Source organism: Lupinus angustifolius, chromosome LG03 (genome assembly GCF_001865875.1).
Source record: "Lupinus angustifolius cultivar Tanjil chromosome LG03, LupAngTanjil_v1.0, whole genome shotgun sequence".
NCBI lineage: Eukaryota > Viridiplantae > Streptophyta > Magnoliopsida > Fabales > Fabaceae > Lupinus > Lupinus angustifolius.
Genome location: NC_032011.1, coordinates 26,045,996 through 26,115,728, shown reverse-complemented (window position 1 = coordinate 26,115,728; position 69,733 = coordinate 26,045,996). Strand labels below are relative to the sequence as shown.

General features: G+C 32.6%; 10 protein-coding genes across 15 annotated transcripts in view; 2 read left to right on the top strand and 8 right to left on the bottom strand.

Moving 5' to 3' along the window:
- LOC109344155 (protein SDA1 homolog) lies at positions 1,825-7,301 on the bottom strand. The gene is made up of 15 exons (XM_019582794.1): positions 6,836-7,301; positions 6,255-6,431; positions 5,626-5,750; positions 5,399-5,531; positions 4,861-5,010; positions 4,726-4,779; positions 4,494-4,589; positions 4,345-4,404; positions 4,115-4,189; positions 3,953-4,006; positions 3,495-3,596; positions 2,806-3,384; positions 2,608-2,724; positions 2,367-2,474; positions 1,825-2,157 (listed from the first exon to the last, which is right to left on the bottom strand). Exons 1-15 carry the CDS (start codon positions 7,250-7,252, stop codon positions 2,008-2,010), a joined length of 2,397 nt encoding a protein of 798 aa, XP_019438339.1. The 5' UTR covers positions 7,253-7,301; the 3' UTR covers positions 1,825-2,007.
- LOC109344151 (oxysterol-binding protein-related protein 1D) lies at positions 9,157-15,622 on the bottom strand. The gene is made up of 8 exons (XM_019582790.1): positions 14,978-15,622; positions 13,433-13,789; positions 12,736-12,820; positions 11,828-12,297; positions 11,425-11,580; positions 10,932-11,240; positions 10,092-10,436; positions 9,157-9,591 (listed from the first exon to the last, which is right to left on the bottom strand). The coding sequence occupies exons 1-8, from the start codon at positions 15,452-15,454 to the stop codon at positions 9,412-9,414; spliced, it is 2,379 nt and encodes a 792-aa protein (XP_019438335.1). The 5' UTR covers positions 15,455-15,622; the 3' UTR covers positions 9,157-9,411.
- Positions 21,649-26,290, top strand: LOC109344154 (mediator of RNA polymerase II transcription subunit 7a-like). 2 transcript variants are annotated; one of them, XM_019582792.1, is made up of 6 exons: positions 21,649-21,703; positions 21,814-21,972; positions 23,662-23,731; positions 24,621-24,787; positions 24,899-24,972; positions 26,023-26,290. In XM_019582792.1, the coding sequence occupies exons 2-6, from the start codon at positions 21,838-21,840 to the stop codon at positions 26,081-26,083; spliced, it is 507 nt and encodes a 168-aa protein (XP_019438337.1). In that variant the 5' UTR covers positions 21,649-21,703; positions 21,814-21,837; the 3' UTR covers positions 26,084-26,290. The 2 variants fall into 2 exon arrangements, with proteins under 2 accessions (XP_019438337.1, XP_019438338.1); XM_019582793.1 differs by having other exon boundaries at positions 21,691-21,709.
- On the top strand, positions 28,106-29,054 carry LOC109344152 (photosystem II core complex proteins psbY, chloroplastic-like). Its single transcript, XM_019582791.1, has one exon. The coding sequence runs from the start codon at positions 28,211-28,213 to the stop codon at positions 28,817-28,819; it is 609 nt and encodes a 202-aa protein (XP_019438336.1). The 5' UTR covers positions 28,106-28,210; the 3' UTR covers positions 28,820-29,054.
- On the bottom strand, positions 30,138-35,854 carry LOC109344150. 2 transcript variants are annotated; one of them, XM_019582789.1, is made up of 7 exons: positions 35,662-35,854; positions 35,374-35,441; positions 34,863-35,082; positions 33,219-34,664; positions 32,131-33,069; positions 31,148-31,181; positions 30,138-30,385 (listed from the first exon to the last, which is right to left on the bottom strand). In XM_019582789.1, exons 1-7 carry the CDS (start codon positions 35,783-35,785, stop codon positions 30,259-30,261), a joined length of 2,958 nt encoding a protein of 985 aa, XP_019438334.1. In that variant the 5' UTR covers positions 35,786-35,854; the 3' UTR covers positions 30,138-30,258. The 2 variants fall into 2 exon arrangements, with proteins under 2 accessions (XP_019438334.1, XP_019438333.1); XM_019582788.1 differs by having other exon boundaries at positions 33,219-34,553; positions 34,752-35,082; positions 35,662-35,853.
- LOC109344148 (regulator of G-protein signaling 1) lies at positions 38,341-44,643 on the bottom strand. Its single transcript, XM_019582787.1, has 11 exons — positions 44,507-44,643; positions 43,733-43,853; positions 43,544-43,607; positions 43,352-43,436; positions 42,888-42,961; positions 42,428-42,619; positions 41,907-41,995; positions 41,563-41,801; positions 41,109-41,233; positions 39,429-39,550; positions 38,341-38,747 (listed from the first exon to the last, which is right to left on the bottom strand). The coding sequence occupies exons 1-11, from the start codon at positions 44,581-44,583 to the stop codon at positions 38,547-38,549; spliced, it is 1,389 nt and encodes a 462-aa protein (XP_019438332.1). The 5' UTR covers positions 44,584-44,643; the 3' UTR covers positions 38,341-38,546.
- On the bottom strand, positions 45,987-47,243 carry LOC109342638 (RPM1-interacting protein 4-like). The gene is made up of 3 exons (XM_019580582.1): positions 47,087-47,243; positions 46,413-46,619; positions 45,987-46,131 (listed from the first exon to the last, which is right to left on the bottom strand). The coding sequence occupies exons 1-3, from the start codon at positions 47,096-47,098 to the stop codon at positions 46,105-46,107; spliced, it is 246 nt and encodes an 81-aa protein (XP_019436127.1). The 5' UTR covers positions 47,099-47,243; the 3' UTR covers positions 45,987-46,104.
- LOC109344147 (centromere-associated protein E) lies at positions 49,366-59,969 on the bottom strand. Of its 3 annotated transcripts, none has more exons than XM_019582786.1 (9): positions 59,950-59,969; positions 59,638-59,788; positions 59,263-59,541; positions 55,115-58,189; positions 53,414-54,446; positions 52,625-53,313; positions 51,281-51,431; positions 51,124-51,205; positions 49,366-49,664 (listed from the first exon to the last, which is right to left on the bottom strand). In XM_019582786.1, the coding sequence occupies exons 2-9, from the start codon at positions 59,770-59,772 to the stop codon at positions 49,562-49,564; spliced, it is 5,547 nt and encodes a 1,848-aa protein (XP_019438331.1). In that variant the 5' UTR covers positions 59,773-59,788; positions 59,950-59,969; the 3' UTR covers positions 49,366-49,561. The 3 variants fall into 3 exon arrangements, with proteins under 3 accessions (XP_019438331.1, XP_019438330.1, XP_019438329.1); XM_019582785.1 differs by having other exon boundaries at positions 59,925-59,957; XM_019582784.1 differs by lacking the exon at positions 59,950-59,969 and having other exon boundaries at positions 59,638-59,917.
- LOC109344146 (helicase-like transcription factor) lies at positions 61,659-64,382 on the bottom strand. The gene is made up of 5 exons (XM_019582782.1): positions 63,991-64,382; positions 63,185-63,350; positions 62,638-62,704; positions 62,258-62,516; positions 61,659-62,019 (listed from the first exon to the last, which is right to left on the bottom strand). The coding sequence occupies exons 1-5, from the start codon at positions 64,077-64,079 to the stop codon at positions 61,809-61,811; spliced, it is 792 nt and encodes a 263-aa protein (XP_019438327.1). The 5' UTR covers positions 64,080-64,382; the 3' UTR covers positions 61,659-61,808.
- The window catches only part of LOC109344145 (probable LRR receptor-like serine/threonine-protein kinase At1g67720), a 7,253-nt gene continuing 5,116 nt past the window's right edge, over positions 67,597-69,733 (bottom strand). Inside the window, exons 13-15 of one of the 2 annotated variants that reach the window (XM_019582780.1) lie at positions 68,836-69,022; positions 68,612-68,744; positions 67,597-67,994 (exon numbers count right to left, since the gene is read on the bottom strand). In XM_019582780.1, the coding sequence (XP_019438325.1) occupies positions 67,671-67,994; positions 68,612-68,744; positions 68,836-69,022 (644 nt within the window). In that variant the 3' untranslated portion in view covers positions 67,597-67,670. Of the gene's footprint in view, positions 67,995-68,611; positions 68,745-68,835; positions 69,023-69,733 lie in introns of those variants that run through there. The other variant, XM_019582781.1, reaches the window with a different exon arrangement.

Genomic DNA, 69,733 nt, shown 5'->3' with positions numbered 1-69,733 from the left:
AAATTTTTAACATTTTTTTAATTATTGTTACTTTTCGTGGATGTATATAGCTTAAGATAATAATTAAATACTTTTATTATTAATGTAAAATAATATTTAATGAAACTCTTGTTTAACAATTTATACTAACAATTATCACACTATGTCTATAAAGATAAAATAAAAAAACAATTGATGTACCTTGGTATCATAAACAAAACTTAAAACTACTAACCATTAGGGAGACAAAGAAGTTATGCTTTTCTTTGTTGTTTTTTTCTTTTAACTCCTTCGTTTGGCTTATTTCATTCCCTCCATATAAGTGATTCTTCTTGTTAATCACTTTTGCTTTAAGCACAAATTTAAAATGAGTTAATGGTAGCAACTAATATTTGTCTTAGTGCTAATCAGAGTCTAACCATCAAACATATAAGATTTGGTTGACACAATTCTTGATCATACACGAATTGATAATATCTAACCTTTAAAATCATGATCATTTTTAGATAACCGACCTAACTAAGGGAAATGACGAGAACGATAAGACATGTCAACACCTACAACGTCAAAGAACTTTCATTCATGCCAAAGGTAGGAAAATGCCACTTAAGTAGCGACACGTTCATGTTGCCTACATGGAAGAGACAATCCAAATTCACAACAGTATCAATTTAAAGCTACTAGAAGGACAATGTCATGTCTTCAAGCAATGATGACACATGCTTCGGCAAACCACTCTACCTCATTATAAATAGGTGAAACAGCCTATGATCGAGATTGAACAATAGCGTTATCTTTGTTTTTCTCTAAACATACTCCTATAAATACTGACTTGAGCATCAGGATGTCACTTTAGATACCAATTCTAGGCAATCCACAGTCAACAACTACGCAACTAAGCCCAAAGCACAAGTTCCGACAACTCCAGGATCGGTTAACATCTAGGTTCAAGTAGAGAACTCAAATATTTACAACCCCATTTTGTAAGCAACTTAATCGATTTAAATAATAGATTAAATGGCCCAAATACCACATAACTAAATCACTTATTCTTCCTAGTGCTTTTGTACCAATACATGTGAGAAAAAGGTAAAGCCAGTCAAATTTGGTTTGCTATAATTATTTCTTGGAAATCAAGATTCAAAACATGATAAATGATAATGGCAGAAATAACCAATGCCTTCTATTATGAAAAAGATTCAAATTTTTTTTGTTTTTTTCTTAACAAAAGTAAACCACTAGATAAAATATTGATATGTGAGTATGTGACTAATATACAAAAATAAGGAATGCTTAATAGAATAAACAATCAATTAAGTTTAGTAAATTTCCATGTGCACCATGTTTTTTTCTTCATAAAAACTTAAATTACCAAATTAGTTCTCATATTCGTGCATTAATCATATATTAACAAATGTGGCACCAATTTCAATAGTCCATATCACAAAAATGAGAATATTTCTGTATAACAATATAATTTCCGAATAATTTTAAGTTTAAATTTGCACCCAAAGATTGCAAATAAGTAAAAATAATCCATTTCAATGGTCATAAAAATTGAAAATTCCTAATTTGATTTATTTTTGATATTTTCAGCAACTATTAACTTTTTCAATTTTCCATACAAATAAGAGGTCTTTATCCTTTAATATGTAATATACATACAAATATCAAATAATCTAATAAAATTCAAGTCAATATAAAAGCATTAGTACATAGTACTGACATGAAAATCACATTCATATATGTATATATACATACTTACCTTTACATTCTTAAGAGTTTTATGAAGAAATATTCAATCAGTTTTTTAAAACAATTTTATCATTATAAAGAAACTTTCAATGAAACAAAAAATGAAAATTATAACATTATCTAATAACTTGATCCCATCCTAAAAGATGAAACAATGTGGAATGTCACAAGAAGCATCATGTCAAAAATAAAACACTTCAACAAAAATATCCAAACACAAACTTGAGAAACTACAATGATTAGAATGGTGATAGCATATGGTATTAGATTGAATCATTTCCATGCTTTCCTTCCTCTGAATTGTTTTCCAGCTCTTGCATTTTTCTTCTTTTTCTCAATCCTTGTTCTTGTTACCTTATTTCTCTTTGCAGCCAAAGGCATTTTCTTCTTGTGTTCCTTTTGTTTATTGCTTAGACCACCCGTCTATTCATAACAAAATATTACATGCCCATTAGATTAAAAGTCAAGAACAACAAAGAATTGTTCTTATTTAAGAACAAAAGTCGGAAAATAAGAATGACACAGTGGAGAACAGAGTTAAAATGTTTTTATTCCGTTAAAAACAACCATTGTGGTTGCTGCCTCGCTATTGCATTAGGAAAAGCAATGCAAAAAATGAGCAATAAATGTACCTTTTTCTGTTTCACGGCTGCGCGAGCTTGGTATTTTCCTCTATCCTCCCTTCCTTCTTTAACCATTGCCAATCTTTCATCCTTGCTCATCTTTTTCCTTACATGAGCCTAAAAGGTGTGCATCAATAGGTAAATTCGATTATTTAATGCGTATTTAAAGAAGAATTAAAACTAGAAATGTAATTTATTTGATTAAAGATAGAGATCATCTAAAAAAATTGAACAAGCTAAAGCTACTTACTTCAAGTGTGGCAGCATCCACTCGCTTTGTACTTAGTTCATCAGAGTTCCGAACCTTGAACCCTGCTGAAGTCGATAGCCCGTGTTGAGCCATTGCACGTTCGGCTTCTTTTTTGGCCTATAAAAAACCCAATTTGATTCAACAGATTAGAAGGTGCGCCTATTAAAAACTGAATTACCGAATGAGAAATGAGCAAACCTTTAGTTCCTTGATCCTCTGGAAGTCCTCGTTAGAAAGAATTCCATCTGTTGATTCCGGTAGGGAATTCACCGTTGTTGTTCCAGCCATTTTCTTCAAAGCCCGGAGACTCGTATCACCAGCCATAAGTTGATCATTAAAATCACTAAACTTCCTTTTCTTTGACGAGTCTTTCGTACCCGCACTTTCATCATCATCATCATCATCTTCATGTTCTGAAATATCACTATCCTCCTTATCTTCAACATCATCAGCATCACTAACACCAGTTTCATCGTCAAAACTGATCTCATCTTCATCATCCGATCCAACATCATCATCTTCATCATCACTTCCAATATCTTCACCGCTTAGTTGGTTCTCATCATCATTGATACTCATCAGATCATTTTCCTGGTCATTAATGCTTTCAGAATCATCAGAATCACCACTCTCTTGATCGTCATCATTGTCACTTTCCAGCAATAACTCAGCACCAATAACATCAGTCGCAACATCGACTTCTCCGTAGGCCTTTGGTCTTGCTGTAGGGTCAACAGGCCGCCCACGGTCCTTCTTAACTAGCAGTGACGGGCAAACCTGAAAATGAACAGCATTAATTAGATGTTGCGGACAATGATGTGTAGGAGTGTGCTACAATACTCGGCACACATGCAAACACCCCACTCACACGGTGCTAAGGGAACTACCTCTCGGAATAAGGTAATAAGAGATCGAGCTGCTACTGAAACTGCCTTCTCATGCGATTTCTTATACAAGGCAAGGTCTTGTAGTAAGTCTTCATTCATTAACTACATTCCAAAAAATAATAAATCAAAATAGCACTGATGAAAAGTTTAGAAATTTAACAGCACGGTATACTGGTAGGAAATTTAACAGCACGGAATATTGGTAATAAAAGTTAAGGAAAAAAGGGAATCGTCTCATTCCAAGGTTGGGGGCATGCCACAAGCCTCCAAAACAAAGTACTCCTACCAATGAAGGACCGGTAATTAGTAGAAGGTATCGAGCCCAAGACCTTTTCGTCAAAAGGTTGTCCAATCATACTAGCTAGGCCAGCCCTCATTGGAGTAGCATGATATATTTCGATTAGACATAAATCATTGAATACAGAAATTTTCACAGAAGAGGAGAATTCGGATGTTACCAATGGCATACGCATGCATATCTCCCTGACAGCATTTAGTCCAACAGTGATGGCCTGAGAATATCACCCGAACTCATCAAAATATTGAAATTGAGTGCTTCTATCATGGAAACAAAAGTACATATGGTAATATCAACATCAAGCGGATCAAAATAAAAATACCTCCGGACGTGAGCGATCATGTACAAATTGATTTACTATTTGTTTGAACAGGGGCTCAACAGCATCAGGAGGAACCTGCATCCGAATAACGGCTTCAATGAGAGAGGATAAAAAGAAAAACTAAAGTGAACAGCATAATATAAGTATATTAAAGAAACAAATTTTGATGGAAAAAGCAATGAATTATGAAAACAAATCGGAAGAAAAATAAAATCACATAAATACTGTACCATATCATGGCAAGCCTGAACCACTGCTGCAATCAAATTTATAACGTCACGTTGATGCGGCTGATACAACAATTCAAATATCATTACAACGGTCACATTTCAGTCATATAAAGAAAAGAAAATTTAGCCTAACTTATCCAATAACATACCTGGATATATTTTTGAACAAATGGATAGAATTTTAACAAAATTAGCCGGTGAAGTCCAGCTGTTCGAGCAATCAATTTCAACATCATCATCTTAACCTAAAATATACACAACGCAATTGCAGAAACCAGTAAATATATAATCTTCAACAACCTTGAGAAGATATGACAAAGAATCACCAAGTCTCCTTTGAAACTTTAGGAGTGTTTATTTGATTTTAATTAGAGTATGCACCTCAAATCGTTCATTACAAGTCTGTAGACGCGATAAGAGGCTCTCAGCAAAACCCTGCAGGACCAAATGGGATTTAGATGTTACAAAATCCAAATCCAAAATGTATCTGCAATGGTGACACAAAAAGTTACAAACCTGTGGATCGATCAGATGATTCAGTGGTGAATACTGACTGTTTGTGCCTTTTTCAGACGATCTCCGTTGCTGCTTTTTCAAGCTGCGCATGGCACGCTGCAATTTTAGTTTCTTTTTCTTTTTGCTAGCTGTTGTTCCTTGGTGGCTTGCCTGGGATGTCATAAGCATGGCCAACAATAATAGACGACTTAATACAAATTCGTTAAGAACAATCAGCATATATCCTTCTCGCAAGAATGCATACTAATTTCAACTTATACATATAATTTTATCATAGGTAGTATTTGGTCGACGGAACAACACGGAGCACGACAGAACATGATGTTCTGTTCTTTTTGGTTCCACCCTTCAGTGTTAGGGAAAATATTATACTTTTTAGTCCTATGTCTTGTTATGTTTTCCGTAAAGAATACACCATTACACAAAAGAATTCATGTTCGGACATGTCTACCATACACCACCATGAAGTATAGAAATAGTAAATAAGAAAGCCATCGATTAAAACAACATCTATTCTAATATTATCATTCAACCTCACCTTATAAATTGTGTGCTTATTAAGGACAACTTGAGGAGACGCCGATTCATCATCACTGCTTGAATCATCACTATCTTCATCATTTTCAATCTTCTCATAATCAAGCAGAAAAGATAACGCTGCTATCATGATCCTGAGAGACACAAATGCAAACAAAAAATCATAATTAAGTATAATGCCTAATATAAAGTTTAAAAAAATTCATCCAACAAATAAAAAAAAGATACCTCGGTGCTGGATGTAAAGAAGCACGGCAAATTGCATTCGCTGTTCTATCATCAAACCACACTTTCCTCCGATGAAGCTCACACAGAGTCACAAGTGCTATCTTAGCCCGAGCTTCATCCTCTTGCTATTCAAGAACACAAATCCATTCAATTCACCAGAGAGAAGAAATTCAACACGTAAGAGTCCATGTGTGCCTTATGATTAACTTTAAAAAATAGTTCATAATAAATTGAAGTTTCTGTTTGTTTAAACTTTTTCACAAAAAATACTTCTGAGATTGATAGGTTTGGTTGGTTGGGTTTTTACTAAAAACTTAGGCCGAAAAAACTAAGATTCAACTTTTATGACAAGTTATATTTCCTAGCTTCTAACAAAAAGATTTTGCTGAAGAGGAGAGAATGTAATAGTCAATTTCAAAATTGTAACCAGACACAAAACCTTTGATTTGCATAAAAGTTATGCAACCAAAATCACTACTATATAAAATTCTAGAGTCACTTTTTTAAAGCTTAATAAAAGTACATCCATGATTTTACTATTAAAAACAATACTTTCTATAAATTTTAGGTTGAACCAAACATACATCTTAGCATCTACAAATGATGAGAACATTTAGGAATTCACATACATTCAAATCTCTAAACATGACATTCTGAAGTGCTCGGTTCTTCGCTTCGTTCTTATGCTTTTGGTTCATGCGTTTTATGCTGTGAACAACATGATCAAATGCCAGTTTCTTTAACACTTTATCACCTAGTGTTTGAAGCTCCATGAACAACGACAGTGTTTCACCAATGTCTATAACCTGTGCAATTCAAACAAACAAAAATCACTAAATATTTTTCTCTCCTCAAATTTTCCTAAATGAAATTCCAATTTAAATTCACAGCAATCAACACCAAATTCAAATTCATATGCACAATTCACACATAAAATCAATCCATTCTTTTCTTTCATCAAACTTGCCTTAATACAAATTCACACAAAATAATCAATGCACTTTTTTTAACTCAAATTCTCCTTAATGATATTCAAATTCACTTCACAACTAACACCAAATTCAAATCCATATCCAAAATCCACAATTAAAGACCACTAAACTTCTTTTTTCCATCAAACTCACTTCACAGTGAATGCTAAACTCAAACACGAAATCCACAATTAATTAACAAAATCCAAATCAACGAAATTAAAATGCAAAACAATAACCTTCCGATTAAGGAGTAAGATGAGAGAGCGTGTGAGATCACATCGAAGCCCCGAAGGCAACGACCGCGCAGCATCACTAAGCAAATCCGCCAACTGCTTAGGAAAATCAGCAAGGTGTTGTGGATAAAACGGAGTAACATGAGAGAGAATCATAACTCTATCACTAAGGTCTTTAGCAACAGTAGAATCAAAACCAAAACCAGAGACGGAAGTGAAACTCATTTTAGCTTGTTCGCGAAAGAGTTCAAGTGAGGATTGGAATTGAGAACGGAGAAGGAGTAACTCAGATTCATAACCTTCGGGATCGCATTTCATTTTGGATTGGAGTGATGGAAGACTAAGCTTCTCGGAGCTGCGACCTGATGACGGTGGAAGAGACTCCGCCGCGGATGGAACGCCGCCGCCGTGAGAAGACATGGTGAGAATGGAATGGCGGTTGAGTTTGGTTCTAACAAAACCCTATTAGAAACTCTGTATATAAAAAGCTTTAGGTTTTCAAAGATGTTTGTTTTTTATTTCGATTTTAGTAGGATTTGAGGGAAAGTTATATTTTCAAAGATATTTTTAAAAGTTATGAAAAGCTTTAGGTTTTCTACTTAGGTTGTTTCTTAATATTAATATGATTATTTTATTGTATTTTATTTTAATATTTTTTAGCTTTAGTTATACAATATTCAAATTTTAAAAAATTAAAGTAAAAATATATGGTAAATATTAAAAAATAGTGTAAAATACAACCAAAATAATAATAACATAAACGGATAATATCATATTATTGTCTATAATTTATTATGTAAAAAACAAATTTTCTACTTTACTCAAACAAAACATATTAGTTTATCTTCATTTTTAGCTAAGGTACCCAAACATGAAGAGATTATAATTTTAACATATTATAACTTTTTACGGATTATAATATCACAGTTTATAATATTAACAGATTATAATTTCACAGTTTATAATCTTAATAGATCATAATCTCACAATTTACAATCTTAACCTATCATAATTTCATAGTTTATAATCTTAACATATCATATCTCATAGATTATAATCTTAACAAATTATAATCTCATAGTATGTAATCTTAAGATATTGTAATCTCAGTTTCTAAATTGAACCTAAAAATATAAGAGTAAATTACAATGATATCTCTTGAGTTTAAATAAAATTATACAAACCACCTAAACTTTTTTAAAACTTACATACATCACATCTAGCTATATATATACATTACACTAATCATCCATATAAGATAGATAAATATAATTTCTTAAATAAAAATGGTGACAAATATAATTGAGTCAAACAAAATATAGTATATTGTGAAGACAAATCCAAATAGTATAAAAGTCGATGTTTATTTTTTATTTTGGTTAGTTATAGTATAGTATGAGAGTAATTTAAACACTCCTTAGAATTATTGATGCAGTTTGTAACAAATAAAAATAATGAATATACATCAAGTTTTGTAGTATTAGGATTTTGGTTCACAATATATCATATTTTGTTTGACTTAATTACACTCGTAACTATTTTCGTTTAAGAAATTACACATATATCTTTTACAGAGGTATTCAGTGTAATATATATAATTAGGGATGACTTATATAGGTATTAAAAAGGTTTGGGTGGTTTGTATAATTTCACTAAAACTCAATGATCAGTGTAATTCACTCAAAATATAATTTATATCAATTAATTAACACAATCCAAATTCACTCATATTCCAGAGAGGAGTTGATGTCGTTTTGAAGATATTTATTTTAATTTTGGAAGTTGATTTTAGGAGAAAAAGTCATTTTTAAATTGAGAATTACATGACATTTTTAAGTAGATGGAACATTCCAATAGTGCTTCTTTGGGAGATGAATTTGTTTTTCTTGTGTTCCGTCAAATAGTGCCCCTTTTACCTCATCTGTTTTTCTTTTAAACTAATCCAACTTCCTCAAATGAAACAAAAAAAACATTTATAAAACACGATTTGACAAAATAGAGATACCCATCAATCACATCTTTTTACACCATGATGAACACTTACATCATCATATTTAACCAAAAACATATGAGAAAGATTCAAGCTGAGTTTTTTTTATAATGTCACTGCATCATTCACCATTCATATTTAATTATTATTGACTCTCTTAAATAAAAGTAACATTAATGAATGGTAATGGTGAAGTGATTGTGTATAAATTTTTACCATATATTACACTCACACCATATACCCATCTACCAAATATGAAAGAAAAACAATATTCACTGAAGCTTGATGACCACAAAAAGAAGCATTTTTAAACTAATAATAATATCAGAGCACATTGACAAAGTGTGAGATGAATAGCAATTTTTTCTCACACATTCATGGCTAAAGTCACTATTAATGACTAATGGCGAAAAAAAGAAGCTATATGATTAATATACTACTACTACAAGGCCACATGTGCATTGGCATAAGAAGATTGATGACAAACACTTTCTAGGGGAATATTTCTATATCTATATAAGTTATATAACCTACATCCAAAATAACATTTAGCAAAACATAACATACTTGAGGGTTCTCAGACAGCACACTAGGACACAATCTCTTCAGAGCATGAAGGCAAATCACAACTCTGTCCAAATATGTCAGGGATTTCGTCCCAGTTATTATTTTCTCGCGCTTCCCAGTAGCCACCTTTGTATCGGTAAGAACCATCCTCGTCCTTCTGAAACCATCTCGGCTTCCATCCCCTTTCCTGCATCTTTCTTGCCTGTATTGTGATGAATCAAATACAAGTTACAAACATTGCATAACAGCATAAATCTTGAGGAAAATGTTAGCTGATGTACTAAAGGCATTCAAGGAAACAAAGAAAGTTTGTGTTGGGAATGAGTGTGTTAAAGATATTAAAATTTGAAGTTATTTCCGATGCATGCTTTCATCCATTGACCTTAACATGACCCTAAACCTTAAGCCCCTATGTTCATTGCAGATGAAATAAAGAATGCGAAATATAGGACATCCAATTACAATAATGTGAGACTTACTTGCCAATAAATGGCAACTATATACCATGCCAAAACAAATATTGCCACTACAAATGAAATCCAATCCAAGGTCTAGAAATATTTTGATGTCATGCCACTATTATGAAAAAATTCGGCTACCGACACCCAGAAAACAGATAGAAAATAACTGACATACACAGCATATTCCAAGACACTAGATTCAATGGATCAAAGGGTCAGAGCACAGCTATTGGTGAATTACCTGTCTCTGCAACTGTTCAAGTCTTAGCTTCTCTGCATTTGCCAGCTCATACTCTCCATTTTCTAAATGTCTTTGATCTGGTCTCAACCTTGAGTCGGTTGGAGGCAACTTCTCTGATAAGCCAGGCACTATTTCATTTAAGGATATTGCAAAAGGAGAGAGGTTGTATCTTGTCTTGGTAGCACAGTTGCCCCTTTCCCACAATAATGCAGCTTCTGTCATTGGATCATAACCTTTTGGCTTTGTAGTTGGATCCCCGAGGACGTAGTACATTGCTTCATCCCACTTCCCTATTAACATTGCTACCTTCTCTCCAGTTCTGTTGTCTTGAACAAACCCATGTACCTAATATATATGATTGAAAGTTTATTCAGTCAAAACTCAACAAGAAAATCAGATTGAAATATGCAAGCTATTATTTGAGATGTCAAGGTTTCTAACATATGAGAGGGACAGAAAGTAATCTAAACGAACACATTCATGCTCTAATGGCTGATGCAATAAAAGGACTGTGAATTCTGACCAAGGAAATCTAAATGAATTGGAAAGTGCAGCAAGCAAGAGAATTATGCTAGCCTTGTGTTCTTTAGAGTGATAACTTGTATGGCTATTCTTTATTGGACAATTAATTTAAAAAAATGAATTTCAATAGCGAACTTGGTCAAAAGAAAAAGTTGGGATAAAAAAGAAAGAGGATCAAGATGACAAATTTTTTGTGAAGACAAAAAGGGAAAACACATTTTAAAAAAGAAAAAAAGATTGTTCATCCATCAAATGAATATAACAGTAAGCTTCTGAAGACTCTATGTGACTATCTCCTACTTGCGTTCAAAATCCTACCTGATGTGGGTTTCGGTCTATGATAGATTGCTCTTTGAACTTCAGTTTGCAGGAGTAGTTGCCACTTCCCTTGATGCACATGGTACCATAGTGGTCACAATAAATTTTACCTAGTATGATGTTGTATATGGAAGTGGTGACCTTGCTCCACTGAAATGTTTCACCATCCTCAAATTGTAGGGTGAGGACACCCACTGGATCTAACTGAATAGAACGTCCCCAGAATTTTCCTTTCAAATTGGAGTCTGCCCAGAACTTCCAACCTCTTCCCTCACAGTGACAAGCAACAACCATCGGATGATGACTAACCTGCAGCAAACTTCTTGTTAGATGAAAATTAGCGGCATAAAATAGACAAAAATCAGTTCATTTGAAGATATAATGAAACAGGCTGAGAGAACAGGTTTATGAGTTTCCTTTTTCTTGCGTTGGCATGTAAATGTTGACTCACTTCCATAAACCTTGAAAAGTTAAGGGAGAAAAGTCCCGATACCTTTTCAGAAAAAAACTTGAGCCCTTTATCTGGATAGTCGGCTTCATAGGTCTCTCCAAGTAAGGGATTGAAAGGTTTGCACTGTCGACCTTCAGTTGATGCATAGCCAGACACAGCAAAAGCTGCAATATTTAGAATTCTCATCAAATCATTCCCCTGCATCATGAAAAACCTGATTGAAGTTATAAGTTACAAACAATACTAAACCAATATATGCAACTTTAATAGATTAAAATATGTTGGTTTAATACAATTATCAAGCCATGCATAATGTTGAAATCTTTACAAGCAGCAAATCCCTCAAATTTAACCAAGCATGTTATCTACCTTGATTAAATGAAACTAGTAGATCATGCTTTTAAAACTGCTTTGTGACAAAAGAAAGCACAGCTGAGGACCTGACCTGCTTTCCCCACTCCAATGCTCTATCAACAAGGTATGAATACTCCAGGTCTTCGAAACACTTTTGCAATGAAGAGAGTGGTTCATTAAAATAAACAGGGAGACAAACTCCAGAAAGATCCTTCCCAATATTGTCTTTAATAATTGACCACAAGCCAAGAGGCTTCTCTTTCTCTTTCGGCTCTGGTAAGTTATCTCTTCTTTGAACATATGGATAACTTACATCTTTGATCTCCTTCTCAAACCCATATAAGCCATCATAAAGAATAAAATCTTTGTTGTAAATATTGGCATTTCCTGTACTTTCCCTACTTCGATAGGAAGCACTTCTTAAGGCATCTGAAGACAAGAACTCATTCGTATCAAAATATGCTCCATCTTCATCATCAGTTTCAACATCTGCTCCATCTTGACTTTCATTATCTGCTACAGAATCAGTAGCACTGCCCTCCGACATTACAGAATAGAAATCTGAGGCATGACAAGGTCAAGGAGTGAGTGGATTGCTACCATATGGAAACTTAAAAAACAAAAAGTTGCTAAAGCAAAATATATATAATTTGTTGACTTTATATTGCAAAGAAGCTTAATTGATTGGCAGTTTTCAATCAGTATAGCATAATGTTGGTAAGGAACTAATCCCTTTCGGATGTTCATAGTTGTCCCCTCCCAACAACTGTCGATCCCAGTAATCGAACCTATGACCTTTGGCCAGTATGATACTTCAGGATCCAGTGGGACCTTAAACCACTAGACCAACGCCTTGTTCGTACATTAATTTAAAAATAGGAGCAGAATAAATGCATATTGCATAATATGTAAAATGAAATTCATACGGACTTCTGTCCAAGTACATATTTTAATGGTAATTCAAGGCAAAAGACAGAGGAAGGCCAACAGCATGCTCACCGCTAAACCTTCTAGCTTGTCCACAATACGACTCGCGTTCCTTTGTTTCATCCACCACAGTAGTTTCCAACTCTATTTTCTCTGTCTGCATTAACGATTTTTAATGGAAAAAATCAAACTCTTGACTATTGAGAATGTCATCATTTAACACGGCACTGACAACATATGTAAGAGAAAAATCGGATGTAAATTGAAAAAACCCATTATAAATTCCAGAACACCAAAAGTATTTAAGTACTCATACAATAACAGAGCCACAGATGAGTGTGACATATTGCTAAAGGAAAGGTCTTCGAGTTTGCTTTACTATAAAGAGTATTGAATTACTTTTCGATGACAGAAATATAACTTTTCACAACTGAAGAAGGTTCAAACAACATACCCTAATCCTGCATTATGCTTTATGTGGCAAGTACATATTCCAAGAATCATAAAATATCAATATTGATCTTAAAAATCTTACACTTTTTGAATTACCAAGAACAATAGAAGGCTAAAGTAGTACTGAAAGCCATGTAAGTTTAAACATCTAAAGCCACCAGACTCAAAGCAGATAGGGGAACTTAAAAACCAAATACAAAAAAACTACTTCGACGGCCAGATTACCATTATCATGTTATAACCATCCTTAATGAAAATTGTAGTTTACTAACTAAGACAATGTTCCAAGACATATTTCAAAAGGAAAGATAGGTACCTCCAGCTGTTTTAAGGTGTTCAGCAACATATGATGTTTCTGATGAAGAAACTTCAACTTGCCTTGAAGATAAGAAACTTCTGAGAGCATAATAGACTCACAGTCACTAATAACAGTTTCACTTATGCCTTCCTGTGACAATCGTGATCGTAGCTTCTCTGTTGAAACTACAATATCTTCTGAGGTTGAAAGATCACTACTTGATAGAGCTCTAGGAAAAAGGTCTTTTGCCGACTGCAGAGCCTCAATCCACATGGCTCTGTCATCTCTGGATACACAACGCAAGTGAAGAGTTTTTGTTCCAGTAAAAATGGAAAGTCGCTTATCATCGGATTTACTTGCACGAATTGAAGAAACCTGTGAACAAGACTCGTTTAGATTTAGCTGTCAAGGGAGAAGAGAAGCACACAAAGTTGATAGAAAAAGCATACATCCATGGCACATTTTTATCTGTGACAAATGAAAGGATTAGTTCACAATCCCACAACTATTTCTGATGGTGTCAATTTCAGAGGCAGCCAAGTAAAAGACATGGTAGATGAATCTAATATTTCTAATCCATAACTGCCTAATACAATTTAACCAACATAAATTAAACACAAACAACGATATATATATATAAGCAAATAAGGAGAGTTTAATCACTATTTCAAGTGCATCATTGTCAATTGTGACTGAAAACATGAAAAGCCAGTCCCCATGAAACAACTTAGTTGTTGGAGCTGTACGGCATGCAAGGAGAGAGCACCGGTCCAAACCCTAGCAATCCACACTACCCCCTTTCTCCTACTCTCCCACTCCTTGTGTGGCACGCGTAGGGAGGATGTAATGATCCCCTGGGCCCACCCCACTGGTGGGTCCTCCCCTGGACCAGCAAACATGATAATCCAACCATTGAGGATACATACTTCAAACAAATTTCTAAACGGATTCACTTTTACAAGCAAATGCAAAACAAACTCGTGCGCCGGTTACAAGTGTTTTGTTTGATATCCTTGTGTTATTCCGCATTCCTAGCAATTAATATCCTCTTGGACCACACAACATAACCATTCATACAAACCCCTTACATGTAAATTTTCTAGCAAGTTGAGCCAATCAGCATCGAAAAAACCATAAAACTTCACTTCATACATCATACATATAATGATATAACTATAAGTCAATGATTTAGCCTTAGATCCAGTTCGACACACAACTCATAAAAATAAAAATAAAAAACAACTCAATAACACCAACCAACTTATATTACTCCAAGTGAAAGAGAATCAAATCCCAGAACACTTAACATATTAATATTTCACCTATTGCACAACACAAGTAGATTATAGTTACCAAATTCTCCCATGCTAGTGATCATACTTAACAAAATAACACGAGAAAAAGATGTATACACACTGACAGTATATAAGTTTTATACAATGTCAGTCCATCATTCACGGATAATATACCGACTATGTATAAATCTTCGGTATAGATATTACACTCAAATAACATTATATTATTCTGAAAATCTAAGCATCTGAAAAAACAATGAACACAAACCTTCAAATGTATCTCACCAAACGGTTTGCATTGCTTATTAACACTACTACCACCACCACTACCACCGCGATTCACACTATTCCAATTCGATTTCTTCAAAAACCTCACCGATTCATCACCAATCACTCTCATGCTCCGATCCTTGACCAAGATCTTATCAGGTCCATGAATCTTGTAATAAGAAAGAACACCATCTTCAAGCACGAACCACCTCGATCTCCATCCTTTACCATAGTTCACCCATTTATACAAAATCCCAGCCACACTCCCAGCAACACCGCCATTAACCTTCGAATCACGACCTTCCACGTCTTCTTCATCATCTAGAGATGAATCTTGAGCTGATAAGCTCGATTTTGAAGCGTAGCTAACGGTTCTTATCGATGAATCGAGACCTAACGGAAGCGGTTTAGCTACGACGGGGGTTGTACGGTCACGATCGATTGAAACTGGAGCAATGCAGCATAATGGATTCATCTTCTTTTACATGAAAGAAAATTGCTACGATGAAAATCGTCGCGAATGTGATAATAACAGAGTAGTAGACAAAACGGTAACGTTTTGAGAGAGAGTGAGAGAGTGTAAGGTACAGTTGCTATAAAGACAGATCCATTTAAGACGCTGCTACTACTCTGTGATGTTCAGTAAATTTCTTCATTACTTTACATCGCTATTCTATCGTTATTAATACATAATAAGTTTTCATTTTTAATACCAAATATATTATCTCGGGAGAAAGACTTACGTGAACACGAAATCATATAGAGATAACCAATACGATTTTGAAAACATATTAATATTTTAATTTTAATTAAATTCAATCTTAAATAATAGCATCAAAAGTCATAAAATGTACTTGTCTTCAAATATGATATGTTGCATGTGTCTTTATACAAGTTTTTCTCTCAGATTTAAATGAGTGAATGTCATTCTCGATAAGTGTTACTTTTAGAGCACTCATGATGGTAACAAAAAAAAACGTTCTTAGCAAAATAAGTATGTTTTTCGTTCAAGTTTATCGCTGGAGAGAAATCGTTCTTATTTTTATTTCGTAATGGTAAGCTAAATAAACAACATTTGTGGGGGTCCAGGTAGAAATGAAATATAGTTGCACCATTAGAGTTAATTTTGATTTGAATTGTTTAACTTGTTCTAAAGTATAAATAAATATAAAATAATCAGTGAGACCTATTTAAGAACGAAAAAATATTATTACTCATAGGGTGGGGAATACTACGAAAATAGATAATAATGATTAGTACACTATACTCTTTCATCTTCCTTTTGGCTTTGATTCTCATTTCCCAATGTATTGTGTTTTTGAGCTAAATGCTACTATTGGTAGCTGGTAACTATGACTGAGCTATGTCATTAAATAAAAATTAAATGCATTAGGGTTTTCGTTTGATTTTTATTTCCATTTTTATTCCTTTTTATTTTCTTTGTGTTTTAGGAATATTGAATTCAATTATTTTTATTGTTTGTTATTAATATTCATTGTGAATAATAAATTTGATTCCAGCTGTCTCTGAAGATAGCATCATCACATTATCAACACTATTTATATTATATTTATTTTAATACATAATTGTGTGAAAATTATTATACAATTATATAAATTATTAGAATAACAATTTGAAAAATGCCTGGACAGTATTACTAAATTATCATTAATGTGTTAGACCAATTATTCATTTTAGACATTCTAAATCAACAACATTTAAACTTACTAATTGTCAGGGGAAAAAATGGGTGTAATGTTTATTTGTTATTATTATAAAGATTTATACACATTAATATATCATTTATCATTTATTTGTATTACTTTTTTAAAATATCGATGATAATTAAAAATGAATGATGGATGATAGACTGACATTGTACCCAAAAAAATCATTATCAATACATATATTCTTTTCTCAAAAAAATATATGTAATTCAAAATAAGTGTTGAAACATAAATATAATTTGGGTTTTGTGGTATGTGATTGTCTCTTCAAATAAGTGTTGTTCATATAAATCGAATCCTTAATATTTTAGTCTATATAAAGATTTAACGATTTCATACCTCTAGATTAATGTGTTATAAATAAATTCTTTTTTTTTATTCACAAAAGTTGAATCCACAAAGACTTAAGTCAAACACAAAAGATTTCCTTAACACTAACCAACATTTTTTTATAATACCAACACTATCCTCTCATATTTTTTATAAGAAACTAATATATTTTGAGATATATAATTGTTTCTTTCAACAGGTGTCGTTATCAAGAATCGAATATTTTGGTCATTTAGAAATCTAATGATGTCTTATACTATTAAACCAACACTTTATTGTTACATTTGATTAAAACATGAATGATATATATGATGTCCAATTTTTTCTATTTTTAAAGACGATGTATCACTCACAGTGAAGAGTTTCTTACACTGTCACTATATTATCAACCATTGATTTTTTAATCATTATTGACTTTTCGAAAAAAATAATCGTAATGAATGATGGATGATACACTGACTATGTATAATTCTTTACATATTCAATTATTCATTGCATAGATTTAAAACTGATTTTTAAAATAGAAATAAAAAATGGCACACATGACATATGATTGTAAAAGGGACAGCTAACGTGCGCACTTATGCACAGATAATGATTTTTGAAAAGGTGGGGAATGGCTTTGTCCGTTGGGTGAGGGGAAAACACCTTCTTCTTTTTATTTGGGCCAGGCCCATAGCCATAATACACATTTGAAATGACTTTTTTGCACTTTCATGTCTCTTCATTAATTCAATTGATAGCGATGTGGGAGAAGGGTGTATATGTAATTTCACTTGGTTGAAAGCGATTGTAGAGAGTATATACGTTATATGGTCAAAATGAGAGGGAACTTTTGCATCATCATCTTAATGCTATATTGTTATATTGCTGATGCTAATTTAATGTTCGGAAAAAATGTATACACTAACTGTCTAAGATATTTATATATTATATTTGTATTATTTATCATTTATATTTATTATTATTGATTTTTTTATAAAAATAATATAAATAAATGATAGATGATATACTAACTATTTATACATCTTTAAACCAACTATGTATAAATATTACATGTTTTAATATTTGTGGCCTGCAAAATGGTAAAGTATGTAATTTGATTATATACTTATTTTATTCTTTTATATTTTTCGATTTTATTAATTTAGTTATTCAAAAAGAGAATACCTAAAATGGTTCTTCGAAATTTCAAATGTTGGTCAAATTAATTCTTTTTGGGGTCAAATCAGTCTATACCAAGTGTTATAAAACATGTTAAAAATGACTAATTTGATTCACATTTAAAATTTTGGGACCATTTTAGGTCTTTTCTTTTTTGAATAACAAAATTAATAAAATCGAAAAATATAATAAAGTAAAATAAGTATTTATTTGGTTCAATCGGTTAATTGGAAGCATATTAATATGATATATTAAGTACACGAGAGATATGTTAAATTGGTTAAAATTTCCATAATTTTAAAATAAAATAAAATGCTTTGTTGGATAAACCATAATTAAATAATGCTTTGTTGGATAACCCAATAGCTTTGGTTAGTTAGAGTGTAGTATCACTTGTGGGGCTTGACTTGAAAAATATGTATTGAAAATTAGTTTAATTGGTGGGATGGATTTTATCTTATCTTATTTAAACAAAATTCCCGAGTCCTTAAAAGAATCTATAACACCCAAAGGAAATTGTATATTTTATTTTGGTATTATCAATGATATCTTCTTATCTTTTTTGGTATAAAACTAATTTCTTTCGGGTGTGTGACTGTCCCTCCCACTAAGTGTCGCTCACATGAATCGAACTCTTAACCTTATAGTGATGGATGATTAACTTGTTAGCATATTATTCATCAACTATTTGTATTACTTTTTTTTAGAATATGGATGATTGACTCACAGTGTAAAAAGCACTTACACTGTCATTGTATACATATTAAATCCTTTAATTAATTATTTTCGTTTGATTCCTTCAATTTTATTATTTGTGGTCTTTTAATTAGTTTTTTAATACGAACTTAAACTAGTATTAAGTGAGTTTTATACATTGTTATTATATTATGTGTTATTTTTTTGGGTAGAAATATTATGTGTTATTTATTTATAATTATATTTGAGTCTTCAAAAAGTAATTCAAATAAACAGTAAATGATATAATAGAACTAAATGAAATATGTGCATGTTGTTGTATATGGATATTTTTTTTTGTTACCACTAATTATAGGGGAACAAAACGCTTCCAAAAGGTTTAGAGTTGTACCACGTTTTTTATTTATAAAATATAGAAAATTCTCTTTATACTAATGCTTTGATTATTTATTTTATTAATTTATCATGAGACAAAAATATATTTTTTATTTTTGTGTATCATTTTATCTTGCTCATACTACCTTATTATGGGTATAATTTTTTAAATTCTTTGAGTATTTTACTTCTCAATATACTAACAATGCATTGGTCTAGTGATATAAGACTCACTAGATTCTCAAAGTCGAAAGTTTAATTCCTAGGTGCGACGCTTGTTAAGAGGAGCATTCATAAATCCCGAAAAGATTAGTTTTTTTATCAAATAAAATGAGAAAATATATTTGATAGTTCCAAAATAATACTCCTAGATATTTTAACCCGGTATATTAAATACTCCTCAATATTTTGTTCTCCTAATTGAAATCTCTCCCAACTTGAACCTATAATCTTAACTACTTACAATTATAGATTTTGTTAACTCTTTAAGCCTATGTAAGTCGTATTAAGATTAAACAACAAATTTTTTCAATGGAAAATATTTATCATATAAAAAAGTATAATAAAATTGTACTCCTTCAATAAATTCTAATATATTTTTTCTACTTTTCTATCCTTATCCAATAGAATCTGAATATATATTTTTAACACATGGTGAAGTAGGTAGTACATAAATTTTTATCACAACACATTAATGATCTCTTCAACTAAAATGTTGATGTAAGACAAATTTTACATTGTTTCATCATAACTTTGTAATCTTTTTTAAGGTGTATTCTCAAGTTATACTCTTTATTATCATTTATTCTCTATGGCAGAGTTAGGTACATTAATGTTCAATGATGTTTTTGGGTTACCAAACCATGTTCTTTTAGTTTGATTCTCTAGTTGCTTTTTTTGTTAGGCATAGCCATATACTTCTTATAATTCAACCCATTTATTTATGTGAGGCAAATTTTACATATTTTTATCATAACACTATAGTTAATCATACTCAAATCGGAAATATCCACAAATATGTGCGACTAATTCTTATAGTGAATAATTTTTTCATCCACAAGACTCGAACCTGAAACATTGCTTAAAAGGAATCAAACATGTATAACTTGAACTAACCACCATTGATAATTTCCTTTAACTTGAGAAGCAACAATAAGTCCTTTTCTAACATTTTTATATTTATATTCTCTATTTTTTTTGGATAAAAAATTAGTGAATGAGAGAGGGGAGTTCTTTTTTTATTTGGATTTTAAGGGTAAAACTCTATTCTTAATGCAACTAATAAGGATATAAGTATATTTTATTTTGTGTTTTCTTTGTTTTTTTCTTCACTAACCATTATTGGATAGGTGTCTCACTCAAATTGAGTAGGAATGGTAAAACCATGCTTCCAAAATATTCCTTGCTCATAAAATTGCAAAACAATATTTTTAAATTGTATATTTCATTTGCAAATTGTTTATGTTACATATACCATGATGCATAAAGTTCAACTTATAATATTGGGAGATTATATTTTCTTTCCTAAGATATATATCACTCTAAGTGTTGGCTAAAAAATATAAAATTAATGTATATTTAATCTATATTTTTCTTTTCTAACTAATAAAAAATGAATAATATATAAAGTGGTCTAAACTTAAAACAAGACATATGATTCACCAATCACACAAATGTAAACTCAATTTTTATTAAATTACTGACTAGTTCTTAGCCTCATTTTTGTTCATATTGTAATTTGTAATGAGTTAAATTTGAAACGAGTTAAATCCAATTTTATATCATTAATAAAATATATTAAAAATAACACATCCATCATAATAGAGAGTAAACTTTATGTTTCAAACAATATATATATTTTTTATCTATAAATATATAATTATATGTAAATGTAAAGTTTTATATAATTAATAATTATATATAATTATATTGAAGTAACATATTTTTATTTTTGTTGAACCAGAGTAAAACAAAATATTTGATTGGTGTTCCGTATTTTTAATTTTTTAATTGAACCATCCGGTTTACTTCCCGGGTTAACGCGGTTGAACCGAGTTTAACACAGTGGAACCAAAATTTCCCCGGTTCAAAGCAGATCAACCCTAACTCAATTAAGAATGCAAACCAAAGTCATTTTCAAGACTCCAGTCCGGTTCTCGTAACACTGATCTAAAGCCAGCTTAGACACAACATGTGTCTTCCATCTATAGGCCCATGATTTCTCAATAATAACTCCCCTTTTGAAGTTTTGTGTCTTGGGTTGATTATGTTTTATAATCAGCCCAAATTCAATTGGGCCCATCCTTTTACAGTCCAATAGTCCCATAATCAGTTATCAGGTAAAACGCTGCGTTTAATCTTCTTTCTTATTCCTCCTCCAAAACCCATCAGTGTTATCATCACTGTGAACACTGAACTCAATTTCAATTCTTGTTAGGGTTTCTCTTTTACTGTTATTGAATTGAATTTAAGCTATTTTTTTTATTGAAACATTTATTCATACTAATTTTGAAATTGAAATGAATTGTGTGATATTTGATAGGGTTTTTGATTGAAGAATTTGGTGATGTCAACGTCAGCATTTCCACCACCTCCACCTTATTATAGACTCTACAAAAATTACTCACAAGACCCTAATTCTGCTCCTGAGCCTCCACCACCTATTGAAGGAACCTATGTTTGTTTTGGAGCCACTTACACTGTAAGTTTTTTTTGTGTGTGATCACTCTATTACATTTTGATTTTGATCACTTTAATGTTGTATTATTACATGGTTTTAAATTATTGTTGTAGTGCATTTATGTTTTGTTTACCATAATTGCTGAAAGTTGGGGATATTGTGGTCCGTGCAGCCGTAGTTGTGGTCGATGTGACTATAACTGCGATAGCAATGTGGTTGAGATCGTAATTGTGAGTTTGCGACCTTTAACTGCAATGTTGGGTATTTAGTAGTTCATTCAAACCAATTTATTGGAAATTTTTATTGTTGTTATTATTCAAAATGTAACATAGATGAAGATTCTGCATTATATGATCGAACACACGGACGGGCATTCTATGGTTATGAATAAATGTATCGAGAGAAAGTTGAGGTAACATTTGTTGTAGAAAAGATAGTAGAATATCGCCTTAGGTGGCTCAAGTATGTGTGGAGAAGTCTTGTAGAAGCACTGATAAGGAGAGTATATCAGATGGAAGGTAGATTGTAATAGATTGAGGGAATCAAGAAAAACTACAAATAAACCATTAAGAAGGATTTGAAAGTAAACTATTTTTCTATAGATATGGTTTACGATAGGGTATTATGGCATCATTTGTTCCATGTAGTTGAGTTCCTCAGTGGGAAATGGCTTGGTTGTTGTTATATTATTATCTTTTGCAGAGGGTTATATTGTTTACGAGCTTTAAGTTTTTAGCTTATGAAAATAAGCCTAAAACAACTAATATGGGTCTCCAGAGGTGTTTTAATATGCTCTTCCAAACATGATTTGCATCTTCCTGGGACACTCACTTTTTAAGTTGTGATTGGTGACCATGCTAGCTTGCAATAAACACAAATATTTTCAGGATTGTTTCTAAGGATTTGTCTGCAATGTTTCCTTGAGTGGTCGTCATAAAAGTAAATATTAGTGAGTGGCTGCGTCAATGTTGTCAACAATGCAAGTTGTAGAATCCTATGGTTCTACAATCTTCTGGTGGCTGAACAATCCTGTTTTACAACCTTGGGGTAGGATAACTTTGCATGCTTGTAGAACTGGTGGGATTGTGTTTTCAATCTGTTTATGCTTGATCCCCATTTTCCAACTGGTGGGTGGTGTGTTTAATCCAAGACCGGTTGTAAACTGCGGCAGTGACAGAGTGTCTTAGGTTATGTCACAGTGTCTTTTTGTTGCTTCTGAAATATTCTCCTCCTGGTTATGTTTTGGGTTAGTGGTAAATGTCTGATTAGTGTTCTGTGTTTGTTCTGCTGCTTTGCTGCCTCTGGTTCTGTTTTTGTGCTGCAAAAATGTCTTATGGAGGAGGAGTCCAATGTGCTAAAATAGCCACTTCAATTAACTTTAACTTCAGTTGTGACTTGTGACCTTTGTTTTATTAAAGGGCTTGGCCTTGAATCTTCTTATTTTTACAATTCTGTCACAGTCTCTCACACTTTTATGTGTCTCCTCCCTTTTCAATCTTAGGTAGGATCTAAGCTTGACAACCTTAGGTTGAATATAGACTTGTCAAGCAAGGTTTCTTCTTGTAGGTTTGAAACACATATGCATCAGTGCCCCGCCTTCATGATATTAAGAGTGCATTTAACACAAAGTCCTTATTTGCATGTCTCTGGTTTCATAACATCTCATTATGCACTTATTAATATTTGTTTCTTTGTTTGTTTTTTACGTAGACAAGTGACAATCTACCAAGCTTAGAAGAGCAAGGGGTGCGCCAGCTCTATCCTAAGGGGGCGAATGTTGGTAGGCAATTTCTATGCTCAGTTTATGTTTGTTTGATGATGTTACGAAATCACCATATATGTTACAAATAAGTTTGGTTCTATTATGTATTTCCATATTATCCCTGCTTTGTTGGTTTGTTGTCTCGGATGGTCTTTGGGATGGTTATGCAACAATAACGTAGTCTTTTAGGTATTCATTAGTTTGATCTTACTGTGTATGAGTACTTTGTTGGTCGCAGAAGTCACTACATGCCTTCCCAGGTTTTTTTATCTGGGCCTCTGGGGGATACAAAGTTTCATTGTTCTCTTGTTTCTCATTCATTGGTGCAGGGGATTTTTGGTCGTGACATGTAATTCTAGTAACAAACTTATTTATTCAGTTGCCACGCTTTGAAGGGGGCACCTTTACATTTATCTCATAAGTGATATATAACAAATGGAATTTGTGATAGAGATTGGTCTGTGTTTAATGATCACTTTATTACTAAGCCAAACACTGTTAACTTTCCAAAAAAGAAATAGCAAGTGATATGATTTTTATTCCTGGTTTCATGAGGGCTAGTATTGTTATCAACTCTGCCTTAATCTTTGAATGCTTCTGTCGATTCCCTGCTTAGTAATGTAGGTAGCTCACTTTTAGTTTATCAATTTTGTTGTTGTCAGAGATAGTATATATTATATGGGTTTTTCTAGTGTGTTCCCCATGGCACATTTTATTACTACTCATACATGTTACTTACAACTTACAAGCATGTCATAAAGTGAGTGATTGTAAGGGTGGAATGAAGGGCTCATACTATATTTTCTCTTCATTTATAAGTTGCCACAGCATCAGTTACAACATACAAGATTCTTTATTTAATCCTTTTACCTTCAATCTTATAGTAACAAATTTTATTCTCCAATAGATTTCAAGAAAGAGTTGAAGTCACTTAATAGAGATTTGCAGCTACACACTTTAGAGCTTGCTGACATTCTTATTGAGAGACCGTCACAGTATGCTAGGAGAATTGAGGAAATTTCGACTGTATTCAAAAACTTACATCACCTTTTAAACGCACTGCGTCCTCATCAGGTATACATCTTCTATACAATATAACTGTAAAAATAATTGCCTTTGAGTGACCGACTCTTGTTCTTTTTTCCTTTTCTGGATTTTTCAACGTATTATGTATTTATTCTGTAGGCAAGATCAACATTAGTTCGCATCTTGGAACTTCAGATACTGAATCGCAAACGAGCAGTGGAGGATATAAAAAGGTAAATATATATTGTATTTTCTTGATATTTTTCTAATTTGCATAGGAAGCCTAAAGAACCATTTGATGTGGTACCACTACCAGTATAGTGAAATGTCCTTGTTCTATCATTTGAGACCCGTTAACAATTTAGTTGCTTTGCATTTTTACCACGCTTTACTATCATTCAAGTGTTTGGTGATACAATTGTCTGATTTAGTTCCTGCTGTGCTTGTCATTTTTACAGGTCTGCTTAACATGTAAATTAATTTTTTTGTTCTGGTATCCCCACAGCCTACACCAATTTTTTTAGCCCTCTCTAGTAGAGGGCAATCATGTCCTACATTTGAAGTTGCTGTAGGACACCGTTTCGTTCTAAATTAAAAACCATCTGCTTATTTTTTTTTAATTAATGGAGACAGCTCTTTGAAAAGTAGATTGATTTCCTTTCATAACATATCTGAGAGTCTAAGACACCTTACAAATATTCCATAATATGTGACAATCCCACCTAGTTGTGTGCACCCGTGCCCTCTTACTTACTAGGGCGTGTTTATCACGATCATGATAGCTTATGCTCGAATGAGTTTTAATATAAGTTTACAGCCTTGACATCTTATCCCTTTCAAGTTTCAGCAACATACACTAAATCCTCTTCAACCCTTGGAAGACAAAAAAAATGCTGAAATTGCCATTTTTTTACAAGGAACTACATAGTAATTTTCAATGTCCTGTATTCTGTTTTTACAACCAGAACTCATAGCATTTTACATCATTCTTGTCTATAACTGTCCTACTCCTACTTTCAAATTGAAATTTAAAAGACAATTCTCATTGTATCTTGGTAAAACTAAGTTCCATATCCTGAATCTGAAAAAAATATTGTAATGCTTTCAAGACTTAATCAGTCTAAATTGTTTTTGGTGCACTAAGCTTGACTGGGAAAAAAACTTCAAAGGGTATAATTTTTTTTAGTATTTGTAAGGTAGTGTTTCTGTTCATTTTGGTATTAAAAATTGGTACATAATGCTTCTCTTTATTAGTCTTTTCTAACTCCACTTTTTCTTTTCAGGAGGAGAGAAGAAGCACAGGGTATCCTTAATGAGTCCCTGGCAATACTTGATGGCCATTAGGGGCATTTATTCTCTATCTTTTCAGCTTTATACAAATGATGAAGATTAAAGATTTACACACCAAGTTTTGTGGTTCTTTGAAGTGGCCATGCTCTTAGGTAAAACTGTCTCATCATATTATGTAACTATTAATGGATATGATCTATTTCTGGGATCAACGTTTCTGTGTTTGTGATATTATAACAGTACATATTTGTTCTTTTTTCTCTTGTGGTGTTTTATTCATCAAACAGTCTTATATATGTTTTTTCTTTCGATAATGCACCAACAATGTATTGGTCTAATGGTATAAGGTCTGATTAGATTCATAGGATGACCAAAAGTCAATGATTTGATTCTTGATAGCGATACTTGTTGGAAGGATTAGTTCATTATCAAAAAGGTGAAGGATACTCTTGTTAATATAAAAAAAATATGGTAGAGATAAAGCCTTTAATAAAGAAAAAAAAAATAATTTCTTAGAAATTATAAAAAGAATGTTTTGGTAAATTATTTCTTCAAAAGTATATGAAATTGATGGATGATAAATTAAATATTTCCAACTTAAATAAGTTTATTATTTTCTTCGTTCCTAAGTTAGTGTCTTCTAAGATCGATTTTTTTCTTCTTTTTATTAGTCTCTTTTAAAAATTCAAGATAACATTAACGAGTATTTTTACAACTCCAATCTCACCTAGTTAATAAGAGAGATAATGAATAAAAAAAAATACTATTATTATTCTAGAGATGACGAGAAAGTTAGGAAAATACTTTATAAGTTTTATATTAGAAATATAAATGAGAGATCTCTTTACATTAAAATTAAATTATAATAGTTACACTGATTAGTACATCATCTTGTATTAATTTGTATTAACATATGAATGATGTATGATTTGCTGAGAGTGTAAAAAATATTTAAATTGTTGTATTCATATTTAATCATACTAAATTACTTATATATCCTTCCTTGTAATTATATTGTCTGAAAAAAGATGTATATAACCATGTAATAATTTTTTATACTATCATTATATCATCTACCATTTATTTTTAATTATTTTTTTACTCTAAAATAAAAGTAATATAAATAAATAGTATATGATGCAACTAATTATATACATTATTGAATTATCATAAGTATGATGCTTTAGGAATGGTGCATATGGTGCATAGATATTCCAATCTTATATACTTTACTTCATAGGCAAGGATTTTGAATCTTGAATTATCATTTGGCAGAAAATTTTATCTTTGGGTTAATTTCACAACTATTTTATGAATAGCAAGGGAAAGACAAAAAAACATTATAATTTTCATGATTATGTTAAAGAAAATTATGGTGTATTTTTTTTTATATTACTATCATTTGAACAAAAGACTACTTCTTAAGATATGGTACATGATACTCCCACATAATAAGGGTAGATGTACATGTACAAAATACAATATGAAAATAAAATCTATACATTGACAGTGTAAAGATTTATACACATACATCCCATTATTTATCATTCATTTGAATTATTTTAAAAAAAAAATCAACAATAATTAAGTATAATAATAAATGATACAATGACAGTATATAAAACTCATACACTGTTATACATCTTTTTCACTCTCTCTGTATATATAGAAAGGTTAATATGATTCATTAGAGCAGTTTATGACTTTCCTATAAATTATTTTAGCTTGTTTTAGTAAGTAAAAAAATAAGTTATTGAATAAACACTTGAAATCATTTGGTTCAAGCTAGGAACATCCACATGTATGTGTGGCTAATTCTCCCAGCGATATTTTTTCTATCAACAAGACTTAAACCCGAGACCTTATTTAAAAAGAATCAATCATGTATCACTTAAACTAACATTCGTTAGTTCTGACCAATCACATATATTAACACATAAAATGATACATTTTTGTGGAACAGAAAACATATATTGTTATAACTCTAGTGTGGGACATGTGAAGTGATAAGAAACCAAGGAATGTGAGGTCAAAAATTCACCAAATGACATAAACAAGATAAGAGAAGAATCCACACATCACAATTTTCATTGGATCTCATTTCTCCAACATCAATCTATATTCCAAAGTCTAGTCAATAAGCCAAAGTTCCCTATCCATTCTTTGAGAATTTGCACAACAATGGCATCAACTATAGCAACAATGGCAATGATCAACCCCATGAAGCTTCTTACAACACCATCATCAAAACCCATTTCCCTTCTTTCCATGCACACCATCCCAAAGGGTCTAGCCTCAACAAAACTCCATGCAAAAACCAACATGCAAACAACAACTTCATCAATTTCCATAGCAGGAAGTGCTATTGCTGGTGCAATTTTCTCATCACTTGGAAGCTGTGATGCTGCTTTTGCTACACAACAACTAGCTCAAATAGCAGAAGGTGGTGGTGGTGGTGATAACCGTGGCATAGCACTTTTGTTACCTATAATTCCAGCCATAGCATGGGTTCTGTTCAACATCTTTCAGCCAGCACTTAACCAAATCAACCGCATGAGGAGCATAAAGGGTGTTGTCATTGGTCTTGGTCTTGGTCTTGGTGGCTTGTTGGGTGCATCTGATGCATCAGCTAGTGAAATGGCTGTGATTGCTGATGCTGCTGCTGCTGCAACAGGAAGTGACAATAGGGGTCAGCTTCTGCTGTTTGTGGTTGCACCTGCTATTCTTTGGGTTCTATACAACATTTTGCAGCCTGCTTTGAACCAACTTAACAGGATGAGATCTCAGTAGTAGTGACTTTTTGATTCTTGTTATGAAGTTATATCAAGGGGTTCTTGTGGAGGTGCATGCAATATTTTATTGTATAACTTGGTTGCAACATGTTTCTGATGCTATATATATATATATCAAACTTTCCTTTTTCTTTCTTGGATTTTTCACTACTATTTCAAAGTACATCAATTCACATGAGTTTAGATATACATTACTGCATGTCTGCACAATTTATATGAAGGGGTGTGTTTTTAGAAAGGAAAATCAGCATTTTTCTTCTACTACTTCCTATTTACAATGATTTCTTTTTCACATGTTTTTTTATAATAATCTTCTGAGTAAATTACATTAATATTTTATTAATTGCAGTAAAATTATACAAATCACTCACCCGTTTTTTAAATATACACAAACTATTCCTAATTATATACATACATTAGTCTGACTAACCATGTAAGAGAGATAAATGTGTTTTCTTAAACAAAAAATGGTGATGAATGTAATTAAGTTAAACAAAATATGATATATTGTGAAGATAAATTCAAATAGTATAAAAGTCAATGTTTATTCATTATTTTTGACTTAATTACATTTGTCATCATTTTTTTGTTTAAGAAATTAATTTATATCTCTTAAATGGATGAATGATTTATATAATAATTTGACTAAAATTTATAGGTGTCTTTGTAATTTCCTCTATTTTTTTTCATATCATGTTTATAGCTTTGGAGAAGCATATGTAAATGCACACTTAAGAGTGTATTTTGTTTGGTTTATGTGAGCATGTGACAACAATTTGGGCTGCTACCCCTTTGTGGAGTTTTTCAGTTTAGTTTTCTCAGATTTTAGGACACTGATAAATGGCCAGTTTTATAACCAATGCATTATATTCTTGAATTTAAGTGTTCATGTAAAGAACATTAAACAGAGAGCATGGTGAATATAGGGTACATGCATTTGTCCTACCTTTCCTTAATTTGGTGTACAGAGAAAACAAGACAAAAACATAACTTCATGTTGTGTTCTATTTATTATAAGATGTTCTGAATACCAGGCATGTCTTCCAAATGCTACCTCAATCACACACTCTTCTTCAAATAAGAGAATCAGAAAAGTTGAAGTGAAACTAGTTTGTGCTGTAGGTATAATGTAATCACATAGACACTACCACTGGCTTGAAACATTTGAGGAGAAATTCAAATTATAATGCACCTTGTATATCACTAATGTATCAATATGCCAAAATTGTCATAAACTTGAATAGTGGCTTAATTCACCACATGATAGGTAAACAAAGTTTAAACACCAAACTAGCTTTCTGTTTGGAAAAAGGGAATAAAAACTCATGAAAAAGTAGCAACAAAATTTGTGGAGACACCAGCTCCAGATAGAACAAAAAATAATACCACAATGCTGTGTGATTAGAGTCATTTTTTTTCTGTTGAAACTTGTGATTACTAATCAGCAAGGCTATCTGGAACGAATTCGAGTTGGCTTTCAGTTTGAGATGCTATTATTTTAGCCTTCTTATACCTTCTTGAGCTTCTAAGAACATGATCAATTGCCACTTTTGTGCCTGATATGCTGCCCAAAAGAAAGGGTTCAGAACTTCACATACTGCTATAACACATAAATGATGAAACACAACATAGAGAAGCCGCTAAAACATATAAAAAGGGTGGCTCAGTGCACGAGGCTCCGACTTAGCGGGATTTGAGAATGGTAGATGTACGCAGTCTTACCCCGAAAGCCAGATTCTAAGAACAAAGCAATTTGGTTGTCATCCCCTCAACAAGGACAGATGTGAATGGCTCAATGCATTGAATAAACAGTCCATATGAAAGATTTCATTATCATAATAATAGAGTAACTAAACTTCGAAGTTTTAACATAAATTTATTCAATAAACTGGCCTTTAAATGAAAGAAATATATCTTTAAAGATACCCTTAACATGACTTATTTTATTTTGGCAAATACAAGTGCCAAAGAATTATACTCACAGTAAGTCCAGCTAGGTAATGATAAAGGGCGGTCCAATGCACGATGCTCCGACTCAGTGAGGTCTAGGTAATGATAATACGTGAAGTGAAGAATAATTTTATTGATCAACTACGAGTTCGGGTTAGGATTTAGTTTCAGGATTTTGTTCTTATGCAATGCTTGCCAAAAAGAAAATTCAAGGATGAAAAGTAAAACTGAAAATAGTAGCAGAAAGAGACACATATGAAACCATTTATCACAGAATATAGCCATTCAAACATGCAAACATCATATGAAAAAAGGATAAATAAATGGCAACAACTTTGCCAACTTGTAGCAGCAGAAATACAATTCATTAACTTACCCATCTTTTAAGGCACTTCTTCCACCACGCAACCCTGAAAATTTTGATCCAAAAAGAAAAAGAAATTGGTATCAAATTCTATCAACACCATTTTTTATGAAGAAACAAAATAAATTGCGAAACTAGCCATAAATCTTTGGTAAATCAAGCTTGTCATTCATGCCAACATCATGGTTCAAAAAGATATAATATATGGCATACTTATGACATAGTAGATATTAGTATTACCATAATGTTATGGTCTATGTGAGATAGCAAAACTTTACTAAGTAAGCATTAGATAAGAAAAAACATCTGATTCACCAGAGAGCCCAAACAATTCGACAGAAAATTAGTTTGCACAACTTAATCTTTAGGAAAGTGGTGAGCTACAAGTACACTTGGAATATGCTGAGTGCCTGCCTATAATTTCATGGAATAAGAATGATCATGCACCAACTAGAAAAATCGGAAGGAAAAAAAAAAATATATCCACTGACAGTGTAAGAGTTTTACACCGTCACTGAATCATCCACCATTCATATTTAAGAGTTTTACAAATGAATAATGAATGATGTACTGACTGTGTATAAATCTTCACAATGACAATGCATTGATATTACACTCAAATCTGAATTGCAATAAACCAATAATTTCATCGCTCTCCATGCATCTTCAAACATTGACGAAGTAACACCTTGAGAACAAACAAGCCTTTTCATCTAAACTTCTAAATTTTACAATATTTTCAACCATTACAAATGATCATGTAGATATTTCCACTTTCTAGCCGTTCAACAAAACATGTTAGGACTACATTGATTACAAAAGATCAGATCTCAGAAGATAAAAATTAATTCTTATTAGCACAACGTGAAACACATTCATTTACCAACAACATAGCCAAACAAACAGATTAAAAATTATTTATATGAAATGGATCAACTGATAGAAGGAAAGAAAGAAAAAAGGCACACTCCCCCAATTAAAATAAATTTTGTTACCACTTTGTTGTGAATCCAGGCCAGCATTGCTATCCACGTCTGAAAAATCAGACAGGAGCGAATTATCTGATGGAGTTCTAGTGCTGGCATCGGAATTATCAACCCCACGTTCATCTTCAGAGGTGCCACTACTAACTTCAGTGAAAATTGCTCCTTCTAACAGGCTCTTCTTCTGCTGTGTGCTACTTGGAACTCTAGCAGTGCGCCCAGATGCTCTTCTTGCTTTATTTTGAACCTTTTTCTTGGAAGCTTCTAGCTTCGAGTTTGATATAGGAATGGGTTCTTTCCGTTTCTCCAAATCAGTATTTTCCCCCGAAGCATTGGTATGAGGCTTTCTGTTCTCCCCGATGGAGGACATGGTATGGTTTGATATGCTCTTTGTAATAGAAGTTTCTTTGATGTTTGGTTTATTTGTCTGCCTCTTGTCTACATGTTTATCCACTTGTTCAGAATTATCCAAGGAACCGGCATTATCAGCACTAAGATCATCTTCCTTACCAGTAGATGAAATAACAGTGCCTTTCATTTCATCCTGCTGCTTTTTTTCCCCTTCTGTTTGATTTAAAGGGTTTTCCTCCATCTCAGTATTTCCAGAGATTGGATCACAATTTGTTGCTTTAAAAAATTGTTTGAAAAAATTTTCATTATCAGAAGCATCTACATGATCCGTACCCTCTATAAGTGATGTATCTCTACCTGAATCCTTAGCTTTTAAAATCCCATTTGATTTTCCGATGTTTGCAGACTGACCAACATCACTTTTATGGCAATGATCAATGACAATATTCACATTGTCCTCTGTCAACTCCTTGGACTCAATCACCTGAGCAGTGACCAATGACGATACATTAGAAGGGTGTATGTTAGATCCAATGTCTTCTTTGCATGCATCTGTTCCGATCTCCATGTTGTTAATAGTAGATTTGTTCATACTGAGATCTACCCAAAAAAGAGAGATCAGCAATAAAAAAAACCTTCTACTTATCTAAGAAAAATAGACATATCAAGTTAATATTAACATTATACAAGGTTACCACCTAAATACCGAAGTATTTTTCTAGTTTCATTTATTTCCTAAGTAGTATCACCTTTAGATAATATGCCAACTTCAGATATTTCCTCCTCAATGCCTCCTCCAATGCTGGAAGGATCTGCTTCATAACCTTTCCTGGAGGAAGTAACTACAGGTGTTTGAGGAGGATTCGACGAGTTTTTCTTTCCTTTCTTCCTCCTATCCGGCACACTGGTTTTTGGTGGTTCAGCATCTTTAATATGTTCACCTGTTTGTTCATTACTGCTGTTCTTAATCTTCTGTTGGTCCTCCAAAAGGTGGTCGGGAGCATTTTCTACATTGAAATCACTAACCATAGATGACTTTTCTTTTGACAAACTTTTATCTTCACTTCTATTTTTTCCCTTCCGCTTCTTCTTTGCAGGAGGTCTGGCATCGGAAAAATCTTCAGTTACTTCATTTTTCTTAGATCGAGCATCATCCCTAGATTTGTCATTATTATATTCAAGTTGATCCTTTGACCTTTTACTTTGCTTATGAGCTTCGTCAGGCTCCTGTGCTGCATCCTTCTGAGATGCTGCCTCTATCTCCAACATTTCTGTAGAATCAAGAGTCGAAGATCTCTTCCTTTTCTTATGTTTCTTATTCGCAGCAGGTCCAGCTGTTGAAGCCTCTTTCATTGACTCATCCCCGATTTCAACGTCTTCTTTCTCATCCTGTTTGCTCTCCAATTGTGGTGCTTGAAAAGTGTTCAAACTGGACACATCTTTGGATGGAACACTGAGAGGATTATCAGCAGAAGCAATATTTTCTTTTGAAGTATCATCTTGCACTATGCCTCCTTTTTTCCTTTTACTCCTCCATTTTTCTTTTACACTCGGCATAGGTGTTAGAGGATCCTCTTTATGAACATTATAATCACCCTTAGTAGTGCCTTTACTGGATCGATCTAACTTACTCCGAAGTTCCTTATTTACGCTGTCATGGTTCTCTGTCTCAGGAAATGAACCAAGTAATGGAATTCCAGTGTCATTATTGCTAGAAGATTTAACACCCTTCCCCGATTTTTTGACAACTTTTCCAGTATTTTCTGATTCACGAGGGCTAGCAAACTGACTTTTTTCTTTTTCATCCAGTTTGTTTTCCACTTGTGGCACCTTAAAATTGATGGACCTGGACACCCTTTTGGATGCAACACTGAGAACATTATCAACAGAAGCAATATCTTCTTTTGAAATATCATCCCGCTCTTTGTCATCTTTTTTCCTTTTACTCTTCCGTCGTTTCTTTACACTCGCAACAGATATTGAAGGAACCTCCTCATGAACTTTATAATCATCCTTAGGAGTGCTTTTACTGGTTCGATCCAACTCGCGTTCAATCTGTAAACTTGAAAGTTCATTATTTGCATGTCGATGGTCCTCTGTCTCAGGAATTAAAAGAGGTAAGGGTATTACGGTGTCATTATTGCCAGAGGATTTAACACCTGTCCCTAAATATTCGACAATTTCTTTTCCGGTATGTTCTGAAACAAGTGGGCTAACAAAAGGAACTTCTTTTTCATCCTGTTTGTTCTCCAACTGTAAACTTGAAAATTCATTATTTGCATGTCGATGGTCCTCTGTCTCAGGAATTGAAAGAGGTAAGGGTATTATGGTGTCATTATTGCCAGAGGATTTAACACCTGTCCCCGAATATTCGACAATTTCTTTTCCGGTATGTTCTGAAACAAGTGGGCTAACAAAAGGAACTTCTTTCTCATCCTGTTTGTTCTCCAACGGTGGCAGTGGGGAATAGTTGAAACCGGATATTGTCTCAGGTGAAACATCCACCAAAGCAGACGCATCAACACTAAGAAACCAGTCCTTGCTCACACCATTGAAGGCACTCTTGACTAACACGGAATCCGATAGGTGATAAAAGCACCCTTTGCGCTTTACCTAACCAAAACAAAAAATTGTCCTGTCAGCAAAATAATACGATTAAGGGAATTGAATCCTCGTGTTATATTTTTGTCACACGGTCATGCAGAAAATAGAGATAGACACAATAAATTTATCAGTGATCTCAGTCAAGATTTGGAAAATTTCTTTCATAGCTTCATGTCTATCTCCTTCGTATGATCACACGACAGAAAAAATGCAGACATAACCTAATCCGTTTCGGTTAACAATACAATAAAATGGGTTAAACAACATTGAAAACAACATGATAAAGTAATACAAGTATACCTTCACAGCATGAATCTCTATGTGCCCAATTTTTGGAAAGCATAACGGATGCTCCACAAGAATTCTCTCTACATAACAAATAAGCAAAATTCCATTATTCTCATTTCTCAATATAACAATAGCAATAACAAAACAACACATAATCATGAATTTAACCAATAACCCATTCATTACAAATTCACATCAAGTACTGATAAAAATTATATCTTTATATTAGAAATAGAGTTATATTCATAAAATCAAAAATGGGGTTTAGTATTTTTGAAAAAAAATGAAAAGTGGAAATACTTTTGAGGAGAGAGACAGTGTCGGAGAGAGAAACGAGGAGAGCGAGGTGAGTATGAATGTTTGTGTCGATGAAGACAACGTTGGTGTTGTTGCAATCTGCTTTAGAATCCAATGATTCAATCATCGTTTGAATTCAATAGTGAAGGAGGCATGTACCTCATTCGCTTCTTCAGGGTTTTGAGGTTTTACAACACAAACCCTTATTCTCAACAATTGAAAAATCAAGAATAAATTACAAGGTTTTAGCAAAATTATACAAACAATTAAAAAGATCAAATAAGATTCATCCTCCAAATTAATTTTTATTTATTTTATAGATTTTGTTGTATTACCAATATTTTATAATCTCATAGGCAATGAGATAATGAACTAAGGTCTTTCAGAATGTGTGATGTTCTCTTAACAAGTATTCAGATCATTATATAATGAAGTTTTATACTACTAAATCAATATATTATTGATATTTATTTTATAGATTCATATCAAAGCTTTTATATTGTAAATATATATTAAGCATCAACTATTAGCATATAAATAATATGTGAATAATGTTTTTAAACTCACTCTACCTTGAGGTTTATCATTGAGTTAATAATTATAATGGTCGATTCAGTTTATATTTAAAATTGTAAAAAAATAATAATATTAGTTAAATTATTTAATAACTTTATGTTTTAATTTTAAAAATATTTTCATATATAATTAAATAAGAAAGTTTCACCATCACAAATAGGGATGACAATAAATAGGAAATTATTTGGCATATAGTAAATTAATAAATAATAGAACATACACACATCAAATCACAATAATATAAAGCTAGATGCAAGTTCTCTTTTTTACATTTTATAATTGTAGAAGTTCCACTTTTTGAACAAAGTTAGTTTACCAAGTAAAGGAAAAAGGAGATGGAAGATGATTTCACCAAGAACATTCATGAATAATATATGTTTCAGGCGGGTTCCGGTCAAATTAGGTCGATGAAGTCAGAAATGGTAGTATTGTTTTCAACCGCATTGAGTTTGGGTTCGGGTTCTACTTGAAATTTCAAGTTTGGGGTTGGATAAACACAAACTCAAGCTCAATCCACCGTGTTGTCATTCCTAAATACAAGATATGTTAATGATATTCGGCCAATGCACATGTATCACACATACATCTATTTCAATGCTCTTGTGTCACACCTACATATACTCCGATGAGCATGTATTACACACCTTACATTTAATCAATTCAAATGTGTTACACATGCATTGAAGTTTGACAATGCACTCTACTAGATATGCACCAAAGTCAGTCAACTACCTTTTTCACTTCTGCATATATTCTAATACACCTTTGTTACACTTGCATCTTTACCAATATCAAGTGTCATACACTATGCTAGTGCATGTGTTATTGTGGATTCACCAAGAATAACTTACCCTTCTCCATGACGCCATAGAAAAACACCATTAAGATATAAAATTTCTCATCTAAGATAAGATCGTCCTCTAGGATAGCGAGAAAGACATTATCAATGGTCTTATGCTCCATCTAGTTCCTTATATCCATTCAGTCCTTAATCTAATACATGATTTTTTGGGTTCTAGATCCAACACGATCGTGGTCTCCACTACAGTCACACCATGTATCTTTCTCCTTCAACTCATATGGTATTATCATGTACTAAGTTTGACAAACTTTGTCCAACGAGCATGTCTCTTACTCTCCTTTGCAGTTACATGTTCCATTGAACTCAAATTCTTGTAACATTTTATTTTCCACCAAATAATACATAGTTTTCTTCCAATTGAAAGAAAGCAAGCTTTAACTTTGGTGATTATTCTTTAAAGCAACAACATGTCTCCTTAGTTCCAATTTCTCTAAGGAAGCATACTCCAAATGTGAAGCCTTGGTTCTTGCATCAGGAAGATATAAATCACCACAATAATGATTAGGACAAAACAAGGCCATACCTACAAAACATGGGTACTTTATATTGTAATAAAGAAAATTGAATAAAAAATATTGGAAGATAAATATTATATGCTATTTGGTTACATACCATGAGAGAATTGGAGAGTTATAATCATGAGTGGGAAGATAAGTTTAAGGAGAGTCATTGAGGAACTTGTGCAATTCATATAATGAGTCTAACCAAGCAGAATTGGTTTAAAATATTTGTAAAAAACAATTAGTAAAATAAACTTTATATTATTCTATGAGTTTAATAAATATATAATATCAATGTAAAGTTTTTTACATAGGCAATATATCATCTACTATTCATGTGTATTACTTTTATTCAAGTCTTAATAATGGATACAATGTAAATGATTAACCGACAATATAAAAAACTCTAACACAATTCGTTGATAGATATTAAACTCTTATTTTATTTACCATATTAAAATTCAATTTATATTATTTAATAAATAATTTGTGGTGCCCATATTCACAAATACCTCTACCCATGTGAGTATCAGCAAATAGGTGTAGACATGAACACATGAATCGAGATATGTTATCTCAGATCATGTTTCATATGTTGTTCCAGACCAGTAATAGTAAAATAATAATTAATGTTTAAATTTTTTAATTAAAATGATATAATTTTTTCCTTTTCAAAATGGTACAATGAATGATGAAAATATATTCAGGACCATTGTTTCTGATATTGTTTCTCCTTTGTTGCGCTCAATGATACAATATATGCTATGTGAAAAAGTACATTAGTCAACTCCTTTCTAAAATTAAAACCGGTCGAACATGACATACGATAAAGTTTTATGGCATCATTTGTAGTCGACTAATCTAGTGAGACTAAAGTTTGGTTCTTTCTTGTTGACCAAGGAATACCGTTCCGGTTAATTCATAAAACTCGGTTCATAGACTTAACCAAGTCACGAGTCAGTATCATTGCAACCAGAGTTCTTGAGAAGATGGTCATGCTGAAAAGGATCATCTGTAATATGCACAGAGCTCAACCTTGGAGAATAATTCCATCCTGTCATTTGCTCCAAATCATGGTCATTAGGTCTCGTTTCGGATTCTTCGCGAAACTTCATGAAGAACATCGATGACCAGTAATCTTTCGCGAGGTTCTGCAGAAGTGTAATATCGTATTTAGATGCAAATTATATTCAGTCATACCAAGAGTGTGTTTGGGTATGCAGCTTAATGGAATGCTTATCATATCAAAGCTTATCGCCTTCTGAGAAGCACATTTAGCTCAAACCCTCAACTTTTTGGTCATTTTGGGATCTAGACCACCTCAATCTTGACATGCGACTTCCCAGGCCCATGAATATACTGAGCGTGTCACCCACCAGCTTAAATACCCCTGCAGTATTTTATTCCCCATAAAGGGGAGCCTTCCGCGACTTGAACCCGTGGCCTCAAGGATAAATAGTCACTTTACCCATGAGTCGCTACCATTAAGCTACTATGGGTTTGAGTCGTGGAAGACTCCCCTTTATGGGGAATAAAATACTGCAGGGTATTTAAGCTGGTGGGTGACACGCTCAGTATATTCATAGGCGTGGGAGGTCGTATGTCAGGACTGGGGTGTTACAACTAACGCCGCCTTGTTGGTTGCTTATTGAAATAAACCATAAAGAGCTTATAGAAAAGTCATAAGTTATTTTCATATATTATTCCAAACACATGCTAGGTGCTTGTATCATAAGATAAGCCTAAATAAGCTTTCTATGCCCTTCCAAGTGCCCAGAAATTCTATGAGGGGAGTCCCTTGAAATTTATTTAAACCTAAGGAACTTACATACCATTTTCAAGAGCTGTATAATCTCATTAAGTGCATTACGGAAGAGATCACGGCGTGCGAGATCAGAAGTTGTCAAAATTTCTTCTCTGCTTCTATGAGAAATGTTTACCTCCATTGCCGCACCTGTAAATATACATTATAGCAATTATTCGCCAAAAATATTCCATGATCGGAAGAAAAGCTTGCAGCAACATAATTTTCTAGAGTTAAATGTCACTTTAGTGCCTGAAAGGTTCGCGGCCAACCAACTTAGTCCCTAAAACATTGTGTCCACTAAATAAATCCATGAAAGATTCAAATGACTAACACATTAGTCCTCCATCACACTCCGTTGATTACCTATTTAACGGATGCTGATGTGTCATGTTAAACAGCCAACATGGACCTATGTTGCCAAAACTACTGCATTTCGATTACTTGCAAAATGATTGCCTTTCGATCTATGATGTCAAATGCTTGCGTTTTGGTTGGGATTGTCAAAACAACTGTGTTTCGTTGGTTAGGATGTCTGGATACGTGTCATTAGTATTTCACCATAGTGGCGCTTAGATTTGATGCAAACCCTCCTTAAAGTGCATAAACGGGGAAGAATATGTATTTGAGGATTTTAACCGTGAATACCTATCCTTAATAACAATAGCTGAATTACTTTGATAACACAATAACCGGAGATTTTTGAACAAAAGAAAAGGAATATGAGACAAATGGCAGCATGTAGATCATATAGATATGCTTGTAAGCGAAACAAACAGAAAAAAACAACGGTCACGTAGTAGTAGTGGTGAGGAAGAATTTGAAGAAGATGATGATATTAGCAGAGGGACCAAACAACAAATGAAACATTATGTTGAAAAGTTTATGTATATGACAGATGAGCTGATAACTGCATCAAACTCATCGACAGTGAGGGACGAAAAGAAGAGTTATTTCCCGAATTTAACAACAATGCATAGTTAGGGCATGGTGTTTTCTTCCGCAAACAATGGAGCATTATTGGGTTTCTTCCAAAACCGCATCAGGATGGCCTCCCCTAGAACGTTGATGGCCGGCAGTAGTGAGTAGCAACACAAAGAGGCTTGACATTTCATAGACATGATAGCTCGGATTAGGAAAGAGAGGAGAGGGAATCGCTGTCAGGAAGAGAGAAATTAGAGACGATAGACAGAGAAAAAACGCCGGAGACAATAGAGAGGGCACCTTCTCTTCGATTATGGATTCAAGCTTTTTTAAAATGAACCGAAAAAGTGCAGTCGTTTTGATAAGCTCAACCAAAACACAGGCTTTTGACAGAGTGGACCAAAAGACAGTCATTTTACGAGTAACCGAAATGCAGTCGTTTTGACAACACAGATCCATGCTGGCAATTTAACTTGACACGTCAGCATCCATTACATAGGTAAATGACAGAGTGTGACAGTGGACTAACGTCGTAGCCATTTGAATCTTTCAAGGATTTATTTGGTGGACACGATCTTTTAGGGACTAAGTTGGCTAGCCACGAATCTTTCGGATACTAAAGTGACATTTTACTCTTTTTCTATTAAGTTAAAACTACAGATACTTCAACTTATCATTCACTGAAAAAGCTACCGATGAAACATGCAACTATATAGAAGACAAATGGAAATAGCTAGTCATAATGGATGAAAAAAGGGAGCCACCAAAAACTAAAATTACAAACCTGCAACTACGTACTTCTCAATAATATGTCTCGCCATATAGATCCTTCTAACACAGTCACCTTCAGGTATTTTACTGAGCTCGTGTACTTCATCAAAGAAGTGCACACTCTCCCCAGCCAAGCAACTGTAAATATATGAAAAGCTAAAACAATATTACATTTTTGTTTAAACCAAGATCATTACTAATTTCTTTTTTGAATTTCTTCTTTACTTCTATTTTGATATTTAGGTCGAAAACTCCCGGTCCTTGTGCGAAAAAAAGACAAAGGATTCATTTATCTCAACCAAAGCTCATTGGTGCAGATTTGAAGTCTTTTATCCCCTATCAATGTATTAATAAGATAACCCGTTTCACACGAATCACTTATCCTAAGTCATTTCTTAGTTTAGTGAGTCTTACATGAAACGACAAATATGTGTCAACATACTCGAGTACAGAGACAGATGTCTAACCTATCAGCAAACGCCATAAAGGACTGTCGGAATCTCTTATTCAGGAGAAGTTTATCAAATGGTTCATTAGGATCTATCCTTGAAATCGGCTCATTCATTGCTAATACGCCACTGTCAGGTATGCCTAGAGCCTGGCTCATCGAGCGAAACTCTCTGGATTCCTTTCTCCTCAAGCTGATTTGCGAGAGCAGTGGTTGTGAACTTGATATCGAAAAGAAAGCCAGCACAAGTATGCTAGCCTTTACATAAACCAACATAAGATAGGAAGTAAATAAAGGATCCAGAAAGTAGTAATGTTTACCATTCCATAGTTATGCAACGGAAGAAGCAGTAGGAAAGCATACCACGACTAAAAGCAGAAATCGGGAGGCAACTTGAAGCCATGAGATATCGTCATGAATTTCATTCAGTATGTATGCTGTAACCCACACAGCTGACAGAATAAAAAAAGCAAAAGTTCAACTATTGATTGCGAAAATATCCAAGCTCAATTATAACAATAGTTAGAAAATAAGTGGATACGAATATCAGTATCTATATTCCCGCAAGCCACTTTTATATTAGATTAAATATTTGTTGCCGAATAAAGGGACTACGTAGTATAGAATCACTTTTCAGAAAGCAAACAAGTTCCCCAAGAACATTGGTTAAAGAATATGCACCGAAGAGCTAACTTTGACTTTTGCATCAGTTTTTTTTAACTTGAATGTTACTCATTTTTATAGGAAAAACATTTTCTGAAAATCTAAATTAATTATTGAAATCAACGACCTTAATGGCCTTGGAGAATTTGTTAGTAGGAGACTAGGAGCTTCAAAATAAATAAGGAAATAACGGTCTCTTGTAGAAGAAAAAGTGAGTGTACCTATGGACAAGGTCGATACAAGTATTCCCCGCCAGAGATCCTTGAGTTCATCAAATCTGAACTCTATATGACGAACAGAACCCGTAACTCCAACCAAAATGGCCACATACAATGCATGGAGGAATACGGCTGGGATAGTCCACTCGGCTCTCATGTGACAGCGATCGCTTAGAGGCTTCTTCATATGGATAACTAGATCATGAATGAATAGTATTACTAAAAATACATAAAGAGTAAAGAACCAAACAAAAGAGACAGAGCTAGGGAAGCCAGGGAGTGAGAATTCTGGTAACCATTGCGAGAAATTCCACAATGAAAAGGAATAATCAACTAAAATTCATGAAGCCCAGCAAGATTTTGAAAAGAATACGAGAGATAGAACAATGCAGTTCTACATCAATCAGCAAACTCTATGTAATAAAAAGTAGAGCACTAAGTGCATTAAAATTCAGATTCTTACTAGCAGCAGCGGCAATCCAAGGAAGTAGAATAAGCGGAAGAAAGAAATATGATCTGATTATCGGCAAACGCCTCCTGAAATATCAATCGAGAAGTAAAATTCAATACAGAAATGATAATGTATGGCTGAGCAGTGCACTAAGTACTAAAATAAAAAATTACAAAAAAACCAAAAATAAAACGTATGGCCAATAATGCCGACAAATAATCACAACAGTTAGAAATTCACAAGCCTCCATGAGTTCATGTGAATCATATTTTCACCAGTCAAAACCAATCAAATAAAGACAATCCTAGAACAATATATTCAACAGGTTATTTGCTATGTGTAGCGAAAAATACAGAGCAACTGCTATGAACTACGGATGATAAACTTAAGCTATCTTCCTCTCTCGAAAAATAGGACGGTGCTAATAACTCAATATTAAGTTGTCAATTAATAGTATCATAACCATTTTTACTTACTTGACAAAGATAAAATATAATTGGTAGGCTTGTGTTATGCGAGAGGTCAAAAGCAAACCGAACCCGAGTGGACCTTCACCCCAGACTGAAAATATAGAGAAACAGCACGGTTATGCTAACAAGTATTCACATGTAGTATATGTACTATATAAAGTATAAACCGGTCAAAAAAATGCCGAAAAGGAGAATAACCTGCCCATATATAGCATGACTGCCACCAATCCCTCTTCTTAATTTTGAAGAAATTATTTGAAATCTGCGTAAAAAATAAGTATAGGATATCTAAGCGAGGAAACATTCACTGAACAACAAAAATGGAATTTCTGTTTCGTTTTACTTGTCGGAGATGACAAATAAACATAAGAACTTTGTTTTCTATACCACAAGTGATAGATGAAGAATGAGGCTGGCAACAACTTGTATTACTGGTATCCAGAATCCGCTTCCTTTGGTACGAGGAACCTTATGAAATAGGAATGGAAATACAGACCATAACAGAAGCCTGAAATATAGAAGCCAACCAAAAGCACAAACATCAGAAAAACCCGAATTATAAATACACAAACAGACACATATATATTTGAAACAAATGATAGTATAAAATTAAGATAAAAAACAAACTAAACCACTCTACAATGAAATTACATGAATCTTCAAATAGAGAGGCCATCATAGTCCATCCACTTAATTAAGCACTTAGTCAATAAAATAAAGCTAAAAATAGCTTATTTTCATAAACTTCTCTGACACCTTGTTGAAATAAGCTAAAAGTAGATTATAAGAAGGTCATAACCTTAGTTGCCTAAGATAATCACTAAACCCAAATCAAACACCCCTTTTGGTTAAGGATCCTTCTTTTACCCTCTCCCTTAACTCAATAAGCAACTTAGAGAGAAAGAACAGTTTTTGATTCATGGGCATGATTGAAAACTAACTTACAAAATCAAAGAGTTAAAAGGGTATACAAATATGGTTAGAAGTTTTAATTTTATGCAATATATGAATAAATGAGAGTATAAGTTGTTAATCAACCCTCAAAATTAAATAAAGCATAGATATGAAGTTTCAACTTTCAAAGATTAATTTGGAACAATAATTATGACCCATTAATCATTAACACTTAGATGAATGAAAAAGATATATATATATATATATAGAATGAAAGAGAGAATGGAAAGAGAAACAGCTATGTAGTCGGTGGGGCAACCTCCTTCAACGGCACATTGAGCCATTCTCTTGTTTTCATGTCAATATGTTAAGACTTATGCAGATTCAGTATTCAGTTTCCGACAATGTACCATGTGTTTTTTTTTTGTCGTAGGGAGGCAATCCTGTCCGAGCCTGGAGACACGTGAGGTTAACTCTATCCCAGTGGACATTTTTTTCATCCACAAGACTCGAACTCGACCTTGCTTAAGAGAATCAAGCATGTACCACTTGAACTAAAAAAACTCGTTGGTATTGTAGCATGAGTTTGTGTTCTGTTTCTCGTTTTTTTCGAACTCCACTTTAGTCTTCCATTTCCACGTGCTTTTTTTTTTCCACACAACAACGCTTAGATTAAAAAGAATATGTTTTTGCAATTTTTAAAGGCAATAATTTTATAAATTATATGGTTTTCTCAGTGGTAAAAATCAAGTAGAATTGATAAGGATTTGTTAAGATTAAAACTTGACTCCAGTTCCAAATGAATTATAGTATTGTTTGAATTTGATTAGATTGAAGTTTGCGAACTATTCCATTTTACTTGTCAACTTGAATTGGTTTGATCCGTCAAAAGTTTACGAATTTATTTCAACATATTAACTCAATTGATTCACCTAGTTAATTAGAATATGATTATTTATTGGATATATGTATAAAATTAAATAATGTTTATATATATATATGTATAGATATACTTATATATACATGTATTTACTTATATATATATATATAGGAAATAACTTGTATGAGAATAATTGTTATTGTGATAAATAAAAATAATTAATAGTGACCATTAGATCTTATTTGAACGATCAATGTTAGAAAATAATGCACATGACTTTTTTAAAGACTAATAACTAACTTTTAATCCTAACCATCCATGTATAATTGTAAGATCTATATTTATTTTTCTCACAATTTTTATATGAGAATTATTTGCTCATAAATTTAATCAATTCAAACTGTATTTGACTCAAGTTCAACTCGCTTATTTAATTCAATTATGAATTATAACTATGTTTTTAAATACACAATACATTTTGATAACTTTCTTTTATAATAAATGAAGTTATTTTCATCTCTCACTTTTCTTTTTATAAAGAAGAAAAGATGTAGGAAAAAAGCTGAAAACTTGTTGAAAACATAATTCTTATTATACTACCACAAAAAATTCCCACCAAAGACCTTTATTTGCAAAAGGATGTTACATTAATTCATATACATTATTATTATATCAGAATTGAATTAATGTTTTTTTATCAGCAATGAAAACTTTATTAATCTAAAGATAAAATATTAGGAGAATAAATAGTACTTTTATCAACTGAATCCTTGAAATTAATAAAGAGAAAGACAAGTAGAATTGAATTAATGTTAAGTGTTACAAGTTGCTAGATGCATGAAACAACTAGAACCTTCAACAACAATGATTTGATCATAGGCTTCACTATTTTCTTTTCTTCCCACATTCCATGGCTTCCAATGAAAACCATTCAGAATCATGACATAGATGCTGCCACCAGAATAACACATCCTAATCCTTTTGCCTAAGGGCCAAAGCAAAACCATTTTTTCTGCAACCAAAACCATGCATATATTCATCATTATCTGTCTATGTGTTTACCTGACTTGCGAAAAATTGTGAATAACATGGCCGATGTAGCGTAATTGCGACATGCATGGTTGTGAAAACTCGTAAAACCACAACAGTATAACCGCAATTACAATTACGGGATACAATTTAAAACACTGATCATCATAATCACAATATTACGGTTATAATGTTGTTATTATGCTATTATTTTATGTGTACATTTGTAAAGTTTGGAAAGAATAGTTAAGGTAATTAAGTTACCTTTGAGGATTGTTTATTCAAATTATTTTGACCCTTGGTGCTGCGAGAATCATATCTTCTTTGTGAAGGAAATCTTCCAGATGCTGATGCAATTTTCTTCTCATCTCTTGCTTTGTTGAATATAATAGTGAATCCTTCAGCTGAAGCTGGATCATTCACATCCCAATCTCCAAATTTTGGTAGAGGCTTTCCTCCATCCACATCATACTGCAATACAATTCATATACATACACATATATATACATATATATATATATATATGCATGCATGCATGTTAATCATAGTAATATATGCAGCTAAAGTTCATTTCTGCAACCATTCATATATATGTATATGTATATGTATATATATGCATGCATGCATGTTAATCAAAGATTCAAAGTTTATACTACATATACAAGTACCATCTATAAAATCTAAAACAAGACCAAGAATAATTGATGGAAAACATAGTAATATATGTAGGTAAAGTTCATTTCTGCAACCATAATTACTGCAACATTTCATTGCTATTATATCAACAAATTAAAAACATGACCATAGTTTAAAAAATTGGAATGTAACAAAAGAATATTTTTTTTTAAAAAGAGAGTATAAATATTTAGAATGGACATAATAAAAAGCATGCATGCATGCATGCATGATAGTTAATATTATTGAGAAGAAGATCTTACCGAAGAAGCCATGAGATTGGATTTCTTTTTGTGTGTGATTATTCCAATATGGAGAATGAATATATACCAAAGAAGAGAAACAAGTTATTAATAAAGGGTTTGATATGAAAAGAAACAAGGTTGCAACGCAAAATAGCTGTTATTTAGTTTTCTGTTACTCTATTTTTATAGTATCTGTTGCAATTAATCTTATCCAAATTCTTATTATAATCTTTAACTTAATTCATAAAAGTTGAAGAAATTATTTTACCTAACTTGGTGCTAGAAAATCTCATGTTATTATTTGATAATGTTTTAAATTTATTTGTCAATTATATTATTGTTTTGATGTTTGTTGCAAATTATATTGGAGGACTGAAAAAAAATTGTAAAATAATTGTTGAAAGCTATGCTGATAAATTTTGTTTGTAGAGCAAAATAATGCAACCAATACAAAATATGATTAGCAAAAGTTTGATAGTAATCAACAATAAGATGTTGGTCTAGTGGTATAAGACTCCGTTAGATCTTCAAAATGATCAAAAGATCAAGGGTTCGATTTTTGTTAACGACACTTATTGAAAGATGCAGTTACACACCCAAAAAGAATTAGTTATTTATCAAAATGTGAGAAAATATCATTGATAGTATCCAAAAAAGGTTTGATAGTAGAACGTTGGACAAAGTATAAAACTTGAAGCTCAATTAAACAAACAAGGAATATTTTACTAATCATAAAATTGTAAGTAGTTCAAAAATTCAAGCTTCCCTCTATGTAACTATAGTCTAGGAAATCTTTAACTAGATCTTGTAAGTTATTAAAGAAATGATTGATTTATTGGTTGGTTGAAGAGATTATAGTGGTGTATGTATCAAACTAATGCTTGGAATCTAAATATTTTAATGAACATTGGAAAAAAATAAGAGCTTTGTGGATGTCATGCATAGTAGTTTAAGATCACAAAGAATTGATTGTGCAAGAGAGTTTTTTCTTATGGAGAATCATTTGGTAACCTTTCTTAGATATATGATGATACTAATATATAATACTAATACACTTGAATCACTAACGGGTATTAGTTCAAGTGGTACATGTTTGATTCCCCTTAAGTAAGGTTTTGGGTTCGAGTCTTGTGAACGGAGAAAATACTCGCTGGGAGAGTTAATCCCATATACTTGTGAATATTTCCGGCTTGGACAGAATTACCTCGAGTGCGAGGATACATGTAGAAAACAAAAAAAATACACTTGAATCACAATGCCACTAAAATATGACTATAAATTATTCATGGCAATCATGATCCTACTATACATACTCAGTTTTTTATACATAATTTACTTGTTATTTTTAATTTTAATTTATTTTCCAAAATATTTATTTAGTTTCTTAAACGAATATTCTTTTAGAATCTGTCAATCTAGTTAATGATCAACAAATAAAATAAGATGGGGTGTAATTATTAAATAAGTTTTGTATGAAGTGTTTGATTTAATTTTTTTTATATAACCAATGATATCTCTTTATTCTTTGGGAAATAACTAATTCATTTTGGGATGCATGACCAACCCTCCTAACAAGCGTTCTCAAGAATCGAACTTTTAACTTTTTTAGTTTATTTGGGTTCAATAACCCCTTACATTACTAGATGAAGGCCGCTGAGATGGAGTGTGATTATACAAACTTAACCTTTAAAGTTTAATTTAATTGTAACAAACACCCTTTTATGTCAAAAGTTACACTCACCATTAGTGTAATATTAATATTTCACTTAAGGGAAGGTGGATATAATGAGGAGAGATTAATCAATTTCTAAAACAAACTATACTCACCATAATTAAATCAATAATAATACAGAATTTATAGATTGGTGTCTATATCATAAACTTAGAATCGTGCTACATTTTTATTATGCTAACAAATGACAAAATTTCATGTCCATATTTTCTACCTACCACACCCCTTCTATATTGAAACAGTTGAAGACCAATACAATGGAGGGAATTAGCTAAAAAAAAAAAACAAGAGTAATTACTCATTTTAGTCTCATGTTTTTCGACCTTACTAACGTGGTTCTTCAAAAATTGAAAAACCCAAAATGGTCCCTAAAAATTTTAAATGTAGGTCAAATTAGTCATTTTTGGGGTCAAATTAGTCTCTACCAAGTGTTTTAAAACATGCTAAAAATGACTAATTTGACCCACATTTGAAATTTTTGTAGATCATCTTGGATTTTTTCAATTTTTGAGGAACCAAACTGGTAAGGTCGAAAAACTTGAGGGGCTGAAATGGGTATTTACTCTAAAAATAATAATAATAATAATAAAGGCTATCAAAAAAATGAGCCCAAACATTGAGGACTAGAATCTCTGAATTCCTAATATGTGATTGCAGAGAAGACTAAAGAAAAGCAAAAAGAGTGCAATTTTGTAGCTATAATACAAGTTGTTGAAGATGCATGACATTTCAGATAGTAGAATTTGATCACAGCTTTTTTTCTATAAGATTGTTGCTAATAGCCATAGATGCAAGATGAGGAAATAACCAATGACTCCTAGTCTAGCTCTTGGAGCACTCATTAGAACTCTACCACCAGATACCCTGCACACAGAAATTCAACAACAATTTAAGAGAGTGTTCCATAAAGCTCAGAATTGTAATTGTAAAAAAGTTAGTGTTTTCAGTTTTTAATGATGAAAAAATAGACATTGAATTTAAAATACTCAAAAATATTTTCATTTGAAGTAGTGAAACTTAATTAAAGGAAACTATTAACATTAGTATGATAAACAAGCAAATACTAAATTTTCATCAAAAATATGATTGCTGTTGAATACATTAGTGACCTCTCAACAACAATAACAACAATCAAACCTTTATCATCCCACTAGGTGGGGCCGGTTACATGGATCGAACGATGCCATAATGCTCTATCATAAATCATGTTTATCGACAATTAGTGACCTCTCATGCTAAATATTTCCAGCAGTTGGGCACTAAATTTCATTTTTGACATATTAGTCAGTCAGTGTGAGTAATTCAGTGTTGAATCATTTTCATGCTAAAATGAATTTTGAAACAGTCTTTCAATCTGTTTACTCCTAGGAAGATGTCGGTATGAGTAAGTTGATATATTACTAGGACCTTATCATTTGTTCCCCCTAGCTGCACCATTTTCAATAGCGCTTTCATTTAAGGCTGTCCTAATCATGAATCTTAAGCATCTTCTAAGTGTTTAGTATAATGGGATATTTTCTTGAGCTTCTGTTTTGTGTTTATAGCCGACCCTACCTAAAGGGACTAAGACTTGGTTCTTGTTGTTTTTCTGTTTGGTTTGGGGGTAAACTAGGAGGAAATTTTGGGCACATGCTCACAGATCACCACATGTGACTAGCAAAAGCAATCAGTGCGGTAAGTAAGGCTGCTCTAACCTATTCGTTTCGCGTTTTACTTTCGTAATCGAGGAGGAAAGTCCCAGCACTAGAAAGATAAAGAAGAGCGTTTGATCTACTAATAGCGGTAGCGGCATAAGAACAGCAACTATACTGGCAATTGCTTCAACCTAAGCAAGACGCATTAACATTGGTCTACAGCCTTGGTTCGGTTTCATGGTATTGGATCACCGCTGGGAGAGATAGAAGGATATGGTGCAAGCTATTGTGTGACGGATTGTGATATAGAACAAGGATATGCAAGATGGGTACAATTTTCCAGGGCCAAATGAAAAATATAACTTTTAAATGAATGTTTAATCCATGGAAAGTCCTTCCTTAAATTTTAAGTATGTGCCCAACATAGCCAAAGTTGTACCAGTTAACAACATCATGGCATTGGTTAAGAACATGAGATTCTATGACAAAATATCATCTTAAGGATTTACATCTTATGCTTCACAAATTTCAATGTATAAGGCCATGTATTTTTACTACGTAAGTTTATGACTGCCATTTAATACACGTTAAAATGCGGAAACAAGCAATATTCCTTCTTTACCATTCTTATATATAATTATATATATATATATATATGGAGAGAGAGACAGTTGAAATAGCAAATTTACCAGATTCCATCAACCCGATCTGCAATGAGCTTTCCTTGTTTCGGTATAAATCCGGAAGTGTTTAGAGACTTGAATGCATGACCTGCAAAGTAATCTAGATTTAAGTCTTCAAGCTGTCAAATTAAGCAACTCACATTAATGAGGAACTTATATTTACCTTTATCATCATCATCAGTATATGCACTGTTAATTAAATGAGCAGACTCAACATTGATATCAAGTGCAAGATGATCGGCAGATCCTTTTCGCATACTTCGCGCATGGGCAGCTGATGGGACAGGAGGTACTGCTTTCTTGCCAAGTGGTGCCTGCACATAGAAGGAAAATATTTACATATATGCATTCCCCTTAGGAGAAGTATTTTAACTTTGACCATATAACATCGTAATAACAGATAAAACAAGAGCTGATGAACTAAAAAACAAGCCGAATTTCAATTACGTAGAAAGGAAAATAAACCCCTCAAACAAACTCCTAGTTCATCAGCTTTCAGTTCAAGAAAAAAAAATTAAAGCTCAGAAGCAGAAATGTCTATCTGTCGTATCTCCCAAAGCAATTACTTCACAAACACAAAGGCAAGTGTCAACTGTGAAAAGAACTTGAAACCATCAATATTACAACACACGACAACAACAATAACAACAACTACGAAGCCTTTTCATACTAGGTAGGGTTGGCTACATGGATCATATGATGCCATAATGTTTTGTTATAAATCATGTACATAAACAAACTGATTATCTTCAAATCCTTCTTAATAGTTTAGCCTGTAATTTTTCTTGGTATTCCCCCTTCCTTTGGTGATTGCGTTACCATCCATCTAGTCTACTACCCTTATCAGGTCTTCTACACGTCTTCCCACACATGCCCAAAACACCAAAGACTTTCTACAATTTTTCTACAATAGATGTTACAATAACTTTCTCTAATGCATTCATTCCTCATTCTATCAAGTCTAGTGTGTTAGTTCACCCAACACAATATTCTAAATTAAGAAAGAAAAAACACATGAATGTATGGATTTTAAAACCAGAAATCAGAACCCGGGGCAAAAATAGCACCCTACTTAGTGGAATAGAAACTGGACCGAAAACTTGAAGTAAAGAGACTTCAATTAGATACTCTTTCTGTTTACTGTAAACAATATCATATAATAGGCTGTACAGATATCTCTACCAAATTGTTAAAAATCTGTTCAGATGGAGCATGTTGAAGATCAATTTTCTTTTCATACGATAGGCTGTATAGATTAAGTGAGCAGTCATATGGTTAATCAGATAAAGCACCACAGGTGAACTTTTAGATTAAACTCGAGTGCACGCCAGAGTCAGAAACTTAGACAGTGAAAGTTCATTGTCTACTATAACGTTAAACCCTGGACTCGATGAGAACGTTTATGAATCATTGGCTAAACACTGAAACTTGAAATAACTTGCAGAGTCAACACTGATATCGAATCAAGTAAGGAACAATATTAGAAAACTATATTAAAATATATCACCTCTTCAACTTCCGTTATCTCAGACCCAGCAGGTAATAATGGTGCTTCAAATATACTCCTTTCCTGGACAATCTCTGGCTGAGACGCCCTTTCATGAAGTGAATCTTCAAGTAATTTAGCCTTGGTCATTAATTCATCAATCACCTTCTGTCTTCCAACTAACTCAACACCAAGTTCTTGGGCTTTAGATTTTGAATTTTCAGATTCTAAAAGAATGGTCATGATATGCTTTTCCAGTGCTGGTATTAGTTCCTTCATACCCATAGATTTTCTATCTACAACCCAATCACTGGCTCCTGCAACATCCATTACTTTTTTTAAAGCAAAGGTGAGTTCAGACAATTCATTCTTGACCATCTTTGACTCTTCCCAGTTTCTATTTAGTTGTTTCACTTCCTCCTTGAGATCCTGAATTACAAGAACATTAGTTTTGAGTGTCGATTGCAGCTTTTCTTTATCATGAGACAAAGAGTCGAGTGTTGATTGTAGCTCTTCTTTATCATGAGATAAAGAGTATATTTGATGTTGCAACCTAGTAACGCTATCAATAATATAAAAGAGCTTCTTTGCAGGGTTTGAAGTATGTGGCTCAATATCATCTCCAGACTCTGCAATAGGGGTTTTGATCCTATCTATCTTGTCAAAGAGATCTCTCGTCTGCGATGCTGAAAGAAGGAAACCTCCTGCCTCTGGAAAAAAAAAATCACTTCATAAACAAGCAAATCAACAAGTGCAAGTTAAACTGAATCGAATATGGTTAAATCAAGAAAAATTTCAACATTATTTTACCTTGATCTTTTGCCAACAAAGTACTGTGCAGTGATGAAACCTCCACCTCTTTCTCCTTCAATTTTTCCTCTAAGGCGTGATAACCCTCTAAGTTATTCCTAAGTTCACTGCAATCATTTTGCAGTAACTGAATATCAGACTCCAATTGCAAAACTCTGTTTTTATGTAAGTCTCTTTCATCCGTGACCAATTCAAAAGCATCTGTTGCTTCTTTCAATTTATTCCTAAGCTCACTGCAATCATTTTGCAGTAATTGAATATCAGACTCCAGTTGCAAAACTCTATTTTTATGCACGTCCCTTTCATCCGTGACCAATTCAAAAGCATCTGTTGTTTCTTTCAATTTATTCCTAATCTCACTGCAATCGTCTTGCAGTATTTGAATATCAGACTCCAGTTGCAAAACTCTACTTTTATTTAAGTCTCTTTCATCCGTGACCAATTCAAAAGCACCTGTTGTTTCTTTTAATTTACTCTGCAAATCTTCAATCGTTGCAGCTTCCTGCCCGCTTCTAGATTCGAACTGTCTAATCAAAGTCTGAGCTTTCTTAGAAGCAGTTTTCAACTTTTCTGTGGTTTCCACGTAGTTGCTGTTCTTTTGAAGCTCTGATTGTGCATCTACTTCCGGGTTTAATTTTTCAATCTGCAAGTCACTGGTAGCATCAGTGCATGCAGATAGCAACAAACTAATATTGTTCTCTAACGTGGCAATAACATTTTCCTTTTCTTCTTTTAACTTCTCTGAGATGCTTGTTTTATCTTTCATTACTTCTACATCCTCAACTATAGTCATTATGGTGGTCTCTGTTTCCAGTAGTTTTTCACGGAGAGGAGAAATAACCTCATCAAGAGAATCAGAAAATTCATCAAACTTATCTGCAATGTATTTGTTTCTCAACTGAAACCCTTTCACAACCTTTCCAACTGATGAGATTAAGGTGTTAATATCAGTGCCATCAATCTCTCTGTTGTCAAATTCAACTTCAAAATTTTCAAAGCCATCCAAGAATGCTTTTCTCACAAGTGCATCTTCCTGGAACAAACATCACATATCAAATTAAAGGCATACCCAAAAAGCACCAAAAGATAGCTGGATAGATAGAGATAGATAGATTATAGATACATAATATACAGAGATATATACATAGCTATATACAGATAGATATAAATATATAAATATTTACAGATAGAGCTAAGGTAGAGATATAGAGATAGAAAGGTGGGGTAGAGATAGCGATATAAGGAGATATAGAAAGAGATAGAGATGGAGATATATAGATATAGATATATATATGTAGATATATAGATATAGACATAAATATAAGTATAGAGATAAATATCTAGATATAGATATAAGAGATATATGTATACATAAAGAAATATAGAGATAGATAGATGGAGAGATAGAGATAGAGTTAAATAGAGAGATGGATAGAGATAGATGGAGATAGAGAGATAGAGATATAGATATAGATAACGATGGAGATAGATGATATATATATAGAAATAGATATAGATATAGATATAGATGATAGATAGAGAGATAAAAAGCAAGATTTAATCATGTTTCCAATTATATTATAAATGGATGCATATCTCTGACTGGTCAGAAGATTCAGGTGGCATATATATCAGTTTTGATTATTGAATGCACAACATGAGGAAATAATAAAGACCAAAAGAGAATAGTAACATCATTACCTTCATCATAGCGTCTCCTTCGGAACCCTTAGCAGTCATGGGAACAATGTGGTCTCCTATTTTGTTCAGAATAAGACTCATATCTTTCAGAGTCTCAAATTTCCTCTCAAAGCATTGTTTTACTCTGGGGAATAGGGCATTGTCTTCCATAACTACATGAAGATCAGTAAGGATCCCAATGAGCTCTACAGACTTATTTTCCAAGCTGCCATTCTTTCCAGCTAACTCATCCATGCATGATTTTAATTTAAAACCAAGTGAAGATATTTCCTCTTTCGCAATTTTATCTGCATCCTCTAGGGCAGAAATATCATCTTGTGCCTTCAGCAATGCATCTTCCAGTGATTGAACAGTTGCATTGGCCTCTTCCAATTTGGTAGCATGGCTCGCAGCTTCATCTTGCAGCTTCTTCAATTCAATTTCCATGTCGGTCTTGAAAACTTGGTCGGCGTTATGTTTTTCAGTCAATGAACTGACATTACTCTCAAGCTGTGATAGTTTATCTTCTAGATCCTTTATGGTCATGTTCGCCTCTGCAAGTTCGCTTGAATGTCTGGCTGCTTCTTCTTTAGCTCTCTCTAACTCTGTCTCTGCAGCAAGTCTACCAACTTGAGCCTGCTCTTTCTCATTGGAGAGAACAGAAATATCTTTTTCCGCCTGTGACAAGGCATCTTCAAGTAACTTGGTAGAACCATTAACTTCATCAAACTTTTCATTGACTTTCTGCAACTCTTCCTTGGCTCTTGCTTTCTCGTGTTCTAACTCTGTCTTTTCTTCAGAGAGTCGAGAAACACTGTCCTCTGAAGAAGATAATCCTTGTTCAAGGGATTTTACGGTTGCCTGGGCTTCTGCTAATTTGGATTCAAGTATACCAGCTTCCTCCGTTATCAACTGCAACTCTTGCTCTACATGTACCTTAGCATTCTGGCATTCACTGACAAAACCAGCAAGCCACTTTACCTTTTCTACAGGTTCACCAAAAACTGGATCAGAAGGAAGAACGATACCATCAACACACTCCACCACTCTTTGTAACATGTTATTGCTATCCATCAAGAACTGCTCAAACTGATTCCTTTCCTTTTCAATTTCCACAAGGTCAGCCTCCAATTTCGGGATGCTTTCAACATCATGAGATAATCTATCGATCTGGTCTCTGTATTCAGAAACTGCTGATTCTTGCTTCTGCAAATCAAACTTCAACTGCTTAATCTCTGTGTTCTTTTCGTTTATAAGACCTTTTAGATTGTCTCTATCTTGAACCAGCCCCTTCCCTTTCTTAACTGCCATGGACAACTTATCCCTCAGCATGGAAGACTTCTCTTCTGATCGTTCAAGATCTTTTAACAGAGAACTCCTTTCTTCTTTCAGTGCTATAACTTCCTCCGATACCACTTTCAACTCATTTGACAGCTTATTTACATCTCCTCTAATAAGCATATCTTCTTCATGTATATCCTCATATAGCATCAATCCAATATCTCTAACATACAACAGACTTTGGATCGTTTCAAACACCTCAGCATCAACATAAGATGCTCTAGAGAAGTGAGCACTCTGTCCTTTTATAGCTTGAGAGCATAAATCGATTATCATAGAAGTACTGGAAGGGGTTTGATCAATTCCTTCATCTTCCAGGTTTACGCCAGCAAGATCCACCAACGTTTTTATTATCTGATCCTTCTCCAAGGAAAGCTGATGGTTATTGCCAGAAAGCTCTTCAAAATCATACATCAAAACAGTTAATTCTGATTGAAGGTATTCCTTTTCCTGTAATTCCAACAAAAGCGAAATACTAAAGCGATCAATATAGTTGCGGGATGCTTCCTTGACTGCAGAAATTTCTTCCTGCAGACTATACATATTATCCCTGGCTGTATGAAAAGCATCCCTTAGCCAAATCATTTGTGATTCCAAATCTGATGATGAGATAGGTTCTGGTAAATCTGACAGAGATAGAGCATCCTTCAAGTTGCATAACACCAGGAAGGAACCCTTAAGCATATTTCTGTCCTCCAGAATCCATCTTAGTTTCTCTGGTATATCAGATATTTCAGGCTGATCAAGTTCAGTGTGAGACAATATCTCTTCTATTTGTTCTAAGTTTTTATTACTTTGCAGTAATGAACTCTGCAGGGATGCAACCATATTCTCACTCCGGGCCAACTCCTCTTTAGTAAGCTCAGCAGCTTCTAGTGCAACTTTCATCTCCTGTAATTCGGTCAAGCATTTCTCAAGCTCTCTGGATTTATCAGCCAGAAAATTCTTTAGCGAGTCTCGCTGTTGTACCAATGCCTTTCCTTTTGTCACAGCCATACTAAGCTTTTCTTTGGTATTAGTAGTTTTAACCTTTTCCTGCTCAAGTTCTGTTTTCATATTTCCAATTTCAGTATTTAATGACACTATCGTTGCGCTTTCCTTATCAAGCTCTTCCACAAGTTTCCGATTTTCATCTTCTAACCGAGCCAGCTTTTCAGCCAATTCTTCTTCCTTTCTTTTGAGCTCCAGTAACCCGCCACATGCATCAACAAGTATGTTTCCATTTCCATGCTCTCTAGTATCCAAACCAACCTCAGAGAAAGTTTGCCCAAGTTGATAAATATCAGAAAGAAACTGATTATACTTTTCAATTAAAAGCATTGTGCCTTCCTCAACAGAAACTACTTTCCCACGTAGAGTACTATCCAACAATTGCTCCTGATTAACAACTGTCGCAAGAGAGAATATTGTCTTATCTATTGCAATCTCAATATTGCGATCCTTTTCAAGCTGAGCTTCTGATGAAATGTGAAAACTCTCATTGGATGCCGTCAACTGAGCAATTTTTGTATTAAGATCCTCTATCTCACGGTCCTTCATAGAAAGAAGTTCGTGAAGATTACCTATAGTAGCCTCACTCTTTGGCCGTTCTTCTGAAGCAGTTTTCACAAACTCCAAACATTCTTTTACCATCTTTAATGGAACATCAGCTACATCCCTAACTTCAGCTTCATCCAGCGATGACTGTTTACCAGTCAGAGCCTTTAGCTCACAATGAAGATCAAACACTCCTTGGGCAAATGCTCCTCTTTCTTCCTACACAACGAAACAAATTAAAAAATTCAGTAATTGATAATAAACTTGACCACAGCTAGCTGAAAAACTAGTCTTAGGGCTCACTTGTTTAGGCTTAAAAATGATTCTACAAAAGTGGTTTTGACCGGCCACTTAAGAGAAGTTGAAAATACACTGTAAGGAGTCCCACGTGGAATGAAAAAGAAATCTTAATGTGGCACTTAAACCAATGAAGCCACATTGAATGAAAAAGTATGTTCAATATGGTATAAGTCATGAGGCCACATTGAGTGAAAAAGTGAGCTCAATGTGATACTTAAGCCATAGGCTCTCGACTCTCCTACCTAATGGACTAGCCTTTTGAGTCGTCCTTTCATCAGGGTTGTAAGTCCTACTATATAGCTTTTTTAATCAAAATAATCACATTTATTTAAGTTGTATAAAAGTGATTCGGCAAAAGTGAATTTGGGAAGTCACCTGATACTTGTTTCTAGTTGGTACGGGTACGAAGTACGCAGTATGTTACCCTGTCAAATACCGGTAAGTTAGGGGTATACTTAGTTGAGTACATTTGGTAAGCTCTTTATACATATATTATTACCATTAACTATTAATTATAAATAATTAATATATTTTAAAATATCTTATTTAAATTTTCTTTGATCTAATTCCATGATGTTGATCACTAGGGTTTCTATAGCTCCTTACACAACGGTTTCTACTGCTTCTTCTAGTGAATTTTAAGATTTTTTTCTTCTATGTTGTAACTCATTCATGTAGGCGAGTGCGCATCACCAATTACTCTTCCTTTCTTTAACTTAAATTGTAACTGAAAATCTGGTTCGTTGATTATAGGAAACTAATTTGCAAAAGAACCACGAATTGGTATCCAAGAGTCAATTCACAGCTCTCTACCAAAGTTAGTTCTTTCTTTAACTTAAAATTCAGTTTTCTTCAGCTTAGGCTTTTTTTGTAAAAAAAAAGCCTAACCAAACAAATATGCAAGAGTCATAAGCGATTCTTTCATTAAAATAATCACTTTTATTGATGAAAAAAACCTAAGCAAATTGTTCCTTCAAAGTATAAACCACAACCTGATACTCCTGCACAATACTTTCTTTCTCAGCAACAACCTTCTCCAACATAAGGCGCAATTGTTCAAGCTCGCCATTGAAGAAAGTGAAACCATCTCCAACCCCTTCAAGCTGATGCATAACTTCATCATCACCTTCAACTTTGGCTTCTTCATTTTCTTCATTCTCTACCTCATCAGATGCATCCACAAACAAATTATCCTCTGTAGATTTTACATCTTCAGCAACAGCAACAGGGTCTTCCCAAACGGCATCGTTTTGATCAACATGCTCAATTATCTGAAACACTCACTCACATTAATCAATATAAATCAAAATCAAAATCAAAACTTGGCATTGACCCATTTTTCATTACAATTGGTAATTGTTAAGTACCTGATTCGTTGCAACATTAACGTCTTCTTCAATGGTAGATTCGGTAATAACCTCATTTGATTTGGTGTGCACAATTTCATGACCTGGATCCAAATCAGGCTCTGAAATCTGGTCTGTTACGTTACTCTCAGACATTAAACAGTATTCGGATCTGCAATTTCAATCAAATCACATTAAATCAATACAATCCAAAAAGAATAGAAAGGAATTGAAACCCTAAATCGAAAGATTTGATTTTTTGGGTTAGAGAGTGTGATGAACAAATCTGGAAACAAGAAAATGAATACCAAGTAACCTGAAAAAATTTCGTACCGTTATACGTGTGAAGTTGGGATGGTAAGAGAAAGGTAAAAAAAAAAAAGAAAATTAGAGAAAAAGATGTATGCAATTTTGTATCATACATTATTCATATTTAATTTTAGTATCGACTTTTCAACAAAATTTAATCTAATTGAATAATAAATGATATATATAAATATTTATATTCACAATCTACACTAACAATATTTGAGATTATTTAATTTTTCTAATAAAAATAAGAGAAAAATAGACAGTGTAAGGATGTTTTTTACATTATTACTATATTATCTACATTCATTTTGAACCAACGTTGACTTTTAAATAAAAGTAAACAATGCAAATGATTGATAGATTATACACTGAATATATATAAATTTTTATTATGTCAATTTATACATTTATACTCTAAAGAGTGAATTTTCAATTTTGTGATTATGAGTATTAAAAATAGGTAATATAAATGAAAATAGTTTTGGATATAAAAAGAAAGTGATCCATAATTTAGCTAAAAAAATAATTAATTTAACCCAATACCAGATAAATATATGTACACTTTTGAGAAGAAAGAAAATAGATTTTTATTAAAAAGAATACAGAAAAGGGAGATTTTTTTTAATGGATTGAGTTACTTATTGCTAAGGTAAAATGGTATACAGAAACATTATAACAACAAGTAGCCGTTGACTCTGTCTATAATGAAAGTGAAGATAGAGATCAGATATTCTAATTTTTTATTTCGAACCAATCAAATTTTAATAAATAATATAAAAATATCATTTTTAATTTTTAAATTTTTGTTATACATGTGTCAATATTTAATTAATATAGGATAAAAAATGTAATATATGTCAGAAAGAGAGATGATATTTGATTCCGAATAGTTAAACATGTGACCATGTTACACTTTGTTTGCATTAAATTGTATCTCACTTTTCATTTATACTTAGTTGTTATCTCACTTTCCTAAAGTGTCCCCCACGCAATTATGCATTAAATTAAGGGGAACATGTCTCTTCTATATCTTATTTATGGGTTTATTAGAAGAAAAAAATTTATTAATAAACTTTTAATTTAAATATATTTTTTCAATTTCCCATGAAGTGTATACCAAATGTGTTCTACAAATCAAGACAACATTGGAATTAGGTGCATTGATTCTATGAAATTTATACTTGATTCAATAATACATATGTATTATTAGTATAAATATTTATATAAAATCAGTATCATTCATTTGTATTACTTTTTAGAAAAGTAAATAATAATAAAAAATAGATGATTTATAATACATTGACATTATATAAAACTCTTATATTATCAAATATGAGTATATATATTTTTCTCAATACAGAAAAAAGGAAAAATAAAATAGAAAACCAAATCAAACGCTTTTCATAATATGAAAAATATAATTTTCCGAAAATATTCTCTTTTCTCTTTCCTGAATAATATTCTCACCACCCTTCTTATTATTCTCATTTCACAATTATGGTTGTCATTTTGAGGTACAACATTAAACAAGTGTTACAAACTTACAATCACTAACTATTGCCTAATCATCTTTAGTGTACCATCACTGCCAGTATTGTCACTATTATCGTCGTCATCGACTTTATAACCATCTCATAGTTTCCATTTGTTAGGAAAGACAATCACATACCTTAAAAGTGATTAGTTTCTTATCCAAAAAGTGATTAATGTACAATCACTTACATTGTCATCATCCTATTTGTACATTTTTTGTTACTTATTATTTGTTAAAAGATCGAGTCGAGGCTCCTACTTCAAGGACTCAATATACACACTCTTACCACTATTGTCGGAGAGGCTGTTTCCAGGATTAGTGAACCTGTCGTTGCGACTCGCCCTCCTTAAATTAGGTACTCGTAATACATTAGAAAAAGTGCATCTGGGTGATCTTTAGGTAGCTTGTTGATATAGAGGTAGAAACGCCACAAATCTTCCTTTGAAACTGTTTCAACATCAACAACATCTTCATCACAAGTTAGCACCCATAGATCCTCTGAGTTAACTCTCCTTAAGCTACCGCGGCAAAAAGGACAAGACTGCGATCGTGTGTTCCTACATGTTGAAAATACCATCACAACCGTGTTCGAATGATAAACCAATTGCATATAAATTTGTCAGGTTAAACTATACTTCACCAACAAGGCATTCGTCTAGTGGTATAAGGCTTCACTATATCCCCAGAAAGACCAAAAAGGTCAAGGGTTCGATTCCTGGGAACGATACTTGTTGGGAGGGCCCCGAAAAAGATTAGTTCCTTACCCATAGGATTTTCAGCAATGTGAATACTTACCACTTGCGGTAGCATCTGATACACATGTTATGACAGCAATTCGGCAAAACCATTTTGGTGCAAGGCTCTAAGCAAATACCACACTCATCTTCTCTTTGCAAATCAACATTGTTTAGTTTCACATCTCCTTCAATCATCATCATCATCTTCTTCTTCTTACCATGACTTGAACCTTCTTCTATGCTAGAGTGTTCTTCTTCGGAAATGTCGAACTTCTCCAAGCTACCATGAAGGCGCTGAAGAGATGGCAATATAACGGCTAAAGTTCAATTTTCGATGACATAAAACAACGTAAAAACAATCAGTCATGGCAACCATAAATGATTATACAAAAAATTTAAGGAAAAAAGTGATTTTTTGCAAGTGAAGCATTCACTCACCATAGAAGTCACCAATTGTAGCCTTTCTTCCATGAGTGCTTATTATTGATCTACCATCATTGTGTACCTTTGGTAAAAAATAAGAGACCAACAAAAGAAAAATATGTATCATTTATAAGTTCATGTGTTTGAAATAAGCTTTTTTGAGATAAGCTAAAAAAAGCTTATAGGAAGGTCATAAACTTATCTTATAAGCTTATTGAAATAAGCTCTCTATAAACTCTTCCAAAGGGCCCCTAAACAAATCATTTCCCAATACAAACTTGCTTTTCTTTATTCCTGAAGACACTAACCGACTTTGCCTATAATCCAATAGTCTAATATCTATGCATTGTCAGTTTAAAGATCTATACACAGTTAATACATCGTCCACTTAAACATGAATGGTGGACGATACAATGACAGTGTATAAAACCCATACACTGTCGGCGTATACAGTTTTTTCTCATAATTTATGAGCATTTGCCAATCTATTCAAAACAGAAAAGTAAAGTACAACACCAAAGTTCTTGAACCAAAATCTAACAATGAAATTGAACACTCTCACCTTGTATATCAATATGTGGAAGAGGTTGAGATATCTGTGTAGAAGAAAGCCTGCACAAGAACAATCCATCCATTGTAATAGTAATAGAAAGAAAGGAGCCAATTGATTGTAAACCAATTTCATTTGAAGAAGTGTGCCACCTTTTCCTCTTGGAATTGCAGCAGCCCTATAAAACAAAAACAAAAATATAATCAAATTGATACAGCTTTGACGCATCGTTAAGGTTGTTGTTTAGTGACCATGAGGTCACGTATTCAAATCCTGGAAACAACATCTTCACTTTTGGAGGTAAGGTTGCGTACATCTACCATCCACAGACCCCTACTAAATGGGAGACTCGTGCACTAGGCCGCCCTTTTTTTTATGACCTTTATTCCACTTATGAGTAACTAATTCAATGAACATGTATATATGTTGATTATGTCCCTATTAACAAATTATCTGACTTAGAAAACAACATAAGGTCAATTAATCAATAATTATCTGACTAGACAGTAGTATAAGGCTCCATTAAATTCTCGTAAAAGTCAATTATTCGATTCTAAAGAGCTACACTTCTTGTAAGAAGCAATCACGCAATCCGAAAATGTAGTAATTCGTTGTACCAAAAGAATCAATAATTATCACAAGACCCTTCATGAACAATTACCTATGTACTAAAAAATACATAAAAATCAACAATTAACTGAAGACCCTTTATTCCCATGTTTTCACAGAACCAAAAAAATTCATAAATATTAAAAAATAAAGTTACTAAATTGATAAGAGAAAATAAAAGGGCAATGAAAAAAAAACTGAAAACTCACAAAACATTAGCATGCTGTATATCATCTTCAAGTAGTTTAAGAGAATCCTGATAAGGTAACCTTGAAATTTGGCATGCCATCATTTCCATATATTTTTCACTCTTCTTTGTCTTATACACTTTATACAAAAGCTGAAGCACAAAAACTTTACAAAACAAAGAGAAAAATAATGAGATAACAGAAAAAAAATGTTCCTTTTATGAATAATTGAGTAAATGGGTATGATGGGGTTTGTAAAGTTGATAAATTTTTGAAGAAGGGTTATTATCCTAACTGATAAGGGAAGAAATGAAGAAGAGAAGAAAAAAGGGGTTAGCTTTTAGAATGTTTTTGTGTTCAAAGATTCAAACTTTGGGTTTTGGTTTAGGTGTTGAAGTGGGTGAGGTAAGGAATGGCTTATCATCATAATCAAATCATTATTATATTCATGTTTTTGGTTTCCGGTATGTATTCTCGCATTAGAGATAATCTTGTCCAAGCTGAGAACATCATGAATATCATATGTACGTAGGGTTAACTCTCTCAGTCAATATTTTTTCCATCCACAACACTCGAACTCAAGATGTTGCCTAAAAAAATCAATTATGTACCACTTCAACTAATGTCCGTTAATATTCATCTTATTATATATCTATCATTACAATCATTATTATTCCTATCTTTGGAAATCACCTAAGTGAATTTTAAGGTAATGTATCAATATTGCATCTCATTGTATATATTTTTTATCTAATAAGTTATGTGGTTATGTAAATAAAGTATCACAAATTTATCAACAAAGGCGTTACTCTTACCTGCTGGATTTTTAGGATGACCAAAATGTTAAATGTTTGATGTTTGAGAATGATACTTATTTAGAGAAATAATCACGTGTACCGAAAATGATTAGTTCTTTACCCAAAATGTGAAGAGATCGCTTTTCAATACAAATTTTTTTTTACCAAATTGTATTTGATAAGTCACTTGGAGGTAATATATGACTTATAGGTCAATTAATTTTTATTTTATGGTTATGGATTAGTTTATAAACTTATTTTATTAGGCAACTTTTTTCTATAAATTATCTTATAAATTGCTAATTGTAGGTTAATAACTTGAATGATTTATAATCTCTCCAATTTTGTATAATACACACATGCTCTACTTTTATTATATTTATAAAAAGAAAGTATATACAAATTAATGTCTATGTGGCAATTTTTATTGATAGTGTATTTTGGTTGTGAGTATTATTATTGTTTAATTTCTTTCCTTGTATTAATTAAAGGATTTAATTTGAATGTTTAAGTAATGTACTAAGATAAAATTATCATTGAATTATTCATTATAATGTGTGTGAGGGAGGCAAATGGTAGTTTTTAGGATTTGAATTCATTACTATTTTAAAAAAATAAATGAGTTGAGTTTTCTAAATAAAATAAATGAATATTTTATTTACCATATACTTAAGCATCAAATAGCTTTCCCCACTTCTTTGAATGGTAGTCTTTAAAAATAAATGGGTATAATCCTCTTATTATTAAAGAGAAAAATATTATTATTCAACATTAATTATTATCGACTTTTAAATATAAGTAACACAAATGAATAACTTATAGTATATTAAATATGTATAAATTTTTATACTGATATTACATTACATAGAAACACCCATTATTTAATGAGTTAAAATCTTACTATACTACATCAAAATAAAAAAGGGTACAATAACTAAACTTTCATTTTAAGTCTTTCTATGACTAAGTTAAGATACAATATTAGGTTTTATTATTCTATCATATTTTTTAATTAAGGTGTCCATTCCATTTTACTAACAAATACTTGACTAATTCCTCTAGCTTGTGGTTACTTCTCCAAGTATTTTTATATATTTTTTCTTTCTAACTTACTATTTAAATTATTAATGATTTTAAATTTTAAAAAAAATGATATTATTATTCAAAAGATTTCTTAAGAACTTTCTGCTGTAAGTTATTTCAAACACATAAATGAGATAATCCAACCACATATTAAATATCATACAAATTGTCAAGAGCTAGTTATGAAAATTTTAATGAAAATAATTGGTTTGGTAAAGAAGAGAAAATAAAGATCAGCTTCTTTGTGCATTAGATGAAAATTTGAATTATTAAGTCCATTAGGTATTAAATAGTGTCTAAGGTCAAGGAGGAGCTTTTGCAAATGGGTTGAATTTTTTTAACATTACCAAGAGTATCTCTTACCTTTTTGTGTAAGGAACTAATCTTTTTCATGATTTGTTGTTGTCCCTCCAATAAGTGTTACTTTTAGTAATCGAACTTTCGACCTTATAAATCTAGTGAGACCTTATACCACTAGATCAACGCATCGATGATAAATGAGTTGAATTTTAATATAAATATTCAATCTCTCTATTCATTTTCTCATGAGTTGGCTTTGCTCAATTAATAAACATTATGTTATGTGTTTGATGCAAATTGTTGAGTATTTTAGGTGAACCACTATTAATTATTGCATCATGTTATTGGCACTATAGTTTTTTATATTTAGGTGACCCAATAAGGTTTCTATGTTATAGATTACATTAAAATACGATCAAATCATATATATGAAATTTTTGGACTAGCATTCATGGCTTTTTCATAGATAAGGTCAAATCATAGAGTCAACGAAATTTTTGGTTAAATCTAAGGAGAAGCCCACTTTAAAAAGTTAATAAAAAATATTCCATAACAAAATATAATATGTAGACATTGTTAGTGTAAAGATTTATACACAATCAATATATCATTCGTCATTCATTTATATTATTCGTCTGAATCATTCACTAATCAATAATAATTGAATATGAATAAAAAATGGTACAATAATAATAAAAAACTCTTATATTATTAGTGCATATTTTTTCCGCTTTCTAAAATGAACAAAACATTAATATTAGGACTATGGTTTTGATATGAAGGTGTGAATTGTTATTTTTCTTACTTTTTATAATAAAAAAAATTGTAAAATATTGCCACATGTTTGAGCAAGAGTTTTTTCATTAATAAGATTTCTGAATATAATTAATTAATTAGCATCAACAGGTTCTCTAGTGAAAATTAATTAATTTTATTTCTAAAGAAACGCTTTGTCCTCTTAATATGTCTTCACAACTCTATTCAAATTAGTTGAGATTACCAACAAGTTATTAGTCTAGCAATATAAAATCAAAATGTCAAGAGTTTAATTCTTAAGAACGATACTTATTGGGGGAATCACACAGCCCGAAAGTGATTAGTTTCATACTCGTAAGATTAGAGATACCAAAAAAAATTAGTTGAGGCTCAATATGATAAGAAAATTACAATTTCAATGGTTCTAAGATTTGCACGTATATTTTATAAGAATAAAGTATCTGTCACTGAAAAAACATGACATATGTCATATTTCATCATTTTTTATAAAAATCTTTCTAAAACTAAACAAAATAGTACACATGTCATTTTTTTTACTAGCTGGAGGAGCTCATTGTACGAGGAGATACAATATTCTCATAGAGTGTCACTATAGTATAACCATATTAGTATTTAGCTGTTGTACTATGATTGATAATGAACCAAGAAAAAAAGTAAAAGTGAAATGATGATAAGTAATATACAAATTAAAATCCACCCTTATAAGCTATTATTTGATAAGCTGATACCATTATAGACAAAAAATTATCTTGCTGATGGAATGCAAGCATTTGATAAATCAGGACTCTCAATTTCAAGAAAACTTGTAAGCAAAGTTTTCCTTGAAGATTGTGGTTTTGAGGTACCTGAAGTTGATAATTTAAGCTGAGATTCTGATCCTTTTTCAATCTTAGAAGCATCTTGTATAGCCAAAATCACTTCTTGCATTCTTGGCCTAGAAGCACCATGTTGTTCTACACATTGCATGGCAATTTCAGCTACCCTCCAAATGGACTCAGTTTTCACATTCCCTATTAGGGAAGGGTCCATGATGCTTATAACATCTCCTTTTCTTATTAAGGATCTTGCCTGCAAAAAACATAACACAAATGTTTCATGTAGTATTTGAAACAAAATGGTACAAGTATTTTGATCCTTGGTTTACAATTTGGTCCCTATATGTAAAAAAAGAGTAATTATCCATTCGGGTACGTTGTGTTTTTTGTGGGCACCAACTTAGTCCCTAACAAATTTCAGTTACCATTTTGGTCACCAACTTTTAAAACATAGACCTAAGTTAGTCTCTCTATTATCTTGTATCTGTTAACGTTAACAGAATTGCTAACAAAACATGTTAACTGCATACATGACAATTTCACGCTGGAAAATTTTGTCAACTAGGTGAAATGACGTTGTTTCGAATTTTTTTAAAATTAAGACACAAAACGACGTCGTTTTGTGTTATCTTATTCCCCCTCGCCAGCTCCAAGAAAAAACACTCATTTTAGTCCCTCAAGATTTCCATAAGTATCATATTAGTCCCTATTGGTGTAGATGGTACTTACGGAAATCTTGAGTGAAAATCCGAGGTAAAGAAACCTAGTCCTCTTACATGGTAATCATTTTCACTTTGGTCCTTACATGTGACAATTATTTTCAATATGGTCCCTATACTTCAACTTTAGATTAATAAAAAGTACACATACCCAATGAACTATATTCATTTCAGGACCATAATCATCTGCTGAGACAGGTTTTCTACCAGATATCAGTTCCAGAAGAACAACTCCAAAACTATATAAATCACTCTTTTCAGTCAATTGTTGATTTGCATAGTACCTGTTCAGCAAAAACATTACAAACTAAGTTCAACATGTTAGGAATAAAAGTTATATTTGATCATGAACACATGAGTCGATTTGTCGCTTACTCGGGATCTAAGTAGCCTACAGTTCCTCTTGCAACACTTGATATGTGAGTTAAATCTTCTTCAGCAAGTCTTGAGAGTCCAAAATCTGATACTTTTGCTCTCATATTTATGTCTAAGAGAATATTACTTGTCTTTACATCTCTGTGTATGATACTAGGATTGCATCCAGTGTGTAAGTATTCAAGTCCTATAGGAATAGAATGTTACCTTATAACCACAAACTTGGAAGCAAAATACTAAAATGTTAAACTATACTTTTAGTTTAGTCCTTATAAGCCCAACTATTTTCAATTTAGTCCTTTTAGTTTATTGTTTCCATAACACAATTTGTTGGATTTAAGGTATAGGGACTGAAGTGAAAGTAATTGTCTAATAGAAGGACCAAACAATAAAAAAGTAGAGTAAATAGACATTTTAGTCTCTCATGTTTTTCGACCTTATCAGTTTGATCCCTCGAAAATTGAAAAACTCAAAATGGTCCCGAAAAACTTCAAATGTGGGTCAAATTAGTCCTATTTAGCATGTTTTACAACACCTGATAAGGACTAATTTGACTATAAAAATGACTAATTTGACCCACATTTGAAATTTTTGGGGACCATTTTGGGATTTTCAAATTTGTCGAAAAACACGAGGAACTAAAATAAGTATTTACTCAAAAAAGTATACTTTTTTTACCACATAAACATGGTAGCCATACTCACTTTGGTCCTTAAATCCGAAAATCATTTTCAATTTGGTCAGTATACTTTTCAAATTGTGTTATAACAACAATAAATACAAGGATCAAATTGAAAATAATTGTATATATAGGGGGCTGAATTGAACTTTTTACATATATGGATCAAGTTCAAAACAAGCCTCATAGATATGCACCGAAAATATAGTTTATGGAGCT

What these genes read in the sequence shown, in the direction of transcription:
- LOC109344155 (XM_019582794.1), bottom strand. Translation starts at nt 7,252, where the DNA reads ATGTCTTCTCACGGCGGCGGCGTTCCATCCGCGGCGGAGTCTCTTCCA. An exon ending in CTTGTAATGAACGATTTGAG is followed by an intron (nt 4,590 to 4,725) that starts GTGCATACTCTA and finishes TGTATATTTTAG; the next exon opens with GTTAAGATGATGATGTTGAA. An exon ending in TATGCATGCGTATGCCATTG is followed by an intron (nt 3,597 to 3,952) that starts GTAACATCCGAA and finishes TTTGGAATGTAG; the next exon opens with TTAATGAATGAAGACTTACT.
- LOC109344151 (XM_019582790.1), bottom strand. Translation starts at nt 15,454, where the DNA reads ATGAATCCATTATGCTGCATTGCTCCAGTTTCAATCGATCGTGACCGT. An exon ending in ACAAGCTAGAAGGTTTAGCG is followed by an intron (nt 12,298 to 12,735) that starts GTGAGCATGCTG and finishes GTCATGCCTCAG; the next exon opens with ATTTCTATTCTGTAATGTCG. An exon ending in TTGAACAGTTGCAGAGACAG is followed by an intron (nt 9,592 to 10,091) that starts GTAATTCACCAA and finishes ATCACAATACAG; the next exon opens with GCAAGAAAGATGCAGGAAAG.
- LOC109344154 (XM_019582792.1), top strand. Translation starts at nt 21,838, where the DNA reads ATGTCAACGTCAGCATTTCCACCACCTCCACCTTATTATAGACTCTAC. An exon ending in GTTTTGGAGCCACTTACACT is followed by an intron (nt 21,973 to 23,661) that starts GTAAGTTTTTTT and finishes TTTTTTACGTAG; the next exon opens with ACAAGTGACAATCTACCAAG. An exon ending in ACGCACTGCGTCCTCATCAG is followed by an intron (nt 24,788 to 24,898) that starts GTATACATCTTC and finishes TTTATTCTGTAG; the next exon opens with GCAAGATCAACATTAGTTCG.
- LOC109344152 (XM_019582791.1), top strand. Translation starts at nt 28,211, where the DNA reads ATGGCATCAACTATAGCAACAATGGCAATGATCAACCCCATGAAGCTT.
- LOC109344150 (XM_019582789.1), bottom strand. Translation starts at nt 35,785, where the DNA reads ATGATTGAATCATTGGATTCTAAAGCAGATTGCAACAACACCAACGTT. An exon ending in TAGAGATTCATGCTGTGAAG is followed by an intron (nt 35,083 to 35,373) that starts GTATACTTGTAT and finishes TGTTTTGGTTAG; the next exon opens with GTAAAGCGCAAAGGGTGCTT. An exon ending in AGAAGTGCCTTAAAAGATGG is followed by an intron (nt 30,386 to 31,147) that starts GTAAGTTAATGA and finishes TCTTTTGGGCAG; the next exon opens with CATATCAGGCACAAAAGTGG.
- LOC109344148 (XM_019582787.1), bottom strand. Translation starts at nt 44,583, where the DNA reads ATGGCTCAATGTGCCGTTGAAGGAGGTTGCCCCACCGACTACATAGCT. An exon ending in TCCATTCTCTCTTTCATTCT is followed by an intron (nt 43,854 to 44,506) that starts ATATATATATAT and finishes TCTATATTTCAG; the next exon opens with GCTTCTGTTATGGTCTGTAT. An exon ending in TTCTTCATCTATCACTTGTG is followed by an intron (nt 43,608 to 43,732) that starts GTATAGAAAACA and finishes TTTTTTACGCAG; the next exon opens with ATTTCAAATAATTTCTTCAA.
- LOC109342638 (XM_019580582.1), bottom strand. An exon ending in TGAATAAACAATCCTCAAAG is followed by an intron (nt 46,132 to 46,412) that starts GTAACTTAATTA and finishes TTTTGGTTGCAG; the next exon opens with AAAAAATGGTTTTGCTTTGG.
- LOC109344147 (XM_019582786.1), bottom strand. Translation starts at nt 59,772, where the DNA reads ATGTCTGAGAGTAACGTAACAGACCAGATTTCAGAGCCTGATTTGGAT. An exon ending in TTAATGTTGCAACGAATCAG is followed by an intron (nt 59,542 to 59,637) that starts GTACTTAACAAT and finishes TGAGTGTTTCAG; the next exon opens with ATAATTGAGCATGTTGATCA. An exon ending in GTATTGTGCAGGAGTATCAG is followed by an intron (nt 58,190 to 59,262) that starts GTTGTGGTTTAT and finishes TTCGTTGTGTAG; the next exon opens with GAAGAAAGAGGAGCATTTGC.
- LOC109344146 (XM_019582782.1), bottom strand. Translation starts at nt 64,079, where the DNA reads ATGGAAATGATGGCATGCCAAATTTCAAGGTTACCTTATCAGGATTCT. An exon ending in TCCACATATTGATATACAAG is followed by an intron (nt 62,705 to 63,184) that starts GTGAGAGTGTTC and finishes TTTTTACCAAAG; the next exon opens with GTACACAATGATGGTAGATC. An exon ending in ATCAGATGCTACCGCAAGTG is followed by an intron (nt 62,020 to 62,257) that starts GTAAGTATTCAC and finishes TTCAACATGTAG; the next exon opens with GAACACACGATCGCAGTCTT.